The 72,089-nt window shown below is 44.2% G+C and overlaps 1 protein-coding gene across 1 annotated transcript; it reads right to left on the bottom strand.

Annotated features, from left to right (window-relative positions):
* Positions 1-20,758: 20,758 nt before the first annotated feature.
* Positions 20,759-57,089, bottom strand: LOC309560270 (peptidoglycan recognition protein 1-like). The gene is made up of 4 exons (XM_082263855.1): positions 57,008-57,089; positions 47,124-47,325; positions 22,052-22,167; positions 20,759-20,948 (listed from the first exon to the last, which is right to left on the bottom strand). The coding sequence occupies exons 1-4, from the start codon at positions 57,060-57,062 to the stop codon at positions 20,770-20,772; spliced, it is 552 nt and encodes a 183-aa protein (XP_082119981.1). The 5' UTR covers positions 57,063-57,089; the 3' UTR covers positions 20,759-20,769.
* Between the last annotated feature and the right edge of the window lie 15,000 nt (positions 57,090-72,089).

The following is a 72,089-nucleotide window of genomic DNA, read 5'->3' as shown; positions in this document are numbered from 1 at the left end:
GCATTATATGCCTCAATATTGAAGCATAAATAATTCCAAAGACATATCTTTTAGAATCAAGAATGGACCCTGTCCGTAAAAAGGAAGAAAAAGGATGGTGAACAGTTCAAGATATCCAGAGAGATGAAAAAGTAGGCTCGGAGTATGAGTGAGACTAATGAACTAAGTAAGTAGAAAAATACATAGCTGGAGTGCAGGAATGCATAAAAGAACAAAGAGGGAAAATAGCGTGGCAAAGAAAGCCATGTAAAGCCAGATCAGATCTCCAACTTACCGGTTTGCTAGCGGTATACCGACATAGTTCTCCTATTGACAAATCTCCATGTGAATGAATCCAAGTGCTAATGGGTTAGGTAGACTTTTATATGTAAGGAATCGTAATGAAAAAATTCCCAGCAGGTGAGCAGCCCCGGTGGTGTAGTGGCATGGAAACCACATAAGTGGAAGCAGTGGCTCCCTTGTCGTTCCGCGCATGCGCACCGGCGCAGTGGGGGCAGGGGAGATCCGGAACGACGCCAGCATGGGGGTGCTCCTCCCAGTGTGCCGAGGGCCAATTGGTGGAACATTCAGACAGCCAGAGAGATTGGCTGAATGTCTCCCCATGCTGGGAGACCAGGCACAATCATGCCGCCCAGGGGGAAGAGAGATCTCCAGAAGAGACAATGACAATCAAAGCTTGAAGGAGAAAATGTAGTAACAACATCAAGTAATAATTCTCACTGTTACAAAAAACATTATAGTACAGTGGTATTGCATATTATACAATGAGTATAGCAGAGCTGTGGAATCATATATAGCTGAAGTAATGCTTCAAAAATACCATCAAAAGAACAAGGTAATAATGATAATAATGCATAAATCAATAAAACAAAAACAACAACAACAATGAAAATAAATGTAAACCAAAAAACAACAAAAGGACAGAAAAAAAAGGAGAGAACAATACCATCAAAGAAATGGAAAAGGGGGGAGAAGAAATACTGTAATGTATGTTATATGTATTTTGATCATCTTGAAATGCCCAAAGTGACTGTGAGCATATACCAAAAGAAGCAGTGTTCCACACAGAGCAAGATAATCAGAAATCTGTTATGGTTAGGAAAATAGGCCCATTGGGTATGATCCTTATTGGGTTTTACCGGAAGCGAAGCCCTTTAAAAAGGGGACATATGAGCTGGATTTGTTTTGCCCTGCTCAAGTTGTAACAGAATTTTATTCCAGTCGCCTCCGCGATCTGGAATATGGACACATTCTAAAGCTGTAAATGTTACTTTGGGCATATTATGATGAAGGATTAATGCTGCATGTCTACCCAAAGGGAGATACTGGTTGCCAATTCGCATACTATATACATGCTTGGATAGACGTCTCCAAAACTCCTGCTTCGTCTTACCGACGTAAAAAGAGCCACACTCACACTGGAAAAGATACACGATATCCCGTGTCTGACAATTTGCAAAATGTTTCGGAATGAATAGTTCCCCGTTTGGGAGTTTGAAAGATTTCCGTTTTTCATATAAGGACAGTGGGAGCAGTGTCCACATGGGAACTAGCCCACAGTTGGATAGTGTTTGTTTTTGCTTATGTCCCGGTATTCACTGCGGGTAAGTTTGTCCTTTAGGGAGCTGGCTCTTTTGAATGTAATAGATGGAACTGTAGGTACAAATTTATTGATTTTTGGGTCATCTGTCAAAATTGACCAGTGTTGTCCAATGATGTCTCTGATTGCTGAGTGTTGGCGGGAGTAGCGCATAATAATGCGTGATGGATCCCTGTCCGTGCCTTTAGAGACCTTTGATTTTTTTATTGCCGAACAGTAGTTCATGTCGTGATTTCAAAAGAGCCTTATTATAGGCCCTTTTTAGGCATGAGCGACTGTAACCCTGTTTCAAGTAGTCTGAGTTGGAGTTTTTCGGCCTCTCCCTTGAAGAACTCGTTGCTTGAGCAGTTTCTCCGCAACCAGAGGTACTGTCCAAAAGGGATTGAGTTCTTCAGAGGAGTTGGATCAAAGCTTTCTGCATGTAGCAGGGTGTTGCCAGCTGTGCTTTTTCTGAAAAGCGTGCTACATAAATGGCCGTCTGGTGTCCGTCCAATTTGGACATCTAGAAAGGTGATGACATTTCTGTTGTAGGTTGTGGTGAATTTTAAATTCAAGTCGTTCTTATTCATGAGATCCAGACATTTCAAAAGGGCCTTCTCTGACCCCTCCCAGATAGCGAAAATGTCATCGATATATATTTTAGCCACGTAGAAATGTGGCTAGTACAATCGACAAGACTTTCGTCTGAGAGAAAAGTACGTTCCCACTCCCCCAGGTACAGGTTGGCGTACGATGGGGCACAACATGTCCCCATCGCCACGTCCTGTACCGGGAGGTAGTGGGAACCATCAAATAGAAAAACATTGTGGTTTAGGATATACTCTAAACCGCTAACGATAAAATCGTTAAACGGTTTATTATGTATCGAGTGTTGGCACAAGATTTTGTGTATGGCTGCTAAACCTCTAGAGTGTGGGATACTGCTGCATAGCGCCTCGACATCCAGGGTGACTAGGTAAGCTCTTTCCGAAACAGTCAATTCCTCTATCATCTGCAAATAATGTATGGTGGCCTTTACAAATTAAGTAAGGGCACGCACATGTGGTTGCAGATGGGAGTGGATCACTCGACTGAGATTTTCAGTTAAACTCCCATTTCTGGAGACAATAGGTCGTCCGGTGGGGGGAAGGGGATCCTTGTGGATCTTAGGAAGGCTTTAGAACGTTGGGGTTCGTGGATATTTCGTTTTGATGTAGTCATAAAGGTCTTTTGTAATAGTGCCTGCCTGGTGGGCTTGATCAACAAAGGAATAAAATTCCGTGTTGAATTTCTCCACCATCCTGGCAGGTATAGGTCTATACCATTCTTTATTATTTAGGATTTTAAAGCACATCTCTTTATATGCTAAATTATCCACCAGTACAACGTTGCCCCCCTTATCAGAGGATTTAATTACAATGCTTTTGTTGTTTTGTAGATCTCGTAGTGCTAGTTGTTCCTGATTAGACAGATTGTGTGATTTCAGAATTTTTTTTGAGTTTTTTATGGATGTTTTTTCCAATTTTGCAATGTCCCTAAGAACCTGTTTAAGAAAGATGGCAATATTGGGATTTGTATTTAATGGGGGAAACTTGGTAGAGGGCTTTCTAAAGCAATTTGGTGGAAGGGATGTGTCTGCCTCTACACTATCGAGTAATTCCTCCAAATCTATCCGATCAATTAGGTCTAAACTTTTATTTTCCTCATATAGTAAGGTCAAGTTCCGTAGGGCTTTGAATTCACGCATACTATACTTTGACTAATCACTTTGACCAATCATATCAGTGTCGATATTGCTGCCCGATTTGTCATACATGCATCTTAATAGTAATTTGCGAGCAAAGAGATGTAGGTCTGTTACTATTTCAAATGAATCAAAATCTTGCTCAGGGCAAAAACTTAATTCCCTTGCGAGTACCTGTTCTTCAATTGTGGTCAACGTGTATGAAGAGAGGTTGACCACATTAAGCTTGTTATCTAGGTTCGAATTAGGTAGGGTTCTAGGCCTCTGCCTCCCTTGCCTCTGTGAGGAGGACCGGTCCCCCGCAGGGAGTTTAACCACATCCCGCCCGCCCTATAGCAGATTGACGGCGGGATAGTGGTTGTATTATCCCGACCGGACGTCATATGATGGCGGCAGGATAATACGCTCTGCGCGCCCGCCGGGGGTGCGCAGAGCGGCGATCGGTGATGCGAGGTGTCAGTCTGACTCCCTGCATCTCCGATCTGGGTAAAGAGCCTACTGACGTAGGCTCTTTACCATGTGACCAGCCGTGTCCAATCACGGCTGGTCACATAGTAAACAGGAAGAGCCGTTGATCGGCTTTCCTCAGTACGTGCCTGACAGGCACGAGTAAAGGATCGCCGATCGGCGGCTCCCCTGACAGGGGGGGGGGGGGGTCGGCACTGGTAATCAGATCATTGACTACCAGTGCAGACAGGTATGCCCACTATAGCCACCAGGGATGGCAATCAGGGCTCAGAGCCCCCCATTGCCCTCCCCATCAGTGCTGCCCACCAGTGCCCTCCCTATCAGTTCTGCCCACCAGTGCCCATCATTGCCATCTATCAGTGTCGCACACCAGTGCCCATTATTGCCCACCAGTGCTGCCTATCAGTGCCCATCAGTGCCCACCAGTGCCGCCTATCAGTACCCATTAGTGCCCATCAGTGCAACCTATCAGTGCCCATCAGTGCCGCCTATCAGTACCCAGCATTGCCGCCTATCAGTGCCCACCAATGCAGCATATCAGTGCTACCTATCAGTGCCAAATATCAGTGCCTATCAGTGCCGCCTATCAGTGCCACCCCATCAGTGCCACCCCATCAGTGCCTCCTCATCAGTGCCCATCAGTGCAGGAAAAAACGTATTTATTTACAAAATTGTATAACATAAACAAAAAAACTTTTTTTTTTTTTCAAACTTTTCGGTCTTTTATTATTTATTTAGCAAAAAGGAAAAAACCTAGAGGTGATCAAATACCACCAAAAGAAAGCTCTATTTGTGGGGGGAAAATTACATAAATTTGGTGTAGGTACAGTGTTGCATGACCGCGCAATTGTCATTCAAAATGCAACAGCGCTAAAAGGGGAAAATTGGCCTGGGCAGGAAGGGGGTGAAAGTGCCCTGTATTGAAGTGGTTAAAGGCCCCTAAGCACCTGTGGGGTGAGATGACTGACAGGTATTACTAGAAGTATCGGATAGGGAGGATTCTATTTCTATTGATGGTAAAGTAGTTGGCTGGATCGAATAATTTTGTGCTGACTGTTCAATGGATTAAGCCATATAGGCATAATCTGAATCCGTTTCAACAGTATGTTATTTGGTTTCTTGTTCAAAAGAGCCTTTGTTATTCCTTGTTCTTTTATGTTTCCCACGGCTCCTTTGTGGTGGTTTACGATTCTGGGGCCTTGTAGTTCCTCCACTCCCATTAGGAAGATTAGTGTAATCGTCTTGGTAAAAGGGATCTCTGTATGAATGGAATTTTTTCGGCGCAAAACTAGCCAAATTATTCCACCTATATGCCCTACCAGCCGAAAAAGCCGTCTTATCTCGCCAAAATTTCTGCTCCTTTTTATGAAGGATGTTTTTATAGTAGTTGGCCAGATTGTCTTGTCATTTCTTTTGAAGATTGGAATACGTAATGTGTTCTGTGAAAGGGGCTAGGGATTGTTCAAGACTTTTAATTTCTATATCCAAGGAGAGGGTTTGCTTTTCATATTCCTTGGTTAGAAGAGCCATCATGGTTTTTGAACAATTTTGTAGGTTACCTTCCCATGCCCGTTTAAACTCATTACTAATTTGTTTAAGGTTGGGAAATATTTGGATGCGTAACCCAAGGGGATTAATTGATTCCCTTTTGTAATGATCAAAATATTTAGTATGTAGGTAAGTAGTCTAAAAGGCTACCTATAGCGCTTCCTCTAGATTAATAAATATATAAATAATTACAAGGTGTTGAATTAATATTCCAAAAAAACAATATTACATATAATATTCAACTCAAAATTATCCAGTAAATCTAAACGATTTATGCTTCTTTTGCACATTTATTGGAACTTTCAGTGAAAACTTTTTACACTGAGGACTCTCGTTTAGATTTACTGGATAATTTTGTAGTGTAGTTTTTGAAAGAGAGAAGAAATTTGTGTCTCTACCTGGTCTGATTATTTACAGTCACATTTATATTTTTTATCACTCAGCACAGCTTGTTTTTATTTATACATTTCATCATATGGTGACATTACAGTATCCAGTCCATGGAATGCAAGTGGTTATAGTGACTTCCAGTTCCAGCGAGCTCCGCCAGTTCCGGTTCCTGGAGCATCAATGGCGGGACGGGAAGTTTCTCTTCCGGTATGATGATATTTATAGCAGGATAATGGTTACTGGCCACGCTCCTGATGACGTCACCATATGACAAAGCGCGCAGGGCGGAGTTACGTGACGTCATTAAGCTTAGGACCACAACCATCTTGCTGAAGATCTGTCTTGGACTATACGTTTTGCATATCAATTCTACTACCATGTGAGTGTATTTAGTGGATATATCCTATTTGAGCTTGTTGTCAGCTGAATCATATGATATCCAATTATATCAAGTCAAGGGTGGATGTTGACACCCTTTTAACAGAAGACCTCCTTGATTTATTTTTTTTTATAACTGACTTTTTATTTATGTCTAACAGAATACAATGACATTAAGAAAAGACAAGTATTCAAGTGACTTATCGCAGTATACAGAATTTGTGCCAGGGTACATTTTTATTTAGAACGGCAATTCCTGAACAGAAAGCATCAGAACTAGACATAAAAAAGCAGTATAGTTGTAATATAAGCAACAGTGAGAGTAATAATGTTAATTTGAGAATGTAATCGCTTCCAGCACAAAGCCGTGAGTTTCCAATAAAATATGAACTACTGCTTAATGGTCTCCAGCAACTACTGACATACAGATGATTATAGTAGAATACTGGTCAGGGGACCTTAGTTTACAATTTCTGTAAAGACATGGATTGATATCAGGGGGAGAGTATAGAAAGAACCAGGTGGGAGATCAGTGGAGGAGAACATGAACAGAAGAGAAGAAAAAAAAGAGTACTGTTCCAACTGCACTGGTTAGCTGCAAGTACATTGCACCAGAAAAATGGGCCATAGCTATAAGGGGAATTAAAAAAGGACATCAAACTATGTAGAGTCCTCCTCCACAGAGTAACCAATATGAGAAGTTTTCAGTTTTTGTATAGCAGGTTGCCATGGTTGTGGGATTCTCAAGTATCAGGGCATGATCTCTGAAGTTTAGGAGCTTAAAGATAAAGGTGCGAGGTGGGGCTCCTGGTGGTCCCCGAGCAGCTAGCATGCAATGGGCATGCGATGGGCATGCTCAGCTGTAAAAAAATTATGAGAATTTGGCCGTGGCAGCAGTGACTTGAGCAAGGTCTTAGTAAAAGATATCTGTACAGAGCCCTAGCATCCCTCTGGAAGGCCAAGTATATGCAAATTGTTCTGGGCTTATGCCTCCAGATACTTAACTTTGGTCTTTAACCCCTTCCCGCCTGAGGGTAAAACAAATGTTAATGCATAAGAATAATTTTGCAACTTTGACCTGTGTTAGTAAAACTGTACATATCAGAACTACTTTGTGCATCCAGGTGGATTATACCACATTTTTTCAGGACAAATTAGGCCTTCATTTGGTGGTAAATAGTAATGGATATTTTTTTTAATTATTATTATCAAAGTAAACCTGGCCCAAAACAGTAAAAAAAATTTTTTTTTAATTTAGCTGTAAATTTCTTGTTACTACAATAACCTACTACCAAAGAACAACCCAAAATATATTCTCCTGCGCATAACAATTGCAGCAATATCACATTTGTGTATGTTATTTTTTGTTTGTACCTATAGTACAGCCCAGAAACAATAGTGCGCCTTTTGCTTTTTTTTTTATCTTACCTAAAACACACTGTCACTGAAACTAAAACTAGTTAAAAAATATTTTAAAAAAATCCTGCCCAAAATATGCTGACTATGACCTTTGTCCTTTCTTGACCCAAACACTAACCCTGGCTCTGACCTAGATCAAACTTTGATCTAGGTATTTTTTCTTAATTTATTAGAAGAGACCCTCTGTTTCAGCTTAGTGATATGCTCATGATAGCTGTCCAAATCCTTACGTATGAGTCCGAGATCAGAATGGATATGGTCAATTTTGGAGGTCAGGGCAGTTTGGCAGCTTGTGATAACCTGCATCAGAGTGAAGAAATAAGGAGAATTCTGTCAGACCGGGTCTGGCTGCTCTGCTTGTGTTACCATATCAGAACATGAGGAAAACGCAGCCATTCCCACCAAGCATGGGGAGCACACAGGATCAGCTGTGTGGCGGTTCAGAGCTGCACTCCTGCCTCTGGTAATTTTCCACAGCAGCTCTAGGATAAGGATGTCAGGTAGGAGCAGCAAGAGATCTTCCTGCACCATGGAACTGGTGGATAATTAAAGTTGGTCAGAAGTGGCCCTTGATCAGATGTCCACTTCCGTCGTTGTCAAGGTCAGGTTCGGAGACCAGTAGCTATAGCAAAAAAGAGGTTCACATTGACCAGCAGGGTAAGTACACCAGTAAGTCACCCTGTGTAATGTTCTGGTACCTTTGGGTACCCTAATTACTCTTTCATAAGTGTATGCGCCCCACCATTCTCTTTTGGTAAGGTGCGCATACACCTTTAAGACTGATGCTGTCATCACTGAGCGCCGGACTGGATGGCTATTTAGATCGCCGGCTCTCACTCACATGTGTTCGTTCAAACTGCTTTGTGCCTTGATGCTAACCTGTCTTGAAGCTCTCATGCTTGCAAGCATACCTCGCTGTCGGAACCACGCTGCGCTGATCCCTGTATCCCGCTACCGGATCATCCGCTCTTGCTGAACCTCTCCTCTGCTACATTGCTATTAGTGATAAGTAGCCCACAGGGGAAACCTCTATAACCTTCATACTAAAGCTTACACTATCTAGCTCTGCATACTAAGGACTATTACTACATCTGCATTATCTAAGATTGCTAGCTCTTGAGCCTACTACCACCTGTTCTTGCACTGGGTTGATCTCTCTTGTATGTCCACCTGCTACTCTGTCATCTGCTACCATACATGATTGCTAAACCTATCTGCATCCCATCTGCTACTATCTTACTTTCAAGAACATTTCCTTTCAAGTGTCTGTCATCTACCATCTCTACCCAACCTGTCTCTTCAGCCTATCATCACTGTGTTACTATATACATAAGTCACTCTAGGAAACATCTTATTGAGTGTGTGTATTTACTTGCTGAATTGAGATCATCCACACATGATGAGTCATTGGGAGTTGGGATTGGTGTCTCAGCGTTTCTCTACATGACTACTGAAGTGGAATATTTCTGCAGCTGAAAATCCACACCATACATAAAACGCAGGAGCGTTACAGATTGAACGAACCACAAATGGATTCAGCAGAAATAACCACTCAGATGACACAATTAAAACAGCAAGTAACTGCGTTAATACACGCACTTGCTGAATTAAAAGAAGACAATCAGGCTCTGTCGCAGCAGGTAATTAGACTGACACAACTTACCACTGCTCAGTCCCCTGAACCCAAAATAAATCCTCCTTTGGTATTTACAGGCGATCGCAAAAAATTTTGCGAATTTAAAAACGCATGTGAGTTACTTTTCTTGCTAAAACCCCGTACCTACCTTACTGATCACATTAAGCTTTGTACTATTATTTCTTACCTAACAGGCGATCCTCAGGCCTGGGCAGACTCTTTTTGAGAAAAGCGACCAGCTTCTCAACTCCTATGCCTTGTTCCTGGCAGAACTCACTAGCCTATATGATGATCCCAATAGGCAGAGTACTGCCGATTTTCAATTAAGATCCTTGAAACAAGGTAGGAGACCTGTAGAAGACTTTGTCGCAGAATTCAAGAGATGGACCCTTGATTCAGAATGGAATGATGCATCTCTGAAAACCCAATTTAGGCTTGGCCTATCAGAGGCCGTTAAAGACGAGCTCGCCCGAGCGGATCTGCCAAAAACCCTGGATGCATTGATACAACTCAGTATCACCATAGATAGAAGACTACGAGAAAGAAAGGCTGAGAAAATGGGAATGCCATTATCCAGTTCTTCTCGGATTTCGGCCGTTGACCCCGTTCCTATGGAGGTAGGAACCATACGCCCACCTCTATCAACTATGGAAAGAGCCAAAAGACAATCTGGTAATCGCTGCTTGTACTGTGCATCCCCGGATCACAAGATAAACGTCTGTCCCCTATTCTACAAAAAGAAGGGTGAGTGTTCACATGTCCTCCTAGGGGGATTGACAACTTCAATCACTAACCCTTACCTTTCTGTTTGCTTAACATTACAGTGGGACCAGAACAGGATTACTACTAAGGCCATGATTGACACAGGATCTTGTGGAAATTATATTGACATACGTTTTGCTGCTTTAAATAAAGTTCCTATTATTTCTAAACTTAAACCTGTCTCAGTGAGTCTTATTAACGGTGTTCCTTTATCCTCTGGTCCGATCACTGATCAGACACAGGCACTCCTAGTCACTACTAACGGGTCTCATATGGAGACCACTACCTTCGATCTAATATCTTCACCCCACTTTCCCATTGTGTTGGGACTTCCCTGGTTGCACACACATCAACCAACCATAGATTGGAAGGAACGGACCCTGGCCTTCCTCTCTTGCTATTATGAGGGTACGTGTAACCTCCCGTCTTTCGGGAAGATCCTGTCTGTGGTGACAGATGAGATTGCACCACTATGTTATCAGGATCTCTCTGAGGTTTTTCTTGAGAAAAATGCTCAAGCACTACCTCCCCATCGAGACTATGATTGTAGCATTGATCTACTCCCAAATAGCAAATTGCCGTTCGGTCATGTTTATCCTCTTTCACAGGATGAACTTTCCCATCTCAAAGACTATTTGGATGAGAATTTGAAGAAAGGTTTTATTAGACCTTCCACTTCTTCCACAGCAGCAGGACTCTTTTTTGTCCGCAATAAGGACTCAAGTCTCAGGCCTATCATCGACTATAGGCAATTGAATGCTATTACAATAAAAGATCGCTATCCTCTACCGCTTATCCCTGAGCTCATTGAGCAGGTGCGTGGAGCTACCTATTTTTCAAAATTGGACCTGAAAGGAGCATACAATCTCATTCGAATCCGTGATGGACACGAGTGGAAGACTGCATTCAGAACCAGATACGGATTGTTCGAATATCTTGTAATGCCATTCGGGCTATGCAACGCCCCTGCAGTTTTTCAACGATTTATAAACGATATTTTCAGAGACTTACTAGATGTCTGTGTTGTGGTATATCTGGACAATATACTTATATATTCACGATCCCTGTCTGAACACATAAGACATGTAAGACTAGTATTATCGAGATTGCTTGCACACAACCTTTATGTGAAACTGAAAAAATGCTTGTTTCATAAAGAAGAGGTACTGTTTCTAGGCTACATCATATCCAAAACAGGAATCGAGATGGACATGAGTAAGATATCCTGCATTCAGGATTGGCCTACACCAACCACACGCAAGGCGCTACAGTGATTCCTTGGATTTTCGAATTTCTACAGGAAGTTCATCAGAAACTTCTCTGCCATTGTGAGACCCCTCACACAGCTCACTAGCATTAAAAAACCATTCAAATGGTCAGATGAAGCAAATAAAGCTTTTCACCTGTTAAAGACAAGGTTTACTTCTGCTCCCATACTACGCCATCCAGACCCATCCCTCCAATACATTCTGGAAGTAGATGCGTCAAACATGGCAGTAGGAGCAATACTCTCCCAACGACCAACTCACACTTCACCACTTCATCCAGTCGCCTTTTTTTCTAAATCCCTAAGCAGTCCAGAGATAAATTACCCCGTGGGTGAAAAGGAACTGCTTGCTATAAAATTGGCTCTGGAGAATTGGCGACATCTACTCGAAGGCACCCAATTACCAATACTTATATACACGGACCATAAAAATCTCCAATATCTTCAGACTAACAAAACTCTCTCTCACCGACAGGTACGATGGTCACTATTCTTTCTAAGGTTTAACTTCCTAGTGACCTACACACCTGCAGATAAGAACAAAAAGGCGGATGCATGTAACGCTCCTTGCGTTTCTTATAAGGTGTGGATTTTCAGCTGCAGAAGTAGTTCCACGTCAGTAGTCATGTAAGAGATATGCTGAGATACCATTCCCAACCTCAATGACTCATCATGTATGGAAGGTCTTATTTCAGCCAGTAAATACACACAGTAATTAAGCTGGTTCCTAGTGTGACTTTATATACATGTGGTAAGACAATGATAAAGGTCTTAGGGATAGGTTTGAGTGGAAGTGGTAGGTGACAGACACTTGAGGTGAGACAGTGCAGATGGATGCAGGAAGGGTTAGCGATCATGTATGATAACAGATGACAGAGTAGCAGGTGCATACAGGAGAGATCAACCCAGTGCAGGAAATAGTAGCAGTAGCCCCAAGAGCTAGCAATCTAGTTATGCAGATGTAAAAGACAGTCCTTGCTATGCAGAGCTAAATAGTGTAAGCCTAGTACAAGTCTATAGAGATTTCCCCTGTGGGGTACTTAGCACTAATAGCGATAGCCGAAGGATCGCTCAGGAGATGCGGATGATCCAGTAGCAGGATGCAGGGATCAGCGCAGCGAGGTTCGTCAGCGAGGAGAGCTTGCAAGCATGGAAGCTTCAAGCAAGATTAGTATCCAGGTACTGGTGTTTGAACGAACACATGTGAGTGAGAACCGACGCCTTAAATAGCCATCTAGTCCGGCGCTGAGTGATGACAGCTCCAGTCTTAAAGGTGTATGCGCACCTTTCCAAAAGTAAATGGTAGGGCGCATACACTTGTGGAAAGTGTAATTTAGGGTACCAAAGGTACCGGAACATTACAATACCCCCCCCTTAAGGCCTGCTCCTGAAGGCCTCTGGAGCTGGTTTGTCTGGGTACCTCGCATGAAAATTGCGGATTAATCTAGGGGCATGTATGTCAGAGGTGTTTAGCCAGGTGTCGTCTTGCGGCCCATAGTTCTTATCTGCAGGTGTGTAGGTCACTAGGAAGTTAAACCTTAGAAAGAATAGTGACCATCGTACCTGTCGATGCGAGAGAGTTTTGCTAGTCTGAAGATATTGGAGGTTTTTATGGTCCGTGTATATAATTATTGGTAATTGGGTGCCTTCGAGTAAATGTCGCCAATTCTCCAGAGCCAATTTTATAGCAAGCAGTTCCTTCTCACCCACGGGGTAATTTATCTTGGGACTGCTTAGGGATTTAGAAAAAAAGGTGACTGGATGAAGTAGTGAAGTGTGGGTTGGTCGTTGGGAGAGTATTGCTCCTACTGCCAGGTTTGACGCATCTACCTCCAGAATGTATTGGAGGGATGGGTCTGGATGGCGTAATATGGGAGCGGAAGTAAACCTTGTCTTTAACAAGTGGAAAGCCTTATTTGCTTCTTCTGACCATTTAAATGGTATTTTTATGCTAGTGAGCTGTGTGAGAGGTCTCACAATAGCAGAAAAGTTTTTTATGAACTTCCTGTAGAAATTTGAAAATCCCAGGAATCGCTGTAGCGCCTTGCGTGTAGTTGGTGTAGGCCAATCCTGAATGCAGGATATTTTACTCATGTCCATCTCGATTCCTGTTTTGGATATGATGTAGCCTAGAAAGAGTACCTCATCTTTATGGAACAAGCATTTCTTCAGCTTCACATAAAGATTATGTGCAAGCAATCTCGATAATACAAGTCTTACATGTCTTATGTGTTCAGACAGGGTCCGTGAATATATAAGTATATCGTCCAGATATACCACAACACAGACATCTAGTAAGTCTTTAAAAATATCGTTTATAAATCGTTGGAAAACTGCAGGGGCATTGCATAGGCCGAATGGCATCACAAGATATTCGAACAATCCGTATCTAGTTCTGAACGCAGTCTTCCACTCGTGTCCATCACGGATTCGAATGAGATTGTATGCTCCTTTCAGGTCTAATTTTGAAAAATAGGTAGCTCCACGCACCTGCTCAATGAGCTCAGGGATAAGCGGTAGAGGATAGCGATCTTTTATTGTGATAGCATTCAATTTCCTGTAGTCGATGATAGGTCTGAGACTTGAATCTTTATTGCGAACAAAAAAGAGTCCTGCTGCTGTGGAAGAAGTGGAAGGTCTAATAAAACCTTTTTCCAAGTTCTCATCCAAATAGGTTTTGAGATGGGCAAGTTCATCCTGTGAAAGAGGATAAACATGACCGAACGGCAATTTGCTATTTGGGAGTAGATCAATGCTACAATCATAGTCTCGATGAGGAGGTAATGCTTGAGCATTTTTCTCAAGAAAAACCTCAGAAAGATCCTGATAACATAGTGGTGCAATCTCATCTGTCACCACAGACAGAATCTTCCCGGAAAACGGTAGGTTACACGTTTCCTCGCAATAACAAGAAGGGAAGGTCAAGGACCGTTTCTTCCAATCTATGGTTGGTTGGTGTGTGTGCAACCAGGGAAGTCCCAACACAATAGGAAAGTGGGGTGATGGTATTAAATCGAAGGTAGAAGTCTCCCTATGAGACTCGTTAATAGTGACTAGAAGTGCTTGTGTCTGATCGGTGATCGGACCAGAGGATAACGGAACACCGGTAATAAGACTTACTGAGACAGGTTTGAGTTTAGAAATAATAGGAATTTTATTTAAAGCAGCAAAACATATATCCATATAATTTCCACAAGATCCTGTGTCAATCATGGCCTTAGTAGTAATCCTGTTCTGGTCCCACTGTAATGTCAACAAAACAGAAATGTAGGGGTTAGTGAATGAAGTGGTCAATCCTCCTAGGGAGACATGTGAACACTCACCCTTCTTTTTGTTGACTAGGGGGCAGACGTTTATCTTGTGATCCGGGGATGCACAGTACAAGCAGAGATTTTCATTTCGTCTTTTGGCTTTTTCCATAGTTGATAGCAGTGGGCGTATGGTTCCTACCTCCATAGGAACGGCCAGACTCCGAGAGGAAACGGATAATGGCATTCCCATCTTTTCAGCCTTTCTTTCTCGTAGTCTTCTATCTATGGTAATACTGAGTTGTATTAATGCATCCAGGGTTTTTGGCAGATCCGCTCGGGCGAGCTCGTCCTTAACGGCTTCTGATAGGCCAAGCCTAAATTGGGTTTTCAGAGATGCATCATTCCATTCGGAATCAAGGGTCCATCTCTTGAACTCTGCGACAAAGTCTTCTACAGGCCTGCTTCCTTGTTTCAAGGATCTTAACTGAAGATCAGCAGTACTCTGCCTATTGGGGTCATCATATAGGCTAGTGAGCTCTGCCAGGAACAAGGCATAGGAGTTGAGAAGCTGGTCGTTTTTCTCAAAAAGAGAATCTGCCCAGGCTCGAGGATCGCTTGATAGGTAAGAAATAATAGTACAAACCTTAATGTGATCAGTAAGGTAGGTACGAGGTTTTAGCAAAAAAAGTAACTCACATGCGTTTTTAAATTCGCGAAATTTTTTGCGATCGCCTGTAAATACCAAAGGGGGATTTATCTTGGGTTCAGGAGACTGTGCAGAGGTAAGTTGTGTCAGTCTAATTACCTGCTGCGACAGAGCCTGATTGTCGTTTTTCAATTCAGCAAGTGCGTGTATTAACGCAGATACCTGCTGTTTTAATTGTGTCACCTGAGTGGCTACTTCTGCTGAATCCATTTTTTGGGTTCGTTCAATCTGTAACGCTCCTTGCGTTTCTTATAAGGTGTGGATTTTCAGCTGCAGAAGTAGTTCCACGTCAGTAGTCATGTAAGAGATATGCTGAGATACCATTCCCAACCTCAATGACTCATCATGTATGGAAGGTCTTATTTCAGCCAGTAAATACACACAGTAATTAAGCTGGTTCCTAGTGTGACTTTATATACATGTGGTAAGACAATGATAAAGGTCTTAGGGATAGGTTTGAGTGGAAGTGGTAGGTGACAGACACTTGAGGTGAGACAGTGCAGATGGATGCAGGAAGGGTTAGCGATCATGTATGATAACAGATGACAGAGTAGCAGGTGCATACAGGAGAGATCAACCCAGTGCAGGAAATAGTAGCAGTAGCCCCAAGAGCTAGCAATCTAGTTATGCAGATGTAAAAGACAGTCCTTGCTATGCAGAGCTAAATAGTGTAAGCCTAGTACAAGTCTATAGAGATTTCCCCTGTGGGGTACTTAGCACTAATAGCGATAGCCGAAGGATCGCTCAGGAGATGCGGATGATCCAGTAGCAGGATGCAGGGATCAGCGCAGCGAGGTTCGTCAGCGAGGAGAGCTTGCAAGCATGGAAGCTTCAAGCAAGATTAGTATCCAGGTACTGGTGTTTGAACGAACACATGTGAGTGAGAACCGACGCCTTTAAATAGCCATCTAGTCCGGCGCTGAGTGATGACAGCTCCAGTCTTAAAGGTGTATGCGCACCTTTCCAAAAGTAAATGGTAGGGCGCATACACTTGTGGAAAGTGTAATTTAGGGTACCAAAGGTACCGGAACATTACAATGCACTATCACGACTAACTGAAGAAAACTACTTCGAAATCCCTTCCGTTCCTATAATACCTCACAAACGCATTATTGGAGTTGTCCGTTCCTTGAAGGAAGAGGTTTTGCATGGTATAAGTTTGGATTCACCCCCACCACAACTAAATACTGATGCAGAAGGCTTCCTCTACTACAACGACAAACTTTACATACCACCTACCATACGCACCAAGATCTTGGAATTATCGCACGATGTGCCTATGGCAGGACATATGGGTATGACAAAGACTCTTAATCTGATTACCAGGCAATTCTGGTGGCCTGACATGAAAACATCTATACAAAAATTCGTCTCTTCATGCAATGTCTGTGCCAGGTCCAAAATTGACACTACGAGACCATCCGGTCTACTATGCAGTCTACCAATACCCCAAACTCCATGGGAAGTTGTGTCCTTGGACTTTATAGTGGAATTGCCTCCTTCCAAAGGATTTAATACCATCTTAGTGTCAGTGGACCATCTGACAAAAATGGCACATTTCATTGCTATTCGCAGACTACCTTCGTCCAAACAAACGGCAGAACTCCTGATGAAACATGTCTTTAAGTTACATGGTATCCCAAAAACTCTTCTGTCTGACCGTGGATCACAATTTATTTCCACGTTCTGGCAAGAACTATGTCACATACTACGGATCGAGCGGAAGCTCACTTCTCCTTACCATCCGCAGACCAACGGACAGACTGAAAGAGTCAACCAATGCATCGAGCAATATGTACGTTGTTACACTTCTTACCAACAGGATGATTGGGTGGATCTTCTCCCTCTGGCAGAATTTGCCTACAACAACGCAACCCACAGTACGACCAAGCAGAGTCCGTTCTACTTGAACTATGGGTATCATCCCTCTATTCCTCCACCACGCATCCTTCCTTCAAATAACCCAGTAGCCTCAGACTATCTTACCCAAATAAAGGACTCTCTGGGTTTGCTTAATACTACCATTGCACACGCTCATAGTCAACAAAGAAGTACTATGATCTTCGCAGAAGACCTTCTCCTCAGTACGCTATCGGGGACCTCGTTTGGCTCTCAACAAAAAATTTAAGACTGAAAATCCCTAGCAAAAAGCTTGGACCTCTGTACCTTTCCCAATCAAGAAACTTATTGGAAAAGCTGCAGTACAGCTTACATTGCCAATAGACCTCAAAATACATCCCATTTTCCATGTGTCGCTACTGAAGCCCCATGTTCCTGACCAAGGAATAAGGCCTACTATCCCACCTCCTCCTCCTGTACAAGTTGAAGGTGGAGAAGAATATGAGATAAAAGAGATTCTGGATTCTCGTATCCACAGAGGAAGACTTCAGTACTTGGTTCGATGGAAGAACTATGGGCCCCAAGACGACACCTGGCTAAACACCTCTGACATACATGCCTCTAGATTAATCCGCAATTTTCATGCGAAGTACCCAGACAAACCAGCTCCAGAGGCCTTCAGGAGCCGGCCTTAAGGGGGGGGGGGGGTACTGTAATGTTCTGGTACCTTTGGGTACCCTAATTACTCTTTCATAAGTGTATGCGCCCCACCATTCTCTTTTGGTAAGGTGCGCATACACCTTTAAGACTGATGCTGTCATCACTGAGCGCCGGACTGGATGGCTATTTAGATCGCCGGCTCTCACTCACATGTGTTCGTTCAAACTGCTTTGTGCCTTGATGCTAACCTGTCTTGAAGCTCTCATGCTTGCAAGCATACCTCGCTGTCGGAACCACGCTGCGCTGATCCCTGTATCCCGCTACCGGATCATCCGCTCTTGCTGAACCTCTCCTCTGCTACATTGCTATTAGTGATAAGTAGCCCACAGGGGAAACCTCTATAACCTTCATACTAAAGCTTACACTATCTAGCTCTGCATACTAAGGACTATTACTACATCTGCATTATCTAAGATTGCTAGCTCTTGAGCCTACTACCACCTGTTCTTGCACTGGGTTGATCTCTCTTGTATGTCCACCTGCTACTCTGTCATCTGCTACCATACATGATTGCTAAACCTATCTGCATCCCATCTGCTACTATCTTACTTTCAAGAACATTTCCTTTCAAGTGTCTGTCATCTACCATCTCTACCCAACCTGTCTCTTCAGCCTATCATCACTGTGTTACTATATACATAAGTCACTCTAGGAAACATCTTATTGAGTGTGTGTATTTACTTGCTGAATTGAGATCATCCACACATGATGAGTCATTGGGAGTTGGAATTGGTGTCTCAGCGTTTCTCTACATGACTACTGAAGTGGAATATTTCTGCAGCTGAAAATCCACACCATACATAAAACGCAGGAGCGTTACACCCTGGTGGATAACACAGGCTCACCTGGGGAATGGGGTCTAAGCACTAACAAGTCCCCAGGATCACCCCACCAGGAGTTGAGCAAGCTGAGGTCCGGTAGAAGATGTAACAGGAAGAGATCAAGCAGAAGTGTAGTCACTAAACAGGCCAAAGGTCTGAAACGAGTGATTGCAGGTTGGAATCAAGTGGAAGCATAGCTGAGGAACAAGTTGGTGCTTTAAGTGGCCCAGAAGAGGTGCCAGTACTCTATTATAGCCTATAAATTTGTTTTATATCAGGGCCCCCACAGAGCGCACCCCCCCACATCAGGGCCCCCACAGAGCCCCCCATCCCATCCCACATCAGGGTCCCCACAGAGCACCCCCCTCCTCACATTAGGGTCTCCACAGAGCCCCCCCATCCCATCTCACATCAGGGTCCCCACAGAGCACCCCCTCCTCACATTAGGGTCCCCACAGAGCCCCCCCATCCCATCCCACATCAGGGTCCCCACAGAGCACCCCCCCTCCTCACATTAGGGTCCCCACAGAGCCCCCCCAATGTCATCCCATCCCACATCAGGGTCCCCACAGAGCACCCCCCTCCTCACATTAGGGTCCCCACAGAGCCCCCCCATGTCATCCCATCCCACATCAGGGTCCCCACAGAGCACCCCCCTCCTCACATTAGGGTCCCCACAGAGCCCCCCCCATCTCATCCCATCCCACATCAGGGTCCTCAAAACCCCCCCCTCCTCACATCAGGGTCCCCACAGAGCACCCCCCCTCCTCACATTAGGGTCCCCACAGAGCCCCCCCATCCCATATTAGGGTCCCCACAGAGCACCCCCCTCCTCAAATTAGGGTCCCTACAGAGCCCCCCATCCCATCCCACATCAGGGTCCCCACAGAGCACCCCCCTCCTCACATTAGGGTCCCTACAGAGCCCCCCATCCCATCCCACTTCAGGGTCCCCACAGAGCACCCCCCCTCACATTAGGGTCCCCACAGAGTCCCCCATCGATGCCTAACTTGCTGCTACCATTGGTTACCTAAGACTCACTCACTTATAATGTGCTGCTCTGCTGCTACTCACCTGTGCTGTGCTGTGCTGGTGGCAGGGGCCAGGGCGCTGTGGTGACAGGAAGGATGGCAGGGCACTGTGGTGGCACTGGCAGGCCAGGCAGGTGCTCTGGTGGCAGGTGGCAGGCAGCCAGGCACTGTGGGGTGACAAGCAGCGGCAGCCAGGCTTTACTTTCTCCCGGAGCTGGCAGGACACCTGTTCTTCCAAACCGCGCAGGGCACTGCTAGAGGGGGTGGGGGATGGAGCACTGTTTAGGCGCGGAGGAATAAGTTCCTCCTCCGCTGTGAATGCTGGGGCGGCGGGCCGGGCGTATGACGTCACTGATTGCTAGACGCCAAGCGGTAGGCGATCTAGCAACCAGTAATACAGAAGGAAGGAAGCACAGCAGAGGCACGCTAAAATCACGTTCTGGGCGCAGGGAGAGGTGGCGGTACGCTCAAGAGCTTTTTGCGGAAGTGGCGGTACTGAGTACCGGTGCGTACCGGCCCACTTAAAGCACTGGAACAAGTCAAAGGTCAGTAACAAGTAGCAGTGAAGATAAGAACAGGTGCAGGTACGCAAAGGAGCAAGATATCAGCAGGAGAGAGCACAATAACAGGAAGAGCAGAGACATGGCTTAAATCAGGAAGTTCATGGGAGAAGCAAAGAGTTCAAGGTTCACCAGAAACAAGAGACAGGACAAGGTTGTCCAAGGGATTAGGCAGGGAGCTGTTCAACATTTCAGGTGGCACAGCAAGAATAGCTACAGCCAGACACTGCAGAGTTTCCAGGTTCAAACCAATTCCTGAAAAGTGCCATTTTGAATGGCCTCTATGTAGAGTCTCAGTAAGGTGCCACAACTTTCTTGTTTTGTTTAGGAGAGTCTTGAATTCAAGCAGTGAGGCTCTCCATAAATTTAATATATCCAATTCTGGTATGGAACAATTTACGAATGGGGACTCAAAAAGAAGACATAGAATAAAAAAGTTTTTTTTTATTTATATTTTTATTGCTGTTTAATTATGCTTCCCTTTCATGACCTGCCCATGGGTGATATCTGTAAGCAATTTTTATTACACATATGCACAGGCAGGTATAATCTTTGCTGCTACTTCTATGCTTAAAGCCTTGTTTTGATTTATTTAGTTAAATTGCCTGTTGGGATTGTGCAGTAAGAACAGAGCATATTGTTGATCCATCTCAAGCTCTAAAGCGAGGCCATCCTCGAATGACATTGTAGAGGCTATCTCCAGGACAGCTGGTTGATTTCACGTTTCGATGACCCCGCAGTCTATAATCTCTCTTGATGTAATTTCTGGCCACCCCACAATTAATAAGACTTCTGGCAGCCCTCAGGGCTGCACTGTTCGGGGCACGTTCTGCATAGCGGAGACAAAGATAGTCATTAAAATTAATTGACAGCTTTAGTGGAGGAAGCAATTAAAGAATATAAGAAATTAAAACAAATAGGGCTTCTGAAAAGTTTGTTGGCATGTAGAAGTTGTTCTCTTGCAATTAGATACAACTAGGATCTCCTCTGCTTCCAGAAGGAAAGCCCTTTGTTAGCCAGGTTTTTAATAGCATCCTTGCCTATGTGGCAAAGCCCTTGCTCCAGGCAAGATTAGTCACAAGAAGCAATAATATGAAGCTATACATAACCCCACCTCCTTTTGAAGGGAGGGCAGCCATATTGTCAGTGTGTTTTGGAGCTGGTTTGGAAGAGCTGACAGTTCTGTGTAGGCAGAGATAGTGTGCTATACTATGTATTGCAATGGTGGGCTACATATCCTTTGGTAACCCCCTTTGTTCACAGTTCCATAGACTCTTAGGACTACTTTATTTTTGTAACAGGAACAAGTGGGCTTGCTTGCTAGATTCTGCCTTCCCACCCTTTGCAGCTTTTTTTTTGTTTTTCAGTGATTTTTTGGGGTCTATAATTTTTTCTAATTTATTTATTTTTTTGCCGGATTTCAAAATTGTATACAAAATTCAAGGATTGCCTGGTGGGATCCAGAAGGTTCCCACCTATGCTGAATCTGAGCAGATTGACTGGTATGTAATCATTTACATATCATAGGAATTTGAAGTATAGAGGTTGTGGGACTTTAATGGTAATCAATGCAATAATCATGTATACCAAAAATGCACAAAAATATATATATAAAAAATATTAGTTTATTTCCATACAGACTCTTAAAAACATTTATCCAAAATTTTTCAATTTGTCTACTACTCAATAATCTACATATCATAATTACATTGCACATGAAGGCCAGTAGGGGACCAAAACAGAAAATCTGAGGAGACAATCAGGTCTGCCCCAGTGCCCCCCCCCCCCCCCCCAGTAACAGGGTGCAACAACAAGTGGGCACCACTAAGTGATTTACAAAAACAAGCAAAGACTCATTCCTCACTATTTAAACAGCCTACAGGAAATAACTCCCCATTTGGTCCTCTAATGATGTTCTGCACCATTACTTACTTGTAAATGTTCCCATGAAGCAGATACCAATGTTATGGTTATAAGATTTAGCATGAGCTCCTTGAGTTGTCCAGCCACGACCTTCGTACACAGTTCCATCCTCTCCAATGAGGAAGCTGTGGAAAATAATTAGAGATCATCAGTTACCAAAACAATAACCCATCATTTATTTAGGTACAGCAAAGGATATCTCAGTTGCACTGTGAGGCCTTTAAAAACAGCAACAGGAGAACATATCAGGGACTCAAATATTCCACAAACGACTCATCCCTCTAATGTCTGTAGGCATTTTTTGAACTAGCATGGTGGAGATTATACTTTATTCTGTTGAATTAAAAGGGGGTAAAGTAAAAGCCAGATTTTTGTCTAAGCAACTTTCCTGGATTTACCATCTGGGCATTAGAAAGCCAGAAGGTCTTAATTATATTTCTACTGTATGTATTTTAGTATAAAGAGGTTCACTCTCTTAGAATTATATGGGAAGTATTAAGCTATCGTAAGGATGTGCTGATTCATCTTTATTTGGTTTTTAGTGTTTCTGGTGTGGAAAGTACACCTCCATTGGAGAGCAGATTGATCCCAGAGAGAGGGATCCAGGGTAATTGTTCTGTAGTCCCAAAGCTGACCATACGCTGCTCAAATTTCGATTGGTTCCTAATGAACTAGCCAAAATTTGCTTATTCAGCAGCCCTGTCAAATGCCTCCTGCTAAACATCATTTGACTGAAAAATGAAACAGAGTCAGGCAGAAAATTGTCAGCCCAAAAACAGCTGCATCCAGTCAGATGCAGTGGCTGTTCGGGTATTTCGACAGCGCCGCCTGTCAAAATAGAGGGCTGCACCAAAAGTAATGCAAAAGTGGGCATTACTTTTTTATAAAGTTATATAAGTCATTTTCATTTTACATGTTGTTAGAGTAACTCTTCCTCTATAGCAGCGTTTCTCAACCTTTTTTAAGTCAAGATCCCCTTAAAAAATATGGACAATCTCGAGGCACCCTTTAAAAATAATGGATAGTCTCGATGCACTCTTTACAAATTATGGACAGTCTAGAGGCATCCCATTCTAAAATGTAAAATCTATTGTAATAGTTTTACATAATGCAGCAACATCCACTAGTCCAAGTAGGCACATACACTTTTCCAAACTTGTTCTGACTAGTATTCTGATGTAGCACCGTCCTAGCTAGGTGCTGGAAGAGAGTATTGTTTTTGGGTCTTTTTGCTTACCTGGAAGATTGCCAAGTAAATTTATAGTGCTCTCTGCCTACCAGGGAGCAGGATCCATTGGTAGGGTCTGCTTATGGTGCAGCTCAGCTTGTCTGAATGTTTCACACTGATCCAATAAAAAGGCATATTGGACAGTGGGAGGAAAACTGACAAGTGAGGGCACAGGCATTGTTATAGCCCTGGTGATTGGCAGAGGAAAATGCATTGGTGCATGCTGGGTGACTGTATAAATGCCAGGAGCCCATGTGCTCAGGGTCTTTCGGCTGGATAGCGGAGTCCCGGAGGGAGGGGCGGCTGCCTCCTCCTCTGTAGAAGCTTCCATGCAGCCTCAGGTAGTCGACCCGAAGGCCTGAAAGTCAGATAGGAGCTGATGCAACCCAGATGTCCTGCAGAGCTGACTGGAAGCGAGACACTGGAAAGGATCTGAATCTGCCTAAAGTGAGTACAGATCTGTGTCATGGGGCCTGTAGTGTGAGGGCCATCCCTTCAGTAGAAGAGTCAAAGGATGGGTGTCAGTCAAGGGGATGCTAGAGAGTGTCCTGAAGATAAAGTAGTTGCATCAAGTCTGCTGCTAGAGAGAGCAAAAAGACCTAATTTCTCCATACAAGCGGTAGTCTGGTAAAAAGCAGTGTGTCTGCTTCCACAAGTAATCGGGTGAGGCTAAGTAAGAGTTGTCCCTATCTACTGTAAATAGTTCTGTTGTAGTATCCCACTATTCCTTTCTCCCATCCAAGTTCCACAATATATATAAAAACCAAATACCCTGGACTGTTTAATGAGAAACGTGCAAACGGGAGTAAGGGGGGGATAAGTGAAAAACCCCCAGCAACTGTCTGCAGGTAATCAGAGGGAGGCCTAAGAAGTCAACACACAGCAAGCCCTACGGGGACAGTGCTACACCAATGTTTCTCTTCTCCCTCAGTTTTTCTCCATCACTCAGATAATGTGACCCAAGGCTGATGGAGAGGAGCAGGGGAGGGTCAAACATGGATGCTATGCAGTCAATTGACATCCTCCTTATTAACCGCTTGCCGACCGCCGCAAGTAAATTTACTGCGGCGGTCAGCCCCTGCCAGGCAGAGTGACGTTAATTAACGTCACTAGCCTGGGAGGGTCTGGGGAGCGAGCGAGCCCGCGCCCGCGGAGGCGCGCTCCCGCTCGGTCACGGACCCCCCCGCGCGTGTGACCGGCGGACCCGATGTCCACCGGCCGCTCTGCGATCGGCGGGGGAGAGGGAGAAAGTCAGGCAGCTTGTGTAAACAAGCTGCCTGTCATTCTCCTCGGTGTAAAGACACTGATCACACGGATCTACTATGTAGATCCGTTGATCAGTGTCCTTACAGCTCAAGCCACAGCCAATCACAGTAGAAAGCACGCCCCTAGGGACACACACAGCCCCTCCCTCCCAAATAAAGTTAACCCCTTCACTACCAGTGTATTTTTACAGTAACAGTGCATACGTATAGTACTGATTACTAGGGTTGAGCGGACACCTAGATGTCCGTGTTCGACGGGTTCGGCCGAACTTTAAAAAAAAGTCCGGGTCCGTGTCCCGGACTTTTACCGAACTTTTCCCGGACACCGAACCCCATTGAAGTCAATGGGGACCCGAACTTTAAGGCACTAAAATGGCTCTAAAACACCAAAGGAAAGGGCTAGAGTGCTGCAAATGGCAGCAAAACGTAATTAAGAGCATGGCAAGTGCTCTGCAAACAAATGTGGATAGGGAAATAACTTAAAACAACAAAAAAAAACAGAAAAATAAAACAATGTTCTTCTTCATCTCTGAAGGACGAGGCCCATATGGAGTAGGAGGGAGGTTGAGGTGGTGGTGGATGTGGCGGTGACATAGGCGTGCGCACAGGGTGTGCTGGGTGTGCCTGGGCACACCCTAATCACCTAGGGCACATAGCATTGCCAGTGAGGAGATGGGAAAGATCTCCCTGGGACCTGCTCTGCTCTATTTCTCCTTGCCTACAGGTACATGGCCCCGATACATTACTCTCCCTGCTGGCAAACACATGCATGTGTATTTCAACTTTGGGGTGCACACCTTAATGCAATAGGCTGCGCACACCTATGGGCGGTGTAGGTGGAAGCGGCGGTGGAGGAGGACCAGGGCCGGATTAACAGCATCATGGGCTTGGTGCTGAGGATTTTGAAGGGCCTTAAGGGCCGTGCCTTGCCATGCACCCAGAGGAGGAAGGGTGCAGCCATGCATGCCTAATTCAACATGGGATGCTGTCTCTGAAGCCCATAAACACATCCATGCATCGCCAACTGTCCCTCCTTGTCCGGCCTTCACGCTGTGTGGGGAGGTTCTGAGGGTGCTGCCTGGGGAAGCGAGCATAGAAGCCAGACTTCTGTGTTTACAAGTGACAGAAGAGCGGTAACAGTGAATATGGCCAACCCGGGGCCTATATAAAAGGTAGGGGCCTGGAGCTGCAGCTCCAATAGCCCCTACATTAATCTGGCCCTGAGGAGGAGGACGAGGTAGCCAACACTGCTTCTTTTCAAAAATTTTAAATGAGGGTACACCCCAAAAGAGTGAGAAAGAGCAAAAATGGAACAATGGGTGGGTAAGGTCGGTATCCATTGCTATTCTGCATAAGGTACGGAAAAGTCCCGTGGGATCCATGCCTGGTTCATTTTAATGAACGTGAGCTTGTCCACATTGTCTCTGGACAGGCGGCTGCGCTTGTCTGTTATAACGCCCCCAGCCGTGCTAAATACCCGTTCAGATAATACACTGGCTGCAGGGCACGCCAGCACCTCCAAGGCGTAAAGGGCAAGCTCAGGCCATGTGCCCAATTTGGAGACCCAGAAGTTGAAGGGGGCAGACCCGTCATTCACTACATGTAGGCGTGTGCACACATACTGCTCCACCATGTTGGTAAAATGCTGCCTCCTGCTAAGACGTTCCATCTGAGCTGCTGGTGCTGCTGTTTGTTGTGGCGTGCTGACAAAGCTTTTCCACATTTCGGCCATGCTAACCCTGCCTTCTGAGGTGCTGGCGGTGCCCTGGTTGCGTTGGCGACCTCCTCCTCCTCCTCCTCTGCCTTGTGCTTCCACTGTGGCCCCGCTGTCAGATGGGAATGCCAGCAGCATGGCGTCTACCAGCGTGCGCTTGTACTCGCGCATCTTGCGATCGCGCTCCAGTGAGTGAATTAAGGACGGTACGTTGTCCTTGTAACGGGGATCCAGCAGCGTGGCCACCCAGTAATCAGCACAAGTTAGAATGTGGGCAACTCGGCGGTCGTTGTGGAGACACTGCAGCATGTAATCGCTCATGTGTGCCAGGCTGCCCAGAGGCAACGAAAGGCTGTCCTCTGTGGGAGGTGTATCGTCCGTGTCCTCTGTATCCCCCCAGCCACGCACCAGTGATGGCCATGAGCTGGCCTGGGTGCCACCCTGCTGTGAACATGGTTCCATCTCCTCCTCCAGCTCCTCCTCCTCCTCATCCTCCTCATCCTCCAGAACTGTGCCCCTGCTGGACAATTGCGTCCCTGGCGTTTGCGTGTGCAGGAACCCACCCTCGGAGCCCCTTGCGAATGACTGCCCTGAAAGCCTTGGAAATGTTACCTCTTCATCCTCCTCCTCCTCCTCATCCTGTGCCACATCCTCTTCCATCATCGCCCGAATTGTTTTTTCAAGGAGGCATAGAAGTGGGATAGTTAAGCTGAGAACGGCGTCATTGCCACTGGCCATGTTGGTGGAGTACTCAAAACAGCGCAACAAGGCACACAGGTCTCGCATGGAGGCCCAGTTATTGGTGGTGAAGTGGTGCTGTTCCGCAGAGCGACTCACGCGTGCGTGCTGCAGCTGAAACTCCACTATGGCCTGCTGCTGCTCGCACAGTCTTTCCAGCATGTGCAAGGTGGAGTTCCACCTTGTGGGCACGTCACATATGAGGCGGTGAGCGGGAAGGCCGAAGTTACGCTGCAGCGCTGCCAGGCGAGCAGCAGCAGGGTGAGAACGCCGAAAGTGCGCACAAACGGCCCGCACTTTCTGCAGCAGCTCTGACATATCGGGGTAGTTTTTAAGGAACCTCTGCACCACCAAATTCAGCACATGCGCCAGGCAAGGGATGTGCGTCAAACCGGCTAGGCCCAGAGCTGCTATGAGATTTCGCCCGTTATCGCACACCACCAGGCCGGGCTTGAGGCTCGCTGGCAGCAACCACTCATTTGTCTGCTGTTCCATGCTCCTCCACAACTCCTGCGCGGTGTGTGGTTTGTCCCCCAAACAGGCAAGTTGTAAAACTGCCTGCTGTCGTTTACCCCTGGCCGTGCTGAAGTTGGTGGTGAAGGTGTTACGCTGTCCGGATGAGGAGGCGGTAGAGGATGAGGAAGCGGAGTAGGAGGAGTTAGGAACAGGAGGCAAACTGAAGCGCCCTGCAATCCTCGGTGGTGGAAGGACATGCGCCAAATTGCTATCCGCCTCAGGCCCATCCGCCACTGCATTTACCCAGTGTGCCGTTAGGGAGATATAACGCCCCTGACCGTGCTTACTGGTCCACGTATCCGTAGTTAGGTGGACCTTGGCACAGATGGCGTTGCGCAGTGCACACCTGATATTTTCCCCCACTTGGTTGTGCAGGGAAGGGATGGCTTGCCTGGAAAAGTAGTGGCGGCTGGGCACGACGTACTGTGGGACAGCCACCGACATAAGGTTTTTAAAACTGTGCGTCTCCACCAGACGGAATGACAGCATTTCAAAGGCCAATAATTTTGAAATGCTGGCATTCAGGGCCAGGGATCGCGGGTGGGTAGGGGGGTACTTCCTCTTCCTCTCAAGTGTTTGGGAGATGGAAAGCTGAACGCTTCCACGGGACATTGTGGAGATGGTTGTTGGTGACCCAGGTGGTGGTGTTGCTGACAGATCGTCTGTTTGCGGGGTGGCAGGTGCCGGTATCACTACAGATGTGGCTGGAGCGGCCGAGACTGCAGCAGAAGAGGAAGCAGGATGAGCCAGAGACGTTTCTTGGTTTTGAAGGTGTGTACTCCACTGCAGCTCGTGCTTTGCACTTAGATGCCTGATCATGCAGGTTGTGCTCAGGTTGAGAAGGTTTATGCCTCGCTTCAAGCTCTGATTGCACAGGGTGCAAACCACTCGTGTCCTGTCATCAGCACATTTTCTAAAGAACTTCCACGCTAGAGAACTCCTTTGAGCTGACTTTGGTGCGCTCGTTCCCTTGCTGCGTTGGGCAGTAGCGGGCGTAGTGTCTAGGGCACGGCCGCTCCGCTTCTGCACCCTGCTCCCTCTTCTGCTGTGCTGGTGGCTCTGTGCGACCACCGCCTCTTCCTCCAAACTACTCAGGTCACCTGCATGACGTTCATTCCATGTGGGGTCGAGGACCTCATCGTCCTCCACATCATCTTCCACCCAGTCTTCACCCCTGCCCTCCTTGTCGGTCTCCACAATGCTGAACGCCGCAGCAGTTGGCACCTGCGTTTCGTCATCATCGGAGACGTGCTGCGATGATCCTTGCATGTACTCATCTTGAGAAATAAGTGGTTGGGCATCGCTGCACTCAATCTCTTCCACTTCTGGGGCAGGGCTAGGTGGATGGCCCTGGGAAACCCTGCTGACAGAGTCCTCAAAAAGAATAAGAGACTGCTGTATGGCTTGGGGCTCAGACTGCTGGCCTGATTTGCAAGGGGGTGAGGTGAAAGACGGTTGGACATTGGCTGCAGGTGCCAACTCTGACCTTTCTGCAGTAGACTGGGTGGGAGACAATGTGAAGGAACTGGAGGCACTGTCAGCAGCAAACCAATCTACTATCGCCTCAACTTGTTCTGGCCTCATCACTTCTAGGGGCGTTTGATGCCCTACCAAATACTGATGCAGGTTCTGTCGCCTACTCACACTTGAGGAAGGTGTTTCACTTGTGCGTGTAGCTGGCACAGATCGACCACGTCCTCTCCTTGCAACAGGAGCTCTACCAGCAGCACCACGACCCAGGCCACGGCCCTTATTTGACGGTCTCCTCATATTTCTGTAATTTAAGATCTTGCCCTAGAAAGGTTTTTATTGAATAGCGGAATAGGAAATATGATCCAAAAAAGTGTATGTATCTCGCACGTACAAAACCACACTAGGCCCCAATTACTATTTTTTCTACCCCTAAAAGGATGGATGAGGAGTAGGAGGAGTATGGAACAGAAAGCACCCTCAAATCTTCAGAAGTATGAGATGAACCCCAAAAACTTGGAAAGGTGGATCTCACACGTACCGACACAGACTATCCCGCAATTCAATTGATCCTCAAAGGTTTTTATTGAATAGCGGAATAGGAAATATGATCAAAAAAAGTGTATGTATCTCGCACGTACACAACCACACTAGGCCCCAATTACTATTGTTTGTACCCCTAAAAGGATGGATGAGGAGTAGGAGGAGGAGTATGGAACAGGCAGCACCCTCAAATCTTCAGAAGTATGAGATGAACCCCAAAAACTTGGAAAGGTGGATCTCACACGTACCGACACAGACTATCCCGCAATTCAATTGATCCTCAAAGGTTTTTATTGAATAGCGGAATAGGAAATATGATCAAAAAAAGTGTATGTATCTCGCATGTACACAACCACACTAGGCCCCAATTACTATTGTTTGTACCCCTAAAAGGATGGTTGAGCAGTAGGAGCAGGAGTATGGAACAGGCAGCACCCTCAAATCTTCAGAAGTATGAGATGAACCCCAACAACTTGGAAAGGTGGATCTCACACGTACCGACACAGACTATCTCGCAATTGAATTGATCCCCAAAGGTTTTAATTGAATAGCGGAATAGAAAATATGATCAAAAAGAAAGTGTATGTATCTCGCACGTACACCACCACACTAGGCCCCAACTACTATTGTTTGTACCCCTAAAAGGATGGTTGAGCAGTAGGAGGAGGAGTATGGAACAGGCAGCACCCTCAAATCTTCAGTAGTATGAGATGAACCCCAAAAACTTGGAAAGGTGGATCTCTCTCACACGTACCAACACAGACTATCCCCCAATTTAACTGATCCCCAAAGGTTTTTGATTAAATAGCGGAATAGAAAATATGATCCAAAAAAAGTGTATGTATATCACACGTACACAACCACACTGGGCCCCAATTACTATTGTTTGTACCCCTAAAAGGCTAGATGAGGAGTAGGGGGAGTATGGAACAGGCAGCACCCTCAAACCTTCAGAAGTATGAGATGAACCCCAACAACTTGGAAAGGTGGATCTCTCTCACACGTACCAACACAGACTATCCCCCAATTTAACTGATCCCCAAAGGTTTTTGATTAAATAGCGGAATAGAAAATATGATCCAAAAAAAGTGTATGTATATCACACGTACACAACCACACTGGGCCCCAATTACTATTGTTTGTACCCCTAAAAGGCTAGATGAGGAGTAGGGGGAGTATGGAACAGGCAGCACCCTCAAACCTTCAGAAGTATGAGATGAACCCCAACAACTTGGAAAGGTGGATCTCTCTCACACGTACCAACACAGACTATCCCCCAATTTAACTGATCCCCAAAGGTTTTTGATTAAATAGCGGAATAGAAAATATGATCCAAAAAAAGTGTATGTATATCACACGTACACAACCACACTAGGCCCCAATTACTATTGTTTGTACCCCTAAAAGGCTAGATGAGGAGTAGGGGGAGTATGGAACAGGCAGCACCCTCAAACCTTCAGAAGTATGAGATGAACCCCAACAACTTGGAAAGGTGGATCTCTCTCACACGTACCAACACAGACTATCCCCCAATTTAACTGATCCCCAAAGGTTTTTGATTAAATAGCGGAATAGAAAATATGATCCAAAAAAAGTGTATGTATATCACACGTACACAACCACACTAGGCCCCAATTACTATTGTTTGTACCCCTAAAAGGCTAGGAGTAGGGGGAGTATGGAACAGGCAGCACCCTCAAACCTTCAGAAGTATGAGATGAACCCCAACAACTTGGAAAGGTGGATCTCTCTCACACGTACCAACACAGACTATCCCCCAATTTAACTGATCCCCAAAGGTTTTTGATTAAATAGCGGAATAGAAAATATGATCCAAAAAAAGTGTATGTATATCACACGTACACAACCACACTAGGCCCCAATTACTATTGTTTGTACCCCTAAAAGGCTAGGAGTAGGGGGAGTATGGAACAGGCAGCACCCTCAGACCTTCAGAAGTATGAGATGAACCCCAACAACTTGGAAAGGTGGATCTCTCTCACACGTACCAACACAGACTATCCCCCAATTTAACTGATCCCCAAAGGTTTTTGATTAAATAGCGGAATAGAAAATATGATCCAAAAAAAGTGTATGTATATCACACGTACACAACCACACTAGGCCCCAATTACTATTGTTTGTACCCCTAAAAGGCTAGATGAGGAGTAGGGGGAGTATGGAACAGGCAGCACCCTCAAACCTTCAGAAGTATGAGATGAACCCCAACAACTTGGAAAGGTGGATCTCTCTCACACGTACCAACACAGACTATCCCCCAATTTAACTGATCCCCAAAGGTTTTTGATTAAATAGCGGAATAGAAAATATGATCCAAAAAAAGTGTATGTATATCACACGTACACAACCACACTAGGCCCCAATTACTATTGTTTGTACCCCTAAAAGGCTAGGAGTAGGGGGAGTATGGAACAGGCAGCACCCTCAAACCTTCAGAAGTATGAGATGAACCCCAACAACTTGGAAAGGTGGATCTCTCTCACACGTACCAACACAGACTATCCCCCAATTTAACTGATCCCCAAAGGTTTTTGATTAAATAGCGGAATAGAAAATATGATCCAAAAAAAGTGTATGTATATCACACGTACACAACCACACTAGGCCCCAATTACTATTGTTTGTACCCCTAAAAGGCTAGGAGTAGGGGGAGTATGGAACAGGCAGCACCCTCAAACCTTCAGAAGTATGAGATGAACCCCAACAACTTGGAAAGGTGGATCTCTCTCACACGTACCAACACAGACTATCCCCCAATTTAACTGATCCCCAAAGGTTTTTGATTAAATAGCGGAATAGAAAATATGATCCAAAAAAAGTGTATGTATATCACACGTACACAACCACACTGGGCCCCAATTACTATTGTTTGTACCCCTAAAAGGCTAGATGAGGAGTAGGGGGAGTATGGAACAGGCAGCACCCTCAAACCTTCAGAAGTATGAGATGAACCCCAACAACTTGGAAAGGTGGATCTCTCTCACACGTACAAACACAGACTATCCCCCAATTTAACTGATCCCCAAAGGTTTTTGATTAAATAGCGGAATAGAAAATATGATCCAAAAAAAGTGTATGTATATCACACGTACACAACCACACTAGGCCCCAATTACTATTGTTTGTACCCCTAAAAGGCTAGGAGTAGGGGGAGTATGGAACAGGCAGCACCCTCAAACCTTCAGAAGTATGAGATGAACCCCAACAACTTGGAAAGGTGGATCTCTCTCACACGTACCAACACAGACTATCCCCCAATTTAACTGATCCCCAAAGGTTTTTGATTAAATAGCGGAATAGAAAATATGATCCAAAAAAAGTGTATGTATATCACACGTACACAACCACACTGGGCCCCAATTACTATTGTTTGTACCCCTAAAAGGCTAGATGAGGAGTAGGGGGAGTATGGAACAGGCAGCACCCTCAAACCTTCAGAAGTATGAGATGAACCCCAACAACTTGGAAAGGTGGATCTCTCTCACACGTACCAACACAGACTATCCCCCAATTTAACTGATCCCCAAAGGTTTTTGATTAAATAGCGGAATAGAAAATATGATCCAAAAAAAGTGTATGTATATCACACGTACACAACCACACTAGGCCCCAATTACTATTGTTTGTACCCCTAAAAGGCTAGGAGTAGGGGGAGTATGGAACAGGCAGCACCCTCAAACCTTCAGAAGTATGAGATGAACCCCAACAACTTGGAAAGGTGGATCTCTCTCACACGTACCAACACAGACTATCCCCCAATTTAACTGATCCCCAAAGGTTTTTGATTAAATAGCGGAATAGAAAATATGATCCAAAAAAAGTGTATGTATATCACACGTACACAACCACACTAGGCCCCAATTACTATTGTTTGTACCCCTAAAAGGCTAGGAGTAGGGGGAGTATGGAACAGGCAGCACCCTCAAACCTTCAGAAGTATGAGATGAACCCCAACAACTTGGAAAGGTGGATCTCTCTCACACGTACCAACACAGACTATCCCCCAATTTAACTGATCCCCAAAGGTTTTTGATTAAATAGCGGAATAGAAAATTTGATCCAAAAAAAGTGTATGTATATCACACGTACACAACCACACTGGGCCCCAATTACTATTGTTTGTACCCCTAAAAGGCTAGATGAGGAGTAGGGGGAGTATGGAACAGGCAGCACCCTCAAACCTTCAGAAGTATGAGATGAACCCCAACAACTTGGAAAGGTGGATCTCTCTCACACGTACCAACACAGACTATCCCCCAATTTAACTGATCCCCAAAGGTTTTTGATTAAATAGCGGAATAGAAAATATGATCCAAAAAAAGTGTATGTATATCACACGTACACAACCACACTAGGCCCCAATTACTATTGTTTGTACCCCTAAAAGGCTAGGAGTAGGGGGAGTATGGAACAGGCAGCACCCTCAAACCTTCAGAAGTATGAGATGAACCCCAACAACTTGGAAAGGTGGATCTCTCTCACACGTACCAACACAGACTATCCCCCAATTTAACTGATCCCCAAAGGTTTTTGATTAAATAGCGGAATAGAAAATATGATCCAAAAAAAGTGTATGTATATCACACGTACACAACCACACTAGGCCCCAATTACTATTGTTTGTACCCCTAAAAGGCTAGGAGTAGGGGGAGTATGGAACAGGCAGCACCCTCAAACCTTCAGAAGTATGAGATGAACCCCAACAACTTGGAAAGGTGGATCTCTCTCACACGTACCAACACAGACTATCCCCCAATTTAACTGATCCCCAAAGGTTTTTGATTAAATAGCGGAATAGAAAATATGATCCAAAAAAAGTGTATGTATATCACACGTACACAACCACACTGGGCCCCAATTACTATTGTTTGTACCCCTAAAAGGCTAGATGAGGAGTAGGGGGAGTATGGAACAGGCAGCACCCTCAAACCTTCAGAAGTATGAGATGAACCCCAACAACTTGGAAAGGTGGATCTCTCTCACACGTACCAACACAGACTATCCCCCAATTTAACTGATCCCCAAAGGTTTTTGATTAAATAGCGGAATAGAAAATATGATCCAAAAAAAGTGTATGTATATCACACGTACACAACCACACTAGGCCCCAATTACTATTGTTTGTACCCCTAAAAGGCTAGGAGTAGGGGGAGTATGGAACAGGCAGCACCCTCAAACCTTCAGAAGTATGAGATGAACCCCAACAACTTGGAAAGGTGGATCTCTCTCACACGTACCAACACAGACTATCCCCCAATTTAACTGATCCCCAAAGGTTTTTGATTAAATAGCGGAATAGAAAATATGATCCAAAAAAAGTGTATGTATATCACACGTACACAACCACACTAGGCCCCAATTACTATTGTTTGTACCCCTAAAAGGCTAGGAGTAGGGGGAGTATGGAACAGGCAGCACCCTCAAACCTTCAGAAGTATGAGATGAACCCCAACAACTTGGAAAGGTGGATCTCTTTCACACGTACCAACACAGACTATCCCCCAATTTAACTGATCCCCAAAGGTTTTTGATTAAATAGCGGAATAGAAAATATGATCCAAAAAAAGTGTATGTATATCACACGTACACAACCACACTGGGCCCCAATTACTATTGTTTGTACCCCTAAAAGGCTAGATGAGGAGTAGGGGGAGTATGGAACAGGCAGCACCCTCAAACCTTCAGAAGTATGAGATGAACCCCAACAACTTGGAAAGGTGGATCTCTCTCACACGTACCAACACAGACTATCCCCCAATTTAACTGATCCCCAAAGGTTTTTGATTAAATAGCGGAATAGAAAATATGATCCAAAAAAAGTGTATGTATATCACACGTACACAACCACACTAGGCCCCAATTACTATTGTTTGTACCCCTAAAAGGCTAGGAGTAGGGGGAGTATGGAACAGGCAGCACCCTCAAACCTTCAGAAGTATGAGATGAACCCCAACAACTTGGAAAGGTGGATCTCTCTCACACGTACCAACACAGACTATCCCCCAATTTAACTGATCCCCAAAGGTTTTTGATTAAATAGCGGAATAGAAAATATGATCCAAAAAAAGTGTATGTATATCACACGTACACAACCACACTAGGCCCCAATTACTATTGTTTGTACCCCTAAAAGGCTAGATGAGGAGTAGGGGGGGTATGGAACAGGCAGCACCCTCAAACCTTCAGAAGTATGAGATGAACCCCAACAACTTGGAAAGGTGGATCTCTCTCACACGTACCAACACAGACTATCCCCCAATTTAACTGATCCCCAAAGGTTTTTGATTAAATAGCGGAATAGAAAATATGATCCAAAAAAAGTGTATGTATATCACACGTACACAACCACACTAGGCCCCAATTACTATTGTTTGTACCCCTAAAAGGCTAGATGAGGAGTAGGGGGGGTATGGAACAGGCAGCACCCTCAAACCTTCAGAAGTATGAGATGAACCCCAACAACTTGGAAAGGTGGATCTCTCTCACACGTACCAACACAGACTATCCCCCAATTTAACTGATCCCCAAAGGTTTTTGATTAAATAGCGGAATAGAAAATATGATCCAAAAAAAGTGTATGTATATCACACGTACACAACCACACTAGGCCCCAATTACTATTGTTTGTACCCCTAAAAGGCTAGATGAGGAGTAGGGGGGGTATGGAACAGGCAGCACCCTCAAACCTTCAGAAGTATGAGATGAACCCCAACAACTTGGAAAGGTGGATCTCTCTCACACGTACCAACACAGACTATCCCCCAATTTAACTGATCCCCAAAGGTTTTTGATTAAATAGCGGAATAGAAAATATGATCCAAAAAAAGTGTATGTATATCACACGTACACAACCACACTAGGCCCCAATTACTATTGTTTGTACCCCTAAAAGGCTAGATGAGGAGTAGGGGGGGTATGGAACAGGCAGCACCCTCAAACCCTCAGAAGTATGAGATGAACCCCAACAACTTGGAAAGGTGGATCTCTCTCACACGTACCAACACAGACTATCCCCCAATTTAACTGATCCCCAAAGGTTTTTGATTAAATAGCGGAATAGAAAATATGATCCAAAAAAAGTGTATGTATATCACACGTACACAACCACACTAGGCCCCAATTACTATTGTTTGTACCCCTAAAAGGCTAGGAGTAGGGGGAGTATGGAACAGGCAGCACCCTCAAACCTTCAGAAGTATGAGATGAACCCCAACAACTTGGAAAGGTGGATCTCTCTCACACGTACCAACACAGACTATCCCCCAATTTAACTGATCCCCAAAGGTTTTTGATTAAATAGCGGAATAGAAAATATGATCCAAAAAAAGTGTATGTATATCACACGTACACAACCACACTAGGCCCCAATTACTATTGTTTGTACCCCTAAAAGGCTAGGAGTAGGGGGAGTATGGAACAGGCAGCACCCTCAAACCTTCAGAAGTATGAGATGAACCCCAACAACTTGGAAAGGTGGATCTCTCTCACACGTACCAACACAGACTATCCCCCAATTTAACTGATCCCCAAAGGTTTTTGATTAAATAGCGGAATAGAAAATATGATCCAAAAAAAGTGTATGTATATCACACGTACACAACCACACTGGGCCCCAATTACTATTGTTTGTACCCCTAAAAGGCTAGATGAGGAGTAGGGGGAGTATGGAACAGGCAGCACCCTCAAACCTTCAGAAGTATGAGATGAACCCCAACAACTTGGAAAGGTGGATCTCTCTCACACGTACCAACACAGACTATCCCCCAATTTAACTGATCCCCAAAGGTTTTTGATTAAATAGCGGAATAGAAAATATGATCCAAAAAAAGTGTATGTATATCACACGTACACAACCACACTAGGCCCCAATTACTATTGTTTGTACCCCTAAAAGGCTAGGAGTAGGGGGAGTATGGAACAGGCAGCACCCTCAAACCTTCAGAAGTATGAGATGAACCCCAACAACTTGGAAAGGTGGATCTCTCTCACACGTACCAACACAGACTATCCCCCAATTTAACTGATCCCCAAAGGTTTTTGATTAAATAGCGGAATAGAAAATATGATCCAAAAAAAGTGTATGTATATCACACGTACACAACCACACTGGGCCCCAATTACTATTGTTTGTACCCCTAAAAGGCTAGATGAGGAGTAGGGGGAGTATGGAACAGGCAGCACCCTCAAACCTTCAGAAGTATGAGATGAACCCCAACAACTTGGAAAGGTGGATCTCTCTCACACGTACCAACACAGACTATCCCCCAATTTAACTGATCCCCAAAGGTTTTTGATTAAATAGCGGAATAGAAAATATGATCCAAAAAAAGTGTATGTATATCACACGTACACAACCACACTAGGCCCCAATTACTATTGTTTGTACCCCTAAAAGGCTAGGAGTAGGGGGAGTATGGAACAGGCAGCACCCTCAAACCTTCAGAAGTATGAGATGAACCCCAACAACTTGGAAAGGTGGATCTCTCTCACACGTACCAACACAGACTATCCCCCAATTTAACTGATCCCCAAAGGTTTTTGATTAAATAGCGGAATAGAAAATATGATCCAAAAAAAGTGTATGTATATCACACGTACACAACCACACTAGGCCCCAATTACTATTGTTTGTACCCCTAAAAGGCTAGGAGTAGGGGGGAGTATGGAACAGGCAGCACCCTCAGACCTTCAGAAGTATGAGATGAACCCCAACAACTTGGAAAGGTGGATCTCTCTCACACGTACCAACACAGACTATCCCCCAATTTAACTGATCCCCAAAGGTTTTTGATTAAATAGCGGAATAGAAAATATGATCCAAAAAAAGTGTATGTATATCACACGTACACAACCACACTGGGCCCCAATTACTATTGTTTGTACCCCTAAAAGGCTAGATGAGGAGTAGGGGGAGTATGGAACAGGCAGCACCCTCAAACCTTCAGAAGTATGAGATGAACCCCAACAACTTGGAAAGGTGGATCTCTCTCACACGTACCAACACAGACTATCCCCCAATTTAACTGATCCCCAAAGGTTTTTGATTAAATAGCGGAATAGAAAATATGATCCAAAAAAAGTGTATGTATATCACACGTACACAACCACACTAGGCCCCAATTACTATTGTTTGTACCCCTAAAAGGCTAGGAGTAGGGGGAGTATGGAACAGGCAGCACCCTCAAACCTTCAGAAGTATGAGATGAACCCCAACAACTTGGAAAGGTGGATCTCTCTCACACGTACCAACACAGACTATCCCCCAATTTAACTGATCCCCAAAGGTTTTTGATTAAATAGCGGAATAGAAAATATGATCCAAAAAAAGTGTATGTATATCACACGTACACAACCACACTAGGCCCCAATTACTATTGTTTGTACCCCTAAAAGGCTAGGAGTAGGGGGAGTATGGAACAGGCAGCACCCTCAAACCTTCAGAAGTATGAGATGAACCCCAACAACTTGGAAAGGTGGATCTCTCTCACACGTACCAACACAGACTATCCCCCAATTTAACTGATCCCCAAAGGTTTTTGATTAAATAGCGGAATAGAAAATTTGATCCAAAAAAAGTGTATGTATATCACACGTACACAACCACACTGGGCCCCAATTACTATTGTTTGTACCCCTAAAAGGCTAGATGAGGAGTAGGGGGAGTATGGAACAGGCAGCACCCTCAAACCTTCAGAAGTATGAGATGAACCCCAACAACTTGGAAAGGTGGATCTCTCTCACACGTACCAACACAGACTATCCCCCAATTTAACTGATCCCCAAAGGTTTTTGATTAAATAGCGGAATAGAAAATATGATCCAAAAAAAGTGTATGTATATCACACGTACACAACCACACTAGGCCCCAATTACTATTGTTTGTACCCCTAAAAGGCTAGGAGTAGGGGGAGTATGGAACAGGCAGCACCCTCAAACCTTCAGAAGTATGAGATGAACCCCAACAACTTGGAAAGGTGGATCTCTCTCACACGTACCAACACAGACTATCCCCCAATTTAACTGATCCCCAAAGGTTTTTGATTAAATAGCGGAATAGAAAATATGATCCAAAAAAAGTGTATGTATATCACACGTAGACAACCACACTAGGCCCCAATTACTATTGTTTGTACCCCTAAAAGGCTAGATGAGGAGTAGGGGGGGTATGGAACAGGCAGCACCCTCAAACCTTCAGAAGTATGAGATGAACCCCAACAACTTGGAAAGGTGGATCTCTCTCACACGTACCAACACAGACTATCCCCCAATTTAACTGATCCCCAAAGGTTTTTGATTAAATAGCGGAATAGAAAATATGATCCAAAAAAAGTGTATGTATATCACACGTACACAACCACACTAGGCCCCAATTACTATTGTTTGTACCCCTAAAAGGCTAGATGAGGAGTAGGGGGGGTATGGAACAGGCAGCACCCTCAAACCTTCAGAAGTATGAGATGAACCCCAACAACTTGGAAAGGTGGATCTCTCTCACACGTACCAACACAGACTATCCCCCAATTTAACTGATCCCCAAAGGTTTTTGATTAAATAGCGGAATAGAAAATATGATCCAAAAAAAGTGTATGTATATCACACGTACACAACCACACTAGGCCCCAATTACTATTGTTTTTACCCCTAAAAGGCTAGGAGTAGGGGGAGTATGGAACAGGCAGCACCCTCAAACCTTCAGAAGTATGAGATGAACCCCAACAACTTGGAAAGGTGGATCTCTCTCACACGTACCAACACAGACTATCCCCCAATTTAACTGATCCCCAAAGGTTTTTGATTAAATAGCGGAATAGAAAATATGATCCAAAAAAAGTGTATGTATATCACACGTACACAACCACACTAGGCCCCAATTACTATTGTTTGTACCCCTAAAAGGCTAGGAGTAGGGGGAGTATGGAACAGGCAGCACCCTCAAACCTTCAGAAGTATGAGATGAACCCCAACAACTTGGAAAGGTGGATCTCTCTCACACGTACCAACACAGACTATCCCCCAATTTAACTGATCCCCAAAGGTTTTTGATTAAATAGCGGAATAGAAAATATGATCCAAAAAAAGTGTATGTATATCACACGTACACAACCACACTAGGCCCCAATTACTATTGTTTGTACCCCTAAAAGGCTAGGAGTAGGGGGAGTATGGAACAGGCAGCACCCTCAAACCTTCAGAAGTATGAGATGAACCCCAACAACTTGGAAAGGTGGATCTCTCTCACACGTACCAACACAGACTATCCCCCAATTTAACTGATCCCCAAAGGTTTTTGATTAAATAGCGGAATAGAAAATATGATCCAAAAAAAGTGTATGTATATCACACGTACACAACCACACTGGGCCCCAATTACTATTGTTTGTACCCCTAAAAGGCTAGATGAGGAGTAGGGGGAGTATGGAACAGGCAGCACCCTCAAACCTTCAGAAGTATGAGATGAACCCCAACAACTTGGAAAGGTGGATCTCTCTCACACGTACCAACACAGACTATCCCCCAATTTAACTGATCCCCAAAGGTTTTTGATTAAATAGCGGAATAGAAAATATGATCCAAAAAAAGTGTATGTATATCACACGTACACAACCACACTAGGCCCCAATTACTATTGTTTGTACCCCTAAAAGGCTAGGAGTAGGGGGAGTATGGAACAGGCAGCACCCTCAAACCTTCAGAAGTATGAGATGAACCCCAACAACTTGGAAAGGTGGATCTCTCTCACACGTACCAACACAGACTATCCCCCAATTTAACTGATCCCCAAAGGTTTTTGATTAAATAGCGGAATAGAAAATATGATCCAAAAAAAGTGTATGTATATCACACGTACACAACCACACTAGGCCCCAATTACTATTGTTTGTACCCCTAAAAGGCTAGATGAGGAGTAGGGGGGGTATGGAACAGGCAGCACCCTCAAACCTTCAGAAGTATGAGATGAACCCCAACAACTTGGAAAGGTGGATCTCTCTCACACGTACCAACACAGACTATCCCCCAATTTAACTGATCCCCAAAGGTTTTTGATTAAATAGCGGAATAGAAAATATGATCCAAAAAAAGTGTATGTATATCACACGTACACAACCACACTAGGCCCCAATTACTATTGTTTGTACCCCTAAAAGGCTAGATGAGGAGTAGGGGGGGTATGGAACAGGCAGCACCCTCAAACCTTCAGAAGTATGAGATGAACCCCAACAACTTGGAAAGGTGGATCTCTCTCACACGTACCAACACAGACTATCCCCCAATTTAACTGATCCCCAAAGGTTTTTGATTAAATAGCGGAATAGAAAATATGATCCAAAAAAAGTGTATGTATATCACACGTACACAACCACACTAGGCCCCAATTACTATTGTTTGTACCCCTAAAAGGCTAGGAGTAGGGGGAGTATGGAACAGGCAGCACCCTCAAACCTTCAGAAGTATGAGATGAACCCCAACAACTTGGAAAGGTGGATCTCTCTCACACGTACCAACACAGACTATCCCCCAATTTAACTGATCCCCAAAGGTTTTTGATTAAATAGCGGAATAGAAAATATGATCCAAAAAAAGTGTATGTATATCACACGTACACAACCACACTAGGCCCCAATTACTATTGTTTGTACCCCTAAAAGGCTAGGAGTAGGGGGAGTATGGAACAGGCAGCACCCTCAAACCTTCAGAAGTATGAGATGAACCCCAACAACTTGGAAAGGTGGATCTCTCTCACACGTACCAACACAGACTATCCCCCAATTTAACTGATCCCCAAAGGTTTTTGATTAAATAGCGGAATAGAAAATATGATCCAAAAAAAGTGTATGTATATCACACGTACACAACCACACTAGGCCCCAATTACTATTGTTTGTACCCCTAAAAGGCTAGATGAGGAGTAGGGGGAGTATGGAACAGGCAGCACCCTCAAATCTTCAGAAGTATGAGATTGTGTTCACTGTACCCCACAAAGATTGAGTTCACTGCACCCCACAATGATTGTGTTCACTGCACCCCACAAAGATTGTGTTCACTGCACCTCACAAAGATTGTGTTCACTGTACCCCCCAAAGATTGTGTTCACTGCACCCCACAAAGATTCTGTTCACTGTACCCCACAAAGATTGTGTTCACTGCACCCTAAAAGGATGTTGTTCACTGCACCCCACAAAGATTGTGTTCACTGCACCCTAAAAGGATGTTGTTCACTGCACCCCAAAAAGATTGTGTTCACTGTACCCCCCCAAAGATTGTGTTCACTGCACCCCACAAAGATTGTGTTCACTGCACCCCAAAAAGATTGTGTTCACTGTACCCCCCAAAGATTGTGTTCACTGCACCCCAAAAAGATTGTGTTCACTGTACCCCCCAAAGATTGTGTTCACTGCACCCCACAAAGATTCTGTTCACTGTACCCCACAAAGATTGTGTTCACTGCACCCCAAAAAGATTGTGTTCACTGTACCCCCCCAAAGATTGTGTTCACTGCACCCCACAAAGATTCTGTTCACTGCACCCCACAAAGGATTTTGTTCACTGCACCCCAAAAAGATTGTGTTCACTGCACCCCAAAAAGGATTTTGATCACTGCACCCCAAAAAGGATGTTGTTCACTGCACCCCAAAAATGATTTTGTTCACTCCACCCCAAAAAGATTGTGTTCACTGCACCCCACAAAGATTGTGTTCACTGCACCCCAAAAAGATTGTGTTCACTGTACCCCCCAAAGATTGTGTTCACTGCACCCCACAAAGATTCTGTTCACTGTACCCCACAAAGATTGTGTTCACTGCACCCCAAAAAGATTGTGTTCACTGCACCCCAAAAAGGATGTTGTTCACTGCACCCCAAAAAGGATGTTGTTCACTCCACCCCAAAAAGATTGTGTTCACTGCACCCCACAAAGATTGTGTTCACTGCACCCCAAAAAGATTGTGTTCACTGCACCCCAAAAATGATTTTGTTCACTGCACCCCAAAAAGGATTTTGTTCACTGCACCCCAAAAAGGATGTTGTTCACTCCACCCCAAAAAGATTGTGTTCACTGCACCCCAAAAAGATTGTGTTCACTGCACCCCACAAAGGATTTTGTTCACTGCACCCCAAAAAGATTGTGTTCACTGCACCCCAAAAAGGATGTTGTTCACTGCACCCCAAAAAGGATTTTGTTCACTGCACCCCAAAAAGATTGTGTTCACTGCACCCCACAAAGGATTTTGTTCACTGCACCCCACAAAGATTGTGTTCACTGCACACCAAAAAGGATTGTGTTCACTGCACCCCAAAAAGATTTTGTTCACTGCACCCCAAAAAGATTGTGTTCACTGCAGCCCAAAAAGATTGTGTTCACTGCAGCCCAAAAAGATTGTGTTCACTGCAGCCCAAAAAGATTGTGTTCACTGCAGCCCAAAAAGATTGTGTTCACTGCAGCTCACACACAGAAAAATGGATGTGGATCACTGACACCTGCCTATCTCCAATCCCACACCACACAGCAATATCGATTGTAGTTTGTAGAACACAGTTTCCCTAAAATTCAGCAGACTCTGTCCCTAACAGGATTGAGAAGAGATCGTAGATCAGGATTGAGTGCAGATTCACCCCACCCCCCACACAGCAATATCGATTGTAGTTTGTAGAAGACACTGACCCTATAATTCAGCAGACTCTATCCCTAAAATGCCTACAACTCGCCCTGCCTAAACACTCCGACCTGTCCCTCAATTCTATCCGGACACAAATGGTTTTTTCCTGCCTATCTTTCCCTAATCAGCAGCCAGCACATTGATGTGTGCTCTGTCCCTTAGCTAAGCAGCAGAATGACGCTGCTGCGGCGGCTGCCTCGAACTTATAAAGACTTGGTCACATGCTTCAGACGGCCAATCACAGCTACTAAGACATTTGCAGGCATGGCTGGGATGGCTTAAGGCACACCAGTTAAACGATTGTTGATTGGCTGTTGAAAGCCCGCCATGAAAAGAGCGCCAAAGCATGCAAAACCCGGAAATAAAACGACCGAACACGGATTTTTACCCGAACATACAGTAAAGTGTCCGTGTCCGTGTTCGGGTAAAAAAAATCCAATTATTCGGTACGAACACGAATAATACAGTCCGTGTTCGCTCAACACTACTGATTACTGTAGAAATGTCACTGGTAACCCCAAAAGTGTCAAAAATGTCAGTCAAGGGTCCGATCTGTCCGCCCCAATGTCGAAGTACCACAAAAAAAATCGCAGATCGCCGCCATTACGCATTAAAAAAAAAACAACAAAAATCTTTCCCTTTGTTAGTAAACGCGATAACTTTTGCGCAAACCAATAAAAATACGCTTTTTGCTATTTTATTTACCAAACATAGGTAGCATAAAACAAATTGGCCGAAAATGTTAAAAAATTTAGATTTTTACATTTTTTTGGGGGGGAATTTCATATAAAAAAATGTGAAAAATATTGCTATTTTTGCAAAATTGACACTCTTTTTTTGTTTATAGCGCGTGATCAAAAAATCGCACAGGTGATCAAATACCACCAAAAGAAAGCTCTGTTTGTGGGGAAAAAAAGGACGTCAAATTCGTTAAGGTACAGCGTCGCACGACCGCGCAATTGTCCGTTAAAGTCACGCAGTGCCGAATCGCAAAATACCCCCTGGTCTTTTAGCAGGAAAATCCTCTGGGGCTTAAGTGGTTAACTGATGATGCCATTGGTCGTTAGGACGCCAGCAGCTAGAAGGTTGTAATGGTGCACAATAAAAAAACCTGCGACTTAGTGTAAACTAAAAAGGCAGCCTTCATCCACATGCCAGCTTGTATACAATTTTTGGCTGGTTGAAAAAGGCTAGTCTATAGTACTATAACTCATCTACTTTTTCACTGCCGGTAAATAATGGATACCAAGTGGAAGCAATGAGCCGTCATTGAGTTCTTGATGAAGGAGGGGTGCAGGCTGTTCAACAACCACAGAAAGCTACAGAATGTTTATAAAGAAATTACAATTTCTTCACCCATCTGTGCACATTGTTCTTGTCAACGGTGTCATCTCCGTAAACATTCTGTAGCCTTCTGTGGAAGTCGGACAGCTAGCACCCCGCCTTCATCAAGAAGTTAATGATGGAACATTGCTTCTGCTTGGAATCCATTACTTAGCTGCAATGCAAAAGAAGAAGAATTACTTTAGAGGAAGAGTTACTTTACCAGCATGTGAAATTTGAATGACGTATGTAAGTTAAAAAGGGGCTCCAGTCTCCCCCCAAAAAAATAAAATAAACAAATTCTGTAGCTGCTGACTTTGAATATAAGGACACTCACCTGTCCAGGGATCCAGCGATGTCCTCACCTGAGCCGATTCTTCAGTCAGGTTGGGTGCAGGCACCGGCATCTTAGGTAATGGACACCGGCAACAAAGCTTTCTAGCTTCACACCTGGTTTCCTACTGAGCATGTGTGAGCCTCGCTATGCTTTGTGTTCGGTCCCACAGTCTTTTGGGACCCGTGATGTGTCCTGGAAGGCTGCGGGGGAAGGAGGGAGGGCTGAACTTAGATCAGATCACTGCAGCGATCTGACCGGAAGTGGGAGCAGGAACCTGTAAAAACTCAGGTACCAGCTACCCCCAAAAGGTGAAGTTCCATTTTAAATAAAAAAGTTATGCCCACTTTAACATTACTTTTGGTACAGCCTTCCTACAATGGCTGTAGTGGGAAGGGGATCTACCCTGTATAGTGTGGATGGAGCAATTAGTTAGGTGTATGGCTAGCTTAACACATTTCCTGCCCTAGGGTGACTATGCTGCTCCTCAATAGACACACTACAATAACTAAGTGTTATCACAAGGACAGAAAGGTTTTACTGGCAGGCTCACCATGTAAAAAAAAAAGGAAAAAGAGCCTTAACCACTTCAGCCCTGGAAGGTTTTACCCCCTTCCTGACCAGGACCTATTCGGCACTGCGTTACTTTAACTGACAATTGTTTGGTCGTGCGACACTTTACCCAAATAAAATTGATGTCCTTTTTTTCCCAATTTTTCTAACATTCTGCTTTATGACATTCTGAAAAAAAAAATGTAAAATCAAATTTTTTTAACATTTTAGGCCAATTTGTTTTCTGCTACATATTTTTGGTAAAAAAAAAATTGCAATAAGTGAATTTTGATTGATTTGCGCAAAAATTATTGCGTCTTCTAACCACGGGAGAGATTTATGTCATTTTTTTTTTTTTTTACTAGTAATGGCGGCAATCTGCAAATTTTTTTGCGGGAATGCGGCGGACAGATCGGACCCCTGACTGACATTTTTGACACTTTTGGGGGGACCAGTGACATTACTACAGTAATCAGTGCTAAAAATATGCACAGTTACTGTAATAATGACACTGGCAGGGAAGGGGTTAACATTATGGGTGATCAAAGGGTTAAATGTGAGCCTAGGGGAGTGATTCTGACTGTGGGGGCGTGGCTTGTGAATGACCATAGAGACATGTGATCCTATATAGAAAGATCACATGGGGTCTGTGATGTACTAACTCAATACGGCTCCCTGGCTGCTATCTTCTTCTATTTAGTTTTCCCATATTTTGTTTCTTACTTGTATCCGATGTCACACCATTTCCTGGTGTTCATGTGAAAGTGCTGTATGTTCCTCATTTGGGCGTTGCATAAATTGCGGTTGCTGCAGAAAGCCCCGGCAGTGTGGTGGATGATTACCCCCGGCACTGGAGTACTCAGTCTGGTTGTACATGAAGATCTCCTAGCTCCCCACTGGGAGCGGGGTACAATAGATGGGCAACCTGCAAAGAATAGTAGAGAAAAGTTAACATTGACAATAAAAATATACAATCAGTTACAAGTTTTAGTAAACAAAAACAATCCCCTTCATGATCAGACAATTTTGCCATGGACAATCCTCAGTTCTGTCCATGGCATTGCTGATTCCACATTTCTTAAAGAACTTCACAATCACCTCTAGTTTGACGCCATACCATGAGTTTAGGACCCAATTGCAGACCTCAGTAATGGTTGGGTTTTTCACTCTTCCTGTCGGTGTCAAGTTCTCACCTGCTTTTTGCATCCATCTACTCCATTCTTCTCTCATCGGGGCTTTAACCGCTTGCCGACCGCCGCACGACTATGTACTGCGGCGGTCAGCCCCTCACAGGCAGAGTGACGTATCGGTACGTCACTAGCCTGGGAGGGTCTGGGGAGCGAGCGCGCGCCGCCGCCGGCGCGCTCCCGCTCCCGCGCAGTCACGGACCCCCCCCGCGCGTGTGACCAGCGGACCCGATGTCCGCCGGCCACTCTCTGCGATCGGCGGGGGAGAGGGAGAATGTCAGGCAGCTTGTGTAAACAAGCTGCCTGTCATTCTCCTCGGTGTAAAGACACTGATCACACGGATCTACTATGTAGATCCGTTGATCAGTGTCCTTACAGCTCAAGCCACAGCCAATCACAGTAGAAAGCACGCCCCTAGGGACACACACAGCCCCTCCCTCCCAAATAAAGTTAACCCCTTCACTACCAGTGTATTTTTACAGTAACAGTGCATATGTATAGCACTGATTACTGTAGAAATGTCACTGGTAACCCCAAAAGTGTCAAAAATGTCAGTCAAGGGTCCGATCTGTCCGCCCCAATGTCGCAGTACCGCAAAAAAATCGCAGATCGCCGCCATTACGCGTTAAAAAAAAAACAACAAAAATGACAAAAATCTTTCCCTTTGTTAGTAAACGCGATAACTTTTGCGCAAACCAATCAAAATACGCTTTTTGCGATTTTTTTTACCAAACATAGGTAGCATAAAACAAATTGGCTGAAAATGTTAAAAAATTTTGATTTTTACATTTTTTTTGGGGGGAATTTCATATAAAAAAATTTGAAAAATATTGCTATTTTTGCAAAATTGACGCTCTTTTTTTGTTTATAGCGCATGATCAAAAAATCGCACAGGTGATCAAATACCACCAAAAGAAAGCTCTGTTTGTGGGAAAAAAAGGACGCCAAATTTGTTTAGGTAAAGCGTCACACGACCGCGCAATTGTCCGTTAAAATCACGCAGTGACGAATCGCAAAATACCCCCTGGTCGTTTAGCAGCCAAATCCTCCGGGGCTTAAGTGGTTAAATGGTTTGTTGATTGACACATCTAGTGGCTGTAGCTGACCTGTAGGTCCACCAGGAATAACTGCTAGGTGTGTTCTGATGCAACCCTTTTTTGTCTTTCCTGTTAAATGTGCTCGGGAACTGATCAAAGACAAGCAGAGCTGGCTTCTTTAAGAGTCCTCCAGGTCATCTGGACTAAACCTTTGCAAACCAAATGGCCATAATGTCTTCATTCATCCATCCCTTCTTGTGAACTTGCACAATAATGCCAGGTGGTATGGTGTCTTTAGGATATGTTTTCCTCTTAAAAATAGGCATAGGAGGCAGTTTAGTTCCATCTGCACAGCATGAAAGCACAGCAGTGTAGTGTGTCTTTTCATGGTCACTTGTGATTGCCACTGTTTTGGTTCCTTTCACATCAATAGTTCTGTTGGAAGGCACATCAAAATTGAGAGGCACCTCATCCGCGTTTGTAATCTGACTTGGTTCAAAATCATATTTTTTTCTAAGTTGTATGACATAGGAATGCAGCTGTTGGATTTTGTCCTCATAAACTGGTGGCATTTTCTGAGCTAACTTTGTTCGTGTTCTCATGGCCAATCCTTCTCTCCTCATAAAATTGAAGCACCATTCTGCCTTTCCTGTAAAATCAACAATGTTCATTTCACTTCCAAATATTCTTGCCTGACTTTAAATAAGCTTGGTTGACACACATAAGCCACTCTGGCGCTGCTCCATAATCCAAGTCTTAAGCCTCTGCTCCAAGTTTGGCCATTTTGCTGGTTTACCTCTTAAGGCCCTCTTCTTTTTTGGCATCTTAAGGAGTTGTTCTTCCTGTTTTTACCACTGTCTGATCATACACTCAGTGGAATGAGGTCCAAACTGTCTCTCTGCAGCCCTATTCCCATGCTCTTTTGCATAGTTACATTACCTTAACCGCTTGCCGACCGCCGCACGACTATTTACAGTGGCGGTCAGCCCCGTACAGGCAAAATGACGTAGGACAACGTCACTAGCCTGTGAGCCTCTAGGGGCCAGCACGCACCGCCGGAGGTGCGCTCCCGCCCCCGCTCATTCCCTAAGCAGTCCGCGCGTGTGACCGGCGTGACCTGATGTCCGCCGGTCACTCGCCATCTCCCCGTGGAGAGGGAGAAAGGCAGGCGGCTAATGTAAACAAAGTCGCCTGTCATTCTCCCTGATGTAAGAACAGAGATCATAGGATCCTGCTATATAGGATCGTATGTCTCTGTGCTTACATCACTAGCCACACCCCTTTACAGTTAGAAGCACGCCCCTAGGGACACACTTAACCCCTGCATCACCAATAAAGTTAACCCCTTCCCTGCCAGTGTGTTTTTTTACAGTAACAGTGCATATGTATAGCACTGATTACTGTAGTAATGTCACTGGTAACCCCAAAAGTGTCAAAAATGTTGGTAAAGGGTCTGATCTGTCCGTCGCAGTCCCGCAAAAAAAATCGCAGATCGCCGCCATTACTCGTTAAAAAAAAAAAACACCAAAAATGACAGAAATCTTTACCTTAGTTAGTAAACGCAATAACTTTTGCACAAACCAATCAAAATACGCTTATTGCGATTTTTTTTACCAAACATATGTAGCAGAAAACAAATTGGCCAAAAATGTTAAAAAATTTTGATTTTTACATTTTTTTTGGGGAATTTCATATAAAAAAATGTGAAAAATATTGTTATTTTTCAAAATTTACGCTCTTTTTTTGTTTATAGCACAAAAAGTAAAAATCGCACAGGGGATCAAATACCACCAAAAGAAAGCTCTATTTGTGGGAAGAAAAGGACGTCAATTATATTTGGGTACAGCGTTGCATGACCGCGCAATCGTCCGTTAAATTTACGCAGTGCCGAATCGCAAAATAGGCCCTGGTCAGGAAGGGGGTAAAATCTTCCGGGGCTTAAGTGGTTACGTTTGAATTTTGCAGAATAAGACAATCGCTTACCAGTATTCATTTTTTTATTTTGTGACATCTGGGCTCAGAACGCTCTCTCGCATCTGTGCACTCTCCACCTCCAACGGGATCTCATCTGCACCTCCAATTACGGCATCAGCTGACGTCAGTATCAAAGCTCGCGATTGGAGGAAGCTTCTTTGACAGGGTAGGGGCAGCTACGCATCCGCGCGGCTCGCTCCTCTGCTGACTGTCCGCGTATAAGACACCCCTCGATTTTCAGTATAATGATTTTAGCAAAAAGTAGCGTCTTATACACGGAAAAATACGGTACATCCATTTACTCACGCTCTCAAAAGATTCCTGAAGAAGCGGTAATCGCACAAAACTTGTAGAACTGAAATGGCTAATTACTGTTTGTAACGCTCCTGCGTTTTATGTATGGTGTGGATTTTCAGCTGCAGAAATATTCCACTTCAGTAGTCATGTAGAGAAACGCTGAGACACCATTCCCAACTCTCAATGACTCATCATGTGTGGAGGATCTCAATTCAGCAAGTAAATACACACACTCAATAAGATGTTTCCTAGAGTGGCTTATGTATATAGTAACACAGTGATGATAGGCTGAAGAGACAGGTTGGGTAGAGATGGTAGATGACAGACACTTGAAAGGAAATGTTCTTTAAAGTAAGATAGTAGCAGATGAGATGCAGATAGGTTTAGCAATCATGTATGGTAGCAGATGACAGAGTAGCAGGTGGACATACAAGAGAGATCAACCCAGTGCAAGAACAGGTGGTAGTAGGCTCAAGAGCTAGCAATCTTAGAAAATGCAGATGTAGTAATAGTCCTTAGTATGCAGAGCTAGATAGTGTAAGCTTTAGTATGAAAGTTATAGAGGTTTCCCCTACGGGGTACTTATCACTAATAGCAATGTAGTAGAGGAGAGGTTCGGCAAGAGCGGATGATCCGGTAGCGGGATACAGGGATCAGCGCAGCGTGGTTCCGACAGCGAGGTAAGCTTGCAAGCATGAGAGCTTCAAGACAGGTTAGCATCAAGGCACAAAGCAGTTTGAACGAACACATGTGAGTGAGAGCCGGCGATCTAAATAGCCATCAGTCCGGCGCTCAGTGATGACAGCATCAGTCTTAAAGGTGTATGCGCACCTTACCAAAAGAGAATGGTGGGGCGCATACACTTATGAAAGAGTAATTAGGGTACCCAAAGGTACCAGAACATTACAGTACCCCCCCTTTAAGGCCGGCTCCTGAAGGCCTCTGGAGCTGGTTTGTCTGGGTACTTCGCATGAAAATTGCGGATTAATCTAGAGGCATGTATGTCAGAGGTGTTTAGCCAGGTGTCGTCTTGGGGCCCATAGTTCTTCCATCGAGCCAAGTACTGAAGTCTTCCTCTGTGGATACCAGAATCTCTTTTATCTCATATTCTTCTCCACCTTCAACTTGTACAGGAGGAGGAGGTGGGATAGTAGGCCTTATTCCTTGGTCAGGAACATGGGGCTTCAGTAGCGACACATGGAAAATGGGATGTATTTTGAGGTCTATTGGCAATGTAAGCTGTGCTGCAGCTTTTCCAATAAGTTTCTTGATTGGGAAAGGTCCCAAGAACAGAGGTCCAAGCTTTTTGCTAGGGATTTTCAGTCTTAAATTTTTTGTTGAGAGCCAAACGAGGTCCCCGATAGCGTACTGAGGAGAAGGTCTTCTGCGAAGATCATAGTATTTCTTTTGTTGACTATGAGCGTGTGCAATGGTAGTATTAAGCAAACCCAGAGAGTCCTTTATTTGGGTAAGATAGTCTGAAGCTACTGGGTTATTTGAAGGAAGGATGCGTGGTGGAAGAATAGAGGGATGAAACCCATAGTTCAAGTAGAACGGACTCTGCTTGGTCGTACTGTGGGTTGCGTTGTTGTAGGCAAATTCTGCCAGAGGGAGAAGATCCACCCAATCATCCTGTTGGTAAGAAGTGTAACAACGTAAATATTGCTCGATGCATTGGTTGACTCTTTCAGTCTGTCCGTTGGTCTGCGGATGGTAAGGAGAAGTGAGCTTCCGCTCGATCCGTAGTATGTGACATAGTTCTTGCCAGAACTTGGAAATAAATTGTGATCCACGGTCAGACAGAAGAGTTTTTGGGATACCATGTAACTTAAAGACATGTTTCATCAGGAGTTCTGCCGTTTGTTTGGACGAAGGTAGTCTGCGAATAGCAATGAAATGTGCCATTTTTGTCAGATGGTCCACTGACACTAAGATGGTATTAAATCCTTTGGAAGGAGGCAATTCCACTATAAAGTCCAAGGACACAACTTCCCATGGAGTTTGGGGTATTGGTAGACTGCATAGTAGACCGGATGGTCTCGTAGTGTCAATTTTGGACCTGGCACAGACATTGCATGAAGAGACGAATTTTTGTATAGATGTTTTCATGTCAGGCCACCAGAATTGCCTGGCAATCAGATTAATAGTCTTTGTCATACCCATATGTCCTGCCATTGGCACATCATGCGATAATTCCAAGATCTTGGTGCGTATGGTAGGTGGTATGTAAAGTTTGTCGTTGTAGTAGAGGAAGCCTTCTGCATCAGTATTTAGTTGTGGTGGGGGTGAATCCAAACTTATACCATGCAAAACCTCTTCCTTCAAGGAACGGACAACTCCAATAATGCGTTTGTGAGGTATTATAGGAACGGAAGGGATTTCGAAGTAGTTTTCTTCAGTTAGTCGTGATAGTGCATCCGCCTTTTTGTTCTTATCTGCAGGTGTGCAATTCTGAATGCAGGATATCTTACTCATGTCCATCTCGATTCCTGTTTTGGATATGATGTAGCCTAGAAACAGTACCTCTTCTTTATGAAACAAGCATTTTTTCAGTTTCACATAAAGGTTGTGTGCAAGCAATCTCGATAATACTAGTCTTACATGTCTTATGTGTTCAGACAGGGATCGTGAATATATAAGTATATCGTCCAGATATACCACAACACAGACATCTAGTAAGTCTCTGAAAATATCGTTTATAAATCGTTGAAAAACTGCAGGGGCGTTGCACAGCCCGAATGGCATTACAAGATATTTGAACAATCCGTATCTGGTTCTGAATGCAGTCTTCCACTCGTGTCCATCACGGATTCGAATGAGATTGTATGCTCCTTTCAGGTCCAATTTTGAAAAATAGGTAGCTCCACACACCTGCTCAATGAGCTCAGGGATAAGCGGTAGAGGATAGCGATCTTTTATTGTAATAGCATTCAATTGCCTATAGTCGATGATAGGCTTGAGACTTGAGTCCTTATTGCGGACAAAAAAGAGTCCTGCTGCTGTGGAAGAAGTGGAAGGTCTAATAAAACCTTTTTCCAAATTCTCATCCGAATAGTCTTTGAGATGGGAAAGTTCATCCTGTGAAAGAGGATAAACATGACCGAACGGCAATTTGCTATTTGGGAGTAGATCAATGCTACAATCATAGTCTCAATGGGGAGGTAGTGCTTGAGCATTTTTCTCAAGAAAAACCTCAGAGAGATCCTGATAACATAATGGTGCAATCTCATCTGTCACCACAGACAGGATCTTCCCGAAAGACGGGAGGTTACACGTACCCTCGCAATAGCAAGAGAGGAAGGTCAGGGTCCGTTCCTTCCAATCTATGGTTGGTTGATGTGTGTGCAACCAGGGAAGTCCCAAAACAATGGGAAAGTGGGGTGAAGATATTAGATCGAAGGTAGTGGTCTCCATATGAGACCCGTTAGTAGTGACTAGGAGTGCCTGTGTCTGATCAGTGATCGGACCAGAGGGTAAAGGAACACCGTTAATAAGACTCACTGAGACAGGTTTAAGTTTAGAAATAATAGGAACTTTATTTAAAGCAGCAAAACGTATGTCAATATAATTTCCACAAGATCCTGTGTCAATCATGGCCTTAGTAGTAATCCTGTTCTGGTCCCACTGTAATGTTAAGCAAACAGAAAGGTAAGGGTTAGTGATTGAAGTTGTCAATCCCCCTAGGAGGACATGTGAACACTCACCCTTCTTTTTGTAGACTAGGGGACAGACGTTTATCTTGTGATCTGGGGATGCACAGTACAAGCAGAGATTACCAGATCATCTTCTGGCTCTTTCCATAGTTGATAGAGGTGGGCGTATGGTTCCTATCTCCATAGGAACGGGGTCAACAGCCGAAATCCGAGAAGAACTGGATAATGGCATTCCCATTTTCTCAGCCTTTCTTTCTCGTAGTCTTCTATCTATGGTGATACTGAGTTGTATCAATGCATCCAGGGTTTTTGGCAGATCCGCTCGGGCGAGCTCGTCTTTAACGGCCTCTGATAGGCCAGGCCTAAATTGGGTTTTCAGAGATGCATCATTCCATTCTGAATCAAGGGTCCATCTCTTGAATTCTGCGACAAAGTCTTCTACAGGTCTCCTACCCTGTTTCAAGGATCTTAATTGAAGATCGGCAGTACTCTGCCTATTGGGATCATCATATAGGCTAGTGAGTTCTGCTAGGAACAAGGCATAGGAGTTGAGAAGCTGATCGCTTTTCTCAAAAAGAGAGTCTGCCCAGGCCCGAGGATCGCCTGTTAGGTAAGAAATAATAGTACAAACCTTAATGTGATCAGTAAGGTAGGTACGGGGTTTTAGCAAGAAAAGTAACTCACATGCGTTTTTAAATTCGCGAAATCTTTTGCGATCGCCTGTAAATACCAAAGGAGGATTTATTTTGGGTTCAGGGGACTGAGCAGTGGTAAGTTGTGTCAGTCTAATTACCTGCTGCGACAGAGCCTGATTGTCTTCTTTTAATTCAGCAAATGCGTGTATTAACGCAGTTACTTGCTGTTTTAATTGTGTCATCTGAGTGGTTATTTCTGCTGAATCCATTTGAGGTTCGTTCAATCTGTAACGCTCCTGCGTTTTATGTATGGTGTGGATTTTCAGCTGCAGAAATATTCCACTTCAGTAGTCATGTAGAGAAACGCTGAGACACCATTCCCAACTCTCAATGACTCATCATGTGTGGAGGATCTCAATTCAGCAAGTAAATACACACACTCAATAAGATGTTTCCTAGAGTGGCTTATGTATATAGTAACACAGTGATGATAGGCTGAAGAGACAGGTTAGGTAGAGATGGTAGATGACAGACACTTGAAAGGAAATGTTCTTTAAAGTAAGATAGTAGCAGATGAGATGCAGATAGGTTTAGCAATCATGTATGGTAGCAGATGACAGAGTAGCAGGTGGACATACAAGAGAGATCAACCCAGTGCAAGAACAGGTGGTAGTAGGCTCAAGAGCTAGCAATCTTAGAAAATGCAGATGTAGTAATAGTCCTTGGTATGCAGAGCTAGATAGTGTAAGCTTTAGTATGAAAGTTATAGAGGTTTCCCCTACGGGGTACTTATCACTAATAGCAATGTAGCAGAGGAGAGGTTCGGCAAGAGCGGATGATCCGGTAGCAGGATACAGGGATCAGCGCAGCGTGGTTCCGACAGCGAGGTAAGCTTGCAAGCATGAGAGCTTCAAGACAGGTTAGCATCAAGGCACAAAGCAGTTTGAACGAACACATGTGAGTGAGAGCCGGCGATCTAAATAGCCATCAGTCCGGCGCTCAGTGATGACAGCATCAGTCTTAAAGGTGTATGCGCACCTTACCAAAAGAGAATGGTGGGGCGCATACACTTATGAAAGAGTAATTAGGGTACCCAAAGGTACCAGAACATTACACTGTTAAGATCATATTATTTGATTGAGGGCACCATTTAGTGTCACTATTATATAGTAGTCCAGTTTTGAGAAAGTCGTACATGTGATTTTTTAAGCATGAATTGCCTGTCTGTCAAGATTTTTGATATTGTTCGTGAATCAAAAATTATGGTTTCATCTATGGTGGTACCATGGAAGTCCATTCTGCCTCAACCACACTTTTTTCGCATATAGCAGGGGTCTCCAAACTGTGGCCCCGGGGGCCAGATGTGGCCCTTTGCTTGCCCTTATCTGGTCCTTGGTGCACTATTCCAGGAACTGGCACCATTGATGGGGCACCATTCCCCCTACTGGCACCATCAATGGGGCACTATTCATCTTACTGATAATAATGGGGCACTATTCCCCCCATTATAACTAATGATGGGGCACTGATGCTGGGGTATTATCTACTCCCACTAGCCACAGTCTGGCCCCCCTAAATCCTGAAGGACAGTAAACTGGCCCTTTGCTTGAAAATTTTGGAGACCCCTGGCATACAGTATCCTAGGACGCAAGTGCCTTATGTACAATCATTTTTTTAGCACATTAATGCTACAACTACACATTGTTAAAAACATAATAAATTACGACCGGTTTGGCACTTAAACTCTCTCCAAGCACTATATAAGCCATAAGGCAATGTATTACAACACATCTCTACAACATAATGCAAAAACTGAGTGCTTACCCAGAGCATTTTCAGCTACCCAGAGAACCAGGAGAAGGACAAGCCAACGGATCATGATGACACCTGGATACAGAGATAATGCTGAAAAAGGCATTCAGAAAATGTAAACTGATATACAATAATAAGACAAAGTGCAAAATTAACTTTGCTATAATGTATACAGTAACTGGAGTGACACAGCATGGGAATGTCAACTTAAATCCTGTCATACTTATGTGCTATATGCCCTTTCCCAACTCCACAACTGACTTACACTATATTACCAAACATGTTGGGACACCTGTTTTTACACGCACTTGAACGTTAATAGCATCCCAGTCTTAGTCTGTAGGGTTTAATATTGAGTTGGCCCAGTCTTTGCAGCTATAACAACTTTAAAGTGGAGTTCCACTTCCCACGAATTGATATACCTGTACGTCGGCTCGGAGAAGTGGTTGTACCAGAATGATATGCAGTTGCAGGCATCATTCTGGTACCGTTCTTTAGAACCGACGGTCGGCTTTCAGAAGATAACAGCTGATGCGGCTTGAGAGCTGCTTGGCCATTATGATGTCCCCCCCCATCCTGCCACCTTCCGTGGCTCTGCCCGGGTCTCCTGTCCCACTGGGAGACTTGAGCAACCAGCCGGCACATCCGGGCTTTGTTCATGACGCCACTTCCAGTTTACTCGGCTGCTAACGGTGCCGAATTTAAAAACTGTCAGTATTCAAAAATACAGATTTTGGCATTTTGAATACTTTGAAGTGCAGAGGAGGGGTTTGGGGTCTTTTAGACCCCCGATCCCTCCATAAAGAGTACCTGTCACTGCCTATTACTGTCACAAGGGATGTTTGCAAAAGTGATCAGATTTTTTTTATTTTTTTTAAAAAAAGAACAGTGCTAAAAAAAAAAACAAATAGTATAAATAGGGGGAAAAAAATGGTAAAGCGCCCCCGTTGCCGTGAGCTCACGCACGAAAGAAAACGCATACTTAAGTCGCGCCTACAAATGAAAATGGTGTTCAAACCACACATGTGAGGTATCGCCGCAATCATCAGAGTGAGAGCAATGTTTTTAAAAAAAAGACCTATGCTATAACTCTAAACTAGTAACTGTTAACAATTTTTTAAAGCATCGCCTATGGAGTTTGTCGCCATTCCACAGGTGTTCGCAATTTTTAATCGTAACATGTTAGGTATCTATTTACTTGACGTGACATTATCTTTAACAATATACAAAAAAATTGGGCTAACTTTACTGTTTCGTTTTTTTTTTTTTTTTTTAAATGCAGTAAAATGTATTTTTCCCAAAAAATTCCATTTGAAAGACCGCTGCGCAAATACCACGTGACAAAAAATGTTGCAATGACCGCCATTTTATTCTCCAGAGTCTTTGCTAAAAAAAATATATAATGTTTAGGGGTTCTAAGTAATTTCCTAGCTAAAAATACTGATTTTAACTTGTAAACAACAAATGTGAGAAATAGGCTGTCAGGGTTATTTGGGGACGTTAAATTTAACAAATAGAAATGAAATGTCATATTTTGATCTGCATAGAAATGAAGCAGTAGCATCCATTTTGGTCAGGTTACTAAATGGTTAAAATATCCTTTAACAGAAAATTGCCTGTTCAGGAAATTTTCTTAAACAGGTTTACCCAAACATGTTGTGTTGACCTAAGCTAAAGTAATAAATAGTCTGTTGACTTTCTTTAAGATAAAGACTAGCTGACAATATACCAAGGTAATCCTGTTTGTGTGGGATCATATAATGAGTCAGGTATTCTGTGTTTAAATTCATTTAAAAATAGGATTTACAGATACGTTATATCTTATATGTAACATAATATTAACACTGAAATATATATAAAACTAGCATACATAGATATGTAGAAGACCGTTATATATTAGAATTGTTTCATATTTTGCTAAATTCTAACTTTACTGATTTTGATGTCGAGAGGCTTCAGTAAACATTTGTAAATTGTAAGTCGTAGAAAGCATCATAAACTTTTCTGGCCTTGCCAGGAGTTTAATTTAGAAGGTCTGGTTGTAAGCTATGGGTCAATATAAAGGTTCGATGTTTATTTGAAGATAAATAATGCTGTCATACTGAACCTAAGAGCAATGCAATACTGCCATTTTGCTGACTACGGTAATTGAAGTCTTGGGTTAAAAAGTAAAATCCAATATATTTTAAATAAGATATATTAAATATGAGAATGGTGTTATCCAGAATAATCTTTATTCAGATACCTGGTGGATTAAATGGACATGTCATAGATGAGAGCATGATTACATTTTATGTTGTTTTATAATAGTCTTAAATGGAGAAATCTTATTTAATTTTAATATACTGGTTGACCAAGAGGTGTCACCCTATGACATCACCAGTTAATGAATAAGATGTTCCAACCAATGATGATCATGTTCCTCCCTCTGGGTTTAACTTATGGTAATTTTAATAATCCTTTGTTCTATACCATATAAAAGCCCAGATGAGAGAGACACATGACACATCACATTTTGCCCAATATACATCACACTTACAACATACACACTAATAACAGCCATGCACAGACTCATCTACACAGACTTCATTTCAATACATCATGTATCTGAACCTTTGAGGGACGCCAAACGAAGCTCCTCCCTAATTGGCCACCATCTTGGAAATGCAGCCATCTTAAGGAACCTGGTAACTACTATTCTAAGCTAGCGGCCATTTTAAATATGGTAATTATGCCTTGCTAATTATTTGATTATTATTCAATATTGTTTATGTACTGCCTTAAATGTTTTACATTTCATACCTAAGGGGTAACGAAAGTACAATCCCAGCCATATAAACCATATGTAGATTTTTCTCTAAAGAGATGATTTTTGCTTTTTATAATATTTTTATTAATATCAGATTAAGCGCATTATTTGCGATTTTAAGTCTTCCGTTTTGCATGGCTTATTCTCACTTCATCTGCAGTGAAGTGATTATCAGATTTTGCATTGCGCAGACAATTGTGGTCTGATTGTATAGTATACATTAAATATGGTTTCTACTACATCTGGGGAAATGGTAATCTTGCTTTCGTTTCACTTTAACTTTGTTTCAGTTTCACTTTCATTATTGAGCTACAAATCACATTGCATTCATTGTTTGAAGTTTGTATTTTTGTAAAGTTATCTTTTTGGGTCATCTCAAGTTTGATCATTTATCATGATTACATGTCTCGTGAATAAAACTTTTATATATTCCATACTGTAGACTGTTTTCACTAAGATTGGTATATGCTTTTAAAAAGAAATTATTCAATAAAAAGAACTCGCTACATATTGATTTATGGAATAAGTTGAGATTCTCCTTTCGCACAGATCTTTGCTTATTATTAACCATAAATAGACACTGTTATATTCAGAGCAGTATAAACATTCTGACATAATGGAGGCACAGCGAGATATTATTAATTATTAATGTATTATTAATTCTGACAAGGCTTTGTCCCTAAGTGGTTAAAAGTCAGTAGCTGCAAAAAGTTTATCTGCTGACTTTTATTAAACACACTCTCTCACCTGTCTCACGGTCCAGCGATGCGGTCACCCAAAGCCTCGGTTCTCTCCCTCTTCTCAACAATGCGCCAACATCACTAGTGTGGGCACCTGGCTGTGACAGCTTGTGGCTTCACAGCCTGGGGTGCACTGCGCATGCGTGAGTTGCGCTGAACTTCCTTAGTGGCCAGGCAATCTTCTGGGACCTGTGACATGTCCCAGAAGATTGCCGGGAAGGAGGGGAAAGAGGAGAACATTTGCTTGAGCCGCCTAGGCAGCGCGAGCAGAAGTGGAGGCGGGTACCTGTCAAAACTAGGTACCCGCTCCCCCCCACAAAAAAATTACATGCCAAATGTGCCCTGATAATTCCCTGATTATCTGTGTACACATCCCCTGTCACACTTGCCGGTTATCGTTTCTGCTTTCCTCGCGCTGTAACAGTGCATGAGGAAAGTAGTGCCGACACCCAGCAAGTCTGTTTACATGTGATCAGCTGTGATTGGACACAGATGATCACATGGTAAAGGGCCCTTTATCGCAATCTGTGGACACAGTGATCTACCAGGGGGAACACAGGGGGCGTGGTTCAGGGAGGACATTTACAGATGCCCTCCTGGAACAACAGAACTGCGCTGTAGCCATCTTTCCGGTATAGCGCGTCTATAAAGTGGTTAAAGGAGCAGTTTGCCATGCGATGCGGTCACGTGAAAATCACGTGTGTTTCTGTGTGTGTGTGTGTGTGTGTGTATATATATATATATATACACAGTATCTCACAAAAGTGAGTACACCCCTCAAATGTTTGTAAATATTTTATTATACCTTTTCATGTGACAACACTGAAGAAATTACACTTTGCTACAATGTAAAGTAGTGAGTGTACAACTTGTATAACAGTGTAAATTTGCTGTCCCCTCAAAATAACTCAACACAGAGCCATTAATGTCTAAACCGCTGGCAACAAAAGTGAGTACACCCCTAAGTAAAAATGTGCAAATTGGGCCCAATTAGCCATTTTCCCTCCCCGGTGTCATGTGACTCGTTAGTGTTACAAGGTCTCAGGTGTGAATGGGGAGCAGGTGTGTTAAATTTGGTGTTATCACTCTCACATACTGGTCACTGGAAGTACAACATGGCACCAGAGCTAAGAACTCTCTGAGGATCTGAAAAAAAGAAATGTTGCTGATGGCCTAGGCTATAAGAAGACTGCCAAGACCCCAAAACTGAGCTGCATCACGTTGGCCAAGACCATACAGTGGTTTAACCTCACAGGTTCCACTCAGAACAGGCCTTACCATGGTGGACAAAAGAAGTTGAGTGCACGTGCTCAGGGTCATATCCAGAGGTTGTTTTTGGAAAATAAACATATGAGTGCTGCCAGCATTGCTGCAGAGGTTGAAGGTGGGGAGGGTCAGCCTGTCAGTGCTCAGACTTTACGCAGCACACTACTTCAAATTGGTCTGCATGGCTGTCGTCCCAGAAGGAAGCCTCTACTAAAGATGATGTACAAGAAAGCCCACAAACAGTTAGCTGATGACAATCAGACTAAGGACATGGACTACTGGAACCATGTCCTGTGGTCTGGTGAGACCAAGATAAACTTATTTGGTTCATACGGTGTCAAGCTTGTGTAGCGGCAACTGGGTGAGGAGTACAAAGACAAGTGTGTCTTGCCTACAGTCAAGCATGGTGGTGGGAGTGTCATGGTCTGGGGCTGCATGAGTGCTGCCGGCACTGGGGAGCTGCAGTTCATGGAGGGAACCATGAATGCCAACATGTGCTGTGACATACTGAAGCAGAGCATGACCCCCTCCCTTCAGAGACTGAGCCGCAGGGCAGTATTCCAACATAACGACTCCAAACACACCTCCAAGACAACCACTGCCTTGCTAAAGAAGCTGAGGGTAAAGGTGATGAACTGGCCAAGCATGTCTCCAGACATAAACCCTATTGAGCATCTGTGGGGCATCCTCAAATGGAAGGTGGAGGAGCGCAAGGTCTCTAACATCCACCAGCTCTGTGATGTTGTCATGGAGGAGTGGAAGAGGACTCCAGTGGCAACCTGTGAAGCTCTAGAGAACTCCATGCCCAAGAGGCTTAAGGCAGTGCTGGAAAATAATGGTGGCAACACAAAATATTGACACTTTGGATGCAATTTGGACATTTCCACTTGGGGGTGTACTCACTTTTGTTGCCAGCGATTTAGACATTAATGGCTGTGTGTTGAGTTATTTTGAGGGGACAGCAAATGTACACTGTTATACAAGCTGTACACTCACTACTTTACATTGTAGCAAAGTGTCATTTCACATGAAAAGATAGAATAAAATATTTACAAAAATGTGAGGGGTGTACTCACTTTTGTGAGATACTGTATATAAATATATATATATATATAGTATATACACACACACACACACACACACACACACACACACACACACACACACACACACACACGCATGTGTGTTTAAGCTTTGGAGTGCACACCCTAATGCACTGGGCTGCACACACCTATGATTCCAGGCATTACGTCACTTCCTCTTCCGCGCTCCATGGTGGTTCTGGATGTCTTTCCACCCTCAGCTGGCGAGCATTCCTGTGACTTATCCAACTATCTGGTTCTGCTGCTGCTGATATCTTGGCTCAGTATGAGGGCGATCCATACACAGATGCTAATACATTACATGCGTTCCTCTTGTGGATTGATGTGTGTGCACATTTTATTAAAAGCTGTTTTTAATACTGCACTTAGTGGCGCCCCTGTGTCCCTTTACTGTGCTAGGTACACTATTGCTCCGCATACTTCATACTTCTGTCTTGACCTAAGGAAGCGCTAATATATCAGGCATATTATGTTGTATGGGACAGCTCGATCACCTCATTTTTTCCCATGTTGTATTCTTCCACCATTTCTTTATTGTGCAGAGTAACTGTCCACCTAGGTAATGTCACCCTAATTACTTAAAACCTTGGGTTTACATGTTTACTGTTAAAAACAATGTTTAGCTGTTTTTGTTTACTATTATATTTCTTTAGCCTCATAACTATTGTTCTCCTATATATGTTTAATTAAAGTATAGCATTAGGTTAACAATATGTCTCTTGTTAAACCACACCCATTTTAAATGAATGCCGGAGACTGCAAACATAATACAAGAGATGAACATGGACTGTGGACATGGTATAAGAAATGATCAGAGACTGCGGACATGATACAAGAGATAGTCAAAGACTGCAGACATGCTAAAAGAGATGGTCAGAGACCACATGATAGAAGAGATGGTCAGAGACTGTGGACATGATACAAGAGATGATCAGAGACTGCGTACATCACACGAGAGATGGTCAAAGACTGCAGAAATGATACAAGAGATGATCAGAGACTGCAGACATGATACAAGAGATGGTCAGAGACTGCAGACATTATACAAGAGTTGGTCAAAGACTGCAGACATGCTACAAGAGATGGTCAGAGACTGCTGACATGATGCAAGAGATGATCGGAGACTGCAGACATGATACAAGAGATGGTCAGAGACTGCAAACATGATACAAGAGATGGTCAGAGACTGCGGACATGATACAAGAGATGGTTAGAGACTGCAGACATGATACAAGAGATGGTCGGAGACTGCGGACATGATACAAGAGATGGTCAGAGACTGCCAACATGATACAAGAGATGATCAGAGACTGCAGACATGATACAAGAGATGGTCAGAGACTGCGGACATGATACAATAGATGGTCAGAGACTGCGGATATGATAAAAGAGATGGTCAGAGACTGCGGACATGATACAAGAGATGGTCAGAGACTGCGGACATGATACAAGAGATGGTCAGAGACTGCAGACATGATACAAGAGATGGTCGGAGACTGCGGATATATCACAAGAGATGGTCAGAGACTGCAGAAATAACATAGGAGATGGTTAAAAGGTTGGGCACCAATGACTTTTACAGTAGCTAGACAAGAAAGACGCCATGTCCTGCAGAGGATTATAAACATGAACTAAATATAAATGACCAATCAGCCATTACATATCACCTAATCCTTCCAGTGAGCAGAGAGAACCTATCTATCATCTGTTTCCAACATTTAGATTAAAAGCAAAACTATTAGTTGTATACATGTGAAATGATATATGGAGCCAGACTGCCGTTGAAGGTAAGTGCCAATTGCTATGTTACTTACCTTTCCTGGAATTCTTTTAAATTTCAACTTCCTCTTCTTCCATTTATACCTCTCTCTGGCTGGGGCTGGGTCAAGAAGCATCTGATTAGGACCACATTCTTGGCACATAGTTTAGTTGGGGAATAGCCAAGTTTGAATTTTCCAAAGAATGAAGTGTGCAAACATTTCCAAATTGCCCTGATAATGATTATGATCTATCACTTTGGGAATATATGCAAATTGTTATTGTAGTGCTATTAATACTGATCTTCAATAAATATTGACTTCCAGGTGACCAACAGCTACAAAGCGGATTCTGTTCCTTATACATCCTATTTCTATCTGTTTAGATAAAATCTGTATCACGTCACAATTCTAAAGTCCAAAAAATTTGCATCTGTTCTTCTCCAGGCTCATCTTTTATAGCAGTGGTCTCCTAACTGCAGCCCTTTCTTGCCTTTATCCAGATCTTGGGGCACTATTCCTCCTACTGATACAAGACACTATTCTGCCCGCTGTCACCAACAATGAAACAACATTTATCCCACTGACACCAATAATGGGACTGGAAAATTTCCAGTCCCGTTGGCCATAGTCCAGTCCCCCTAAAATCTAAAGGACAATAAACTGTCCCTTTGTTTAGAAAGTTTGGAAACCCCTATGTTAGAAGAACACAATATAACAACAACATACTACATAGGCCTCATTCATATCCATACACCTGCACAGAGGGATGCTTTTACCCACCTGGTGGCACCTGTGGCCCACACAGCCCCATGCAGTAATAAATGATAGGTGGATGGATCTTCACTGATTTTCACGTACATCTCTGCTTGTACATATGTTGTCAGGACCTGGATCACCTGCTGGTGGCACCCAGAATGGAAGGTTATAGTTCCATTGTCCACCAGTGGATGTTTCCCAGCAGATCCCAGTGATTCATTTCCATCTGATGCTGGCTGCTGGAAGGGTATTTAGGTCCCCATCTACTAGTGCCTCTTGCTCTAGTGTTTTGCCCTACTGCCAGATATTGTGTGCCATTTTGATCCTGACCCTGATTTTCCTCCTGCCCTGCAACCTTTACCCTGCTGCCTCCTGTCTGCTCCCCTTGTTCCTGATCCCAGGCCTGGTTTGCCCTTCCCATCTGCTCCCTGCATCTCCAGCTGTCTCCAGTTTACCTTGTTGACCTATGTTCCCTGTTTTGTATATAGTTAGTTGCTGTTTGGGCTTTGTATTTGTTAGGTTGTTTAGTTAGGTATTCTGTCACTGGGTTTTTGGTTCACCTTTATCTTTATATTTGCTGTGGGCTGGTGCTTGGATGGATTTTGGTTTTCTGTAAATAAATCTTACTTTCAATATATGTGTGTTATGTCTTGTCTTCAGTGTTCCATGTCACTTTCTTATTCATTCATTAATGCTCAAGTACCTGCATGTTAAATTGTATTTGCACATGTTTCAATACCATTATTAAATTGACAGAAATAACCTAATTGGTTTCTCTGCCTATTTGGTGAACCAACCCTATAACCTCCTTTTTTCCACGCTCTTTGTGGAACATTTTTTGAATATATGGGTCAGGTTAGGCTGGTTCCCACACATCAAGTGAAGGCATAGTAGAGGAAACATTTTTCTGCACCTATTTCCCCCTTTCATCCTATTTTTTATATTTCAATATATACAGTATGACCTGGCCCAAATTTCCTAAATGCAGATTTGGCCATCCTGCTACTGATTCATGACATACGTGTGGGACCGATGTACAGCATCCAATGCAGACAGACTCAATTTAGAGCTATGCATAGGTCCCACTAGCACTAAATAAAAGGCCAAATGAATTTGGAAAATAAAGTACATCCCAGCATTATATTCCGAAATGACAAAAAGAACATGCTGCCCTCTTAGTTACATAGTTACATAGTTAGTGAGGCTGAAAAAAGACATCAGTCCATCCAGTTCAACCTATGATGCGTGTGTGTGTTTGCTTTTAACCGTACATTGTATACCCCTGTATGTTGTGGTCTTTAAGGTGTCCATCTAATAGTTTTTTGAAACTATCAATGCTCCCTGCTGATACGACTGCTTGTGGAAGAGAATTCCACATCCTTACCGTTCTTACAGTGAAGAACCCCTTACGCACTTTAAGGTTAAACCGCCTTTCCTCTAGTTTTAGTGAGTGGCCACGTGTCTTATTGTATCTCCTTTCTCTGAATAGTTTGTTCCTTATGCTCGGGTCACCAGTACAGTATTTGTACATTGATATCATATCCCCCCTCAATCGTCTTTTCTCCAGAGAGAAAAGGTTCAGTGCTTGTAGTCTTTCCTCATAGCTGATGTCCTCCATTCCCCTAATTATTTTTGTTGCCCTTCTCTGGACTTTCTCCAATTCCAGCACATCCTTCCTGAGGACCGGTGCCCAGAACTGGACAGCATACTCCAGATGTGGCCGGACCAGAGTCTTGTAGAGTGGGAGAATAATCTCTTTATTTCTGGAGTGAATCCCCTTTTTTATACATCCCAGTATTCTGTTGGCTTTGCTTGCGGCGGCTTGGCATTGCATGCCACTGCCAAGCTTGTTGTCTACCAGTACCCCCAAGTCCTTTTCCATCCTAGACTCACCCAGAGGTTCCCCCCCTAGTGAGTAGCTTGCTTTCTGGTTTCTGGCCCCCAAGTGCATTACTTTACATTTATCAACATTAAACCTCATCTGCCATGTAGTTGCCCACCCCGTTATTTTGTTCAGGTCCGCTTGCAAGGTTTCCACATCCTGCATAGAAGATATTGGCATGCCTAGTTTAGTATCATCTGCAAATACTGAGATTGTACTCGATATCCCCTCCTCTAGATCATTTATGAACAAATTAAACAGGATTGGTCCCAGGACAGAACCCTGGGGGACCCCACTTTCCACACCCGCCCAATCCGAGTACTCCCCATTAATCACCACCCTCTGTACTCTCCCCTGGAGCCAGTTCTCTATCCAGGTACTCACCTTATGATCCATACCTACCTTCCTTAGTTTGTACAGTAATCGTTTGTGGGGAACGGTGTCAAAGGCCTTTGCAAAGTCCAGATACACCACATCCACAGGCTTACCTTTATCTAGGTGGCTGCTCACTTCATCGTAGAAGGTTAATAGATTGGTTTGGCAAGAACGATTTTTCATAAATCCATGCTGATTACTACTTATAATACCGTTTTCATTACTAAAGTCTTGTATGTGGTCCCTTAACATCCCCTCCAAAATTTTGCAGACTACAGATGTTAGGCTGACCGGCCTATAGTTACCCGGGATATATCTCGGCCCCTTCCTAAATATTGGTACCACGTTGGCTTTTTTCCAATCAGCTGGCACCATACCCATCTGTAAACTATCCTTAAAGATCAAGAATAATGGTCTGGCAATCACCTGGCTGAGCTCATTAAGAACCCACGGGTGCAAGCCATCTGGTCCCGGGGATTTATTTATGTTAAGTTTCTCTAGTTTAGCTCTAAGTCTATCCTCTGTTAGCCATGGCGGCACTTCCTGAGGTGTATTATTTAGTTCGGCCTTACAAGCTGGGTTCGTGTAGCCCCCCGATTCTTTTGTGAAGACTGAAGAGAAGAAATTATTTAACACTTCCGCCTTTTCTTTGTCCTCAGTGGCCATATTTCCTTTATCATCTTTTATGGGGCCAATGTGTTCTGGCCTCGCTTTCTTACTGTTTATATACTTAAAGAACTTCTTGGGGTTCTTTTTACTCTCCTCCGCTATATGTCTCTCGTGTTCTATTTTAGCCGCCCTGATTTCATCTTTACATTTCTTATTACACTCTTTGTAATGCTTAAATGCTGCCAATGACCCCTCAGTCTTGTATTTTTTGAAGGCCTTTTCTTTAGCACTAATATACATTTTTATGTTGGAGTTTAGCCATCCAGGGTTTATTTTTGCTCTTTTAAATGTATTTCCCTTTGGAATGCACTGGCCAATCCCCCTGTTTAGTATGCTCTTGAAGCGCTCCCATTTTTCCTCCGTGTTCTTTGTTCCCAGGGTTCTATCCCAATTGATATTTTCTAGCAGCAAGCGCAGTTTAGGGAAATTGGCTCTTTTGAAATTCAGTGTTCTTATATTGCCCCTCTGCTTCCTATTACTGTAATTAATACTGAAACTTATTGACCTATGGTCACTGTTTCCTAAGTTGTCCCGTATTTCTATATCCATGAGCAGGTCTGTATCGTTGGTAATCAGTAGGTCAAGTACCGCATTGTTTCTTGTCGGTGCATTCACCATCTGACCCATAAAATTGTCCAGCAAAACATTTAGGAACTGCCTAGCCTTGGCTGAGTGCGCGGTTCCTTCTGCCCAGTCTATATCTGGATAATTAAAGTCCCCCATTATAATGACATTTCCCATCCTTGCTGCCAATCCTATCTGTAAAAGGAGGTCCGCCTCACCCTCCTCCCTCTGGTTGGGGGGCCTATAGCATACGCCCAATATTACCTTCCCCGCCGTGCCATCCATTTGAAGCTCTACCCATAGGGATTCTGCCTCATCCATAGCTCCATTATTAATATCATCCCTCATATTTACCTGTATGCTGTTCTTAATATACAGACATACCCCTCCCCCTTTTTTACCTTCTCTATCTCTGCGATAAAGGGAATACCCCTGAATGGTTGCCATCCAATCATGAGAGCTGTCAAACCAAGTCTCAGTTATCCCCACAAAATCTAAGTCCTCCTCAAACATCAGCAGCTCCAGCTCTCCCATCTTGTTGGCCAGGCTTCTGGCATTGGTATACAAACCTCTTAATTTTGATTGGTTACATTTATCCTCATTTGATGTTTTTAGGCTGCTCTCTTGATTTTTACCCATACCCACCCTGGGTATAGGAGCTCCGAACACCCTACCGCTAATGCCCCCATTTCTGCCCTCTGAAACTTGCTTTCCACTGTCTAATTCTACATCTGTACCCTCCCCCCCATTCCCTAGTTTAAAAGCCCCTCTAACTTTTTGGCCATCCTTGCACCCAGTACGGCTGCACCCACCCCATTTAGGTGCAATCCGTCCCTACCAAAGAGCCGGTGACCGACTGAGAAGTCAGCCCAGTTCTCCAGGAACCCGAAACCCTCCTTACTACACCAGCTCCTCAGCCACTCGTTAACTTCCCTAATCTCCCGCTGCCTCTCTGGTGTGGCTCGAGGTACAGGTAGTATTTCGGAAAATACTACCTTGGAGGTCCTAGTCCTCAGCTTAGCGCCTAAGTCCCTGAAATCGTTTAGGACTCTCCGTCTTCCTCTGCCTATGTCATTGGTACCCACGTGTACCATGACAGCTGGGTCTTCCCCAGCCCCACCCAATAATCTGTCCACCCGATCCGCGATGTGCCGAACCCGAGCGCCCGGCAAACAACAGACTGTTCGGCGCATACGGTCTTTGTCACAGATTACACTGTCTGTCCTTCTAATAATTGAGTCCCCTACCACCAGCACCTGTCTTTCCTTTCCCTTTCTCCCGGCCTTACTGGAGGAGTTCTTCCCCTGGCAGCTAGGGGCGTCACTCTGCTCCAGCAATGCTGGTCCCTGACTGGTTTCCCCAACATCACACAACGGGGCGTATCTATTGGGGTGCTCCAGCCCAGGATCAGCCTCCTTGCCTTGTCCCCTTCTACCCCTCCTAACTGTCACCCCTCTAAACTGCTCTGATGCCTGCACCTCCAATACTCCGCCCACCTCTGTGCAGACCCCTGCCTGCACCTGACTGGTACAATCCTGGCTCTCCTCCGGTATGGACATTCGTCTCAGTGTTGCCAGCTGCTTCCCTAGATTCAGGACCTGAGCTTCCAGGGAAACAACGTGCTTACATTTTGCGCATATGTATTCGCCCTCGATCACATGTCTGAGGAACGCATACATATTACAAGATGTACACCGAGTCGCATCTCCACACCCGCCGGGCATTGTACCTACTATCTAATCTAATGGGGATTCAGTAATTTAAGTCTTTCCTATGTGGCTATTTCCTGGCTTCCTAACTCTACCTTCTCACCCTCTGGTACTCCGCTTCACTCACTTGACACTCAGTTGCACAACACTCACTTACTTACCAGTCGCAAAGATACCTCAGACGCAAAGATACTCACCAATCGCAAGTTAATCCCAGTCGCAAGATACTCACCAGTCGCAGAGATACTCACCAGTCGCAGATACTCACCAGTCGCAAAGATACTCACCAGTCGCAGATACTCACCAGTCGCAAAGATACTCACCAGTCGCAGATACTCACCAGTCGCAAAGATACTCACCAGTCGCAGAGATACTCACCAGTCGCAAAGATACTCACCAGTCGCAGAGATACTCACCAGTCGCAGATACTCACCAGTCGCTGATACTCACCAGTCACAGATACTCACCAGTCGCAAAGATACTCACCAGTCGCAAGGATACTCACCCGTCCAAAGATCTTCACCAGTCGGTCGGTCACAGAACACAGTCAGTCAGTCGCAGAGCACAGTCAGACAGTCGCAGAGCGGTCAGTCGGTCGCAGAGCGGTCAGTCGGTCGCAGAGCAGTCAGTCGGTCGCAGAGCGGTCAGTCGGTCACAGAGCGGTCAGTCGGTCACAGAGCAGTCAGTCGGTCACAGAGCAGTCAGTCGGTCGCAGAGTCAGTCGGTCACAGAGCGGTCAGTCGGTCGCAGAGCGGTCGCAGATCGGTCAGTCGGTCGCAGAGCAGTCAGTCGCAGAGCGGTCAGTCCGTCGCAGAGCGGTCAGTCAGTCGCAGATCGGTCAGTCGGTCGCAGAGCAGTCAGTCAGTCGCAGAGCGGTCAGTCAGTCGCAGAGCGGTCAGTTGGTCGCAGAGCGGTCAGTCGCGGTGATAGTAGTGTTGTGCTTTTAGTCACCCCACCAGCTGATCAGTTGTTACCTTACGTCCCCAGTCAGGTCCTGTCAGGTCCTTGTCGTCGCCGCTGTTATTGGTTCACACGGCTCTCTCTTCCCTGCCTTGCTTGCAGCTGCTGCTGCTGCCTCACACACTGGGGACGGTCCCCTCCTCCTCTTCTCCTCCTCCTCCCGGGAACTCTCTCCTCACGATACGTGCGTGTCCGTCCGCCGCCACCACCACCGCTCTCTGCCCTCTCTGCCCCAGTCCCTGGGGTCCACTGCACCCGCGCCCGGTATCCTACTACGTCCCTGCTGCTGTCACTCCCTCCTTCTGGCCAACCGCCGCCGCTGCTCGGTCACAAGATACCAGTCCCACGCTCCCGCTTTGGTCTCCCGCAGCTCCTCTTCCTCCTCGCACACACACAGCTCTGCACCCGGTTCAGCACTGCATTTTTCCTGCACCGAACTTTACTGGAACGCTGTAAAACATATAAAAATCACACTGGAATGCACCTAAACGCACCAAAAAT

This window comes from Pelophylax lessonae (genome assembly GCF_965119305.1).
Source record: "Pelophylax lessonae genome assembly, chromosome: 7".
NCBI lineage: Eukaryota > Metazoa > Chordata > Amphibia > Anura > Ranidae > Pelophylax > Pelophylax lessonae.
The sequence above is the reverse complement of the archived record's forward strand: the minus strand, read 5'-3'. Positions and strand labels throughout refer to the sequence as shown.

Bases quoted from the DNA above. Each gene is read 5' to 3' on its own strand.
- LOC309560270 (XM_082263855.1), bottom strand. From the start codon at position 57,062: ATGATCCGTTGGCTTGTCCTTCTCCTGGTTCTCTGGGTAGCTGAAAAT. The intron at 47,326-57,007 runs GTAAGCACTCAG...TATTCTTTGCAG, and splicing joins GGTAGCTGAAAATGCTCTGG to GTTGCCCATCTATTGTACCC. The intron at 20,949-22,051 runs GTAAGTAATGGT...TCCGCTATGCAG, and splicing joins CTTCATGGGAACATTTACAA to AACGTGCCCCGAACAGTGCA.